Below are 50,865 nucleotides of genomic sequence, written 5' to 3' on the forward strand. Positions count from 1 at the left end.
CATAATAAGAGGGAGGCTGGAGGGTCACAGTCAGAGACAGAGCGAAGATGTAAGAGTAGAAGCAGGGTTCAGAGAGTGAGGAGATGCTACCCTGCTGGCTTTGAAGATGAAGAAAGGGAGCAGGAGACAAAGAGTTCAGGAGGCCTCTAGAAGGTACAAAAGTCAAGGAAACTGATTCTCCCCTAAAGACTCCAGAAGCAATACAGGCATGCCAACACCTTGATTTTAGCCCAGTGAAATTGATTTTGGAATTCTGACCTCCAGATCTGTCAGATAATATATTTGTGTTGTTTTAAGTAAGTAAGTTTATGGTAATTTGTTGCAGCAGTGATAGGAAACTAATGCACCACTGTAATCTAAGATATCACCACCATCTCTCACCAGCACTATTGCAACAGAATCCTAACCTGTCTCTATGTGTCCACTCTTTCTTTCTTTTACTGTGATAAGAACACTCAACGTGAGATTTACCCTCTTAACAGATTTTTAAATGTACAATACAATATTGTTAACTATAGGCACAGTGTTGTACAGCAGAGCTCTAGAATTTATTCATCTTACATGACTGCAACTTTATACCCAGTCATTAGCTACTCCCCATTTCTCTTTCTTCATTCCCTGGCAACCACCATTCTACTCTCTGCTTCTGTGAGTTTGACTGTTTTAGGTATCTCATACAAGTGGAACAATGCAGTATTTGCCCTTTTATGATTGGTTTATTTAACTTAGCCTAATGTGACATGTTGTCACAGATTTCCTTCTTTTTAAGGCTGAATAATATTCCATTATATGCATTTTCTATGTCTAGTCTTGACCTCCTATAAACCTTTCCCATAGGAGTATGGGTGATGATTTCAAATTCCTCTGCTCAAAACTATCCAATGCTGGCTTTTCATCCATTTGGAGTAAAATCCAAACTCCTTACCTTGGCCTACAAGGCCCTCTACAGCCCTGGCTACTTCTCCAGCTCTCTTGAATTGCTTTCCCCTTGTCCATCTTCCTCCAGCCACTTTGGCTCTAGAGCCTTTGCAGTAGTAGCCATTTCCTCTACCTGGTATGCCCCTTCCCATCCCATGGCCAAATGTCTGTCTCTTTCACGTCACTCAGGTCTGAATGCCAAAATCACCTCCTCAGAAAAGTCTTTTTCCATGGTTTTCAAACTTGAAATAGCCCCCCTCATCATTCCTGGGTATTTCCTTGTTTATTCATTTGTGCTTTTGTTTCTAGTCTGTCTCCATTAGATTTTAAATTCAGTGAGAGTGAGGCTCTTTGTGTCTTTCTATTGAAAGTATGTCTGCACCTAGAGTGGGACACATACGGTGTTTCCCCGAAAATAAGACCAGATTGTATATTAATTTTTGCTCCAAAAGATGCATTAGGGCTTATGTTCAGGGGATGTCATCCTGAAAAATCACGCTAGAGCTTATTTTCCTGTTAGGTTTTATTTTCAGGGAAAGGTACTACTAGAGAGTATAGCCAGGGAAGGTCTCTCAGTGGAGATGCCTTTTTCGCTGGTGTTTGTATTCTTTTGAGAAAGACTAGGGGAAAGGATTCTGTATTCAGGTTTGCAAGAGATTGTTCTCTGACTTCTTAGGGTAAAGTGATGGGTGGGATTGTGGATAAAGAATTGAGCCTAGGAAAGGCAGATTGGTGCCTAAATTGACGTTTTTAAAAGGCCTTATCTTCAGTTGGTCTTTTAATTTTGTTCCTCATCATTAGTAAGTTCAATATCACCTAGCAAGAATTAAATAATTTTGAATAAATAATTTTCAGTACAAAAAAATGTGGGATTGGTGTAAAAAGAATTTACCAAACAGCTGCCAACCAGCAGAGGGGGTATAGCTCAGTGGTAGAGCATTTGACTGCAGATCAAGAGGTCCCCGGTTCAAATCCGGGTGCCCCCTAGTCTACTCTTCACGTTTTCTCTCTCAGGTATATCCCAGAATAACTGGAAAGTCTGTGGCTCCTGAATACAATATTCCTGAAAATTCCCGGTTCTCCTGGTATAAGATCCCTCAGCTCAGCCTTAATTCCTTGCCAAGTTTTCCCCTTCAAATATCTCCCGGTCATGAAATATCTGAGAAGTAGAGAGCACCCCAGAGGTATCACATTACCCACCTCTAAGATGTTTGCTGCCACTCAGAGGCGAGAAGTTCACGTCTAATCCCAACAGGTACCGGTAGGAAGACGGCACAATACATCTTCACGTAAACTGTTAACTTCTTTTTGGGTAAAAATGGAGTGTCGGTGCAGGGCAATACTATTTTGCCTAGTTGATACTCTGACCTGGAAGACTAGGAAAACAAATCCAAGTTCAAAAGGTTTATATAATCACAAAATTTAACAAGACATACACAGATGTAAGATAGAAGGTGGAAAGTGGACAGTTTTCTTCTTCATATTAGCTCAGAGGCAAGCCTTTAGCCTGATAACCTCCAGGTTGTAAGTTTGAGGCCTGGTGTCCAAGAAAGGGGTGAAAAGTTGGTTATACCTCAGGTCTGGGCTTTGCGCTGGACAGCAGCTTTGCCCAGTTTCCATGTCTAGGCTTGCTACTGCATTTCACAGTAGTAGGAGCCATGGGGGAAAAATGCGCCTGGGGTATTCCCCTGGGGCCTGGAGGGATGACACAACCAGATTCCGGGTTTAAAATATCACAGCTGCCCCCTGACCCAGGCAGCATGCCTTTCCCTTTCTCCTTTATTTTTCCTTTTTTGGGGCAAAATCGAAGGGGACGCTCTTACTCTCTTCACACTGTTTTCTTCTGGCCCAACGTGATACTGTCAGTGAGACAGCCAATAGATATCTGTCTTCACCTTTAGGTTATGAAACTCGATAGCCTTGTATTACTGGTTTAATGGTTCTCACAGTGTGGTCCCCTGGCTAGCAGCATAAGCATTACCTGGGAACTTGTTAGAAATTCATATTCTCAGGGTTCCACTCTAGGCCTACAGAATCAGAAACTGGGGGATGTTTTAACAAGCCCTCCAGGTAATTGTGATGCACGCTCAAATTTGAGAACCACTGCATTAGTTTATGTCAGTTTGCATTAGAATGTAACTTTATTTTTGTAAATTAAAATGAGCTTATGGGTGTACATTGGCCAAAATAATGTTCTCAAAGTGCATTGACTCTACCCGTGCCATGAAGAGTGACACAGCGCGTCCACGTCACTGGTAATAAAGTTGAAGTTGGAGGAAGGCTGTGTCTGTGGGTTTCCCCCTCGACCCACCCACAGCCCCATAAGAAACGCAACGCCAATTTGGGGAGTCATTTCGTCCTCGGAACCCGTGTTCGCGGAAATCCCGACACCTCTGGCGCCAGCAATCGTGACGCGCAGCTTTTGTACCTGATTTGTGCGCATATCCACCCTTCCTTCTTCTGCTGGGTACAAAACAAAACCGAAATCTTTCCGCTAGGGTTGGAAAATGAGGAAGGAACTTTCGAAAATCGTTTTTGTTTCATTTAAATCTAGGACCCAATTTTAAAATAGAAGAAGAAAGAAGGAATTATGTTAGTTGTGGAGGGAAGAAAAGCTACCAAGGGGGCACCCGGATTTGAACCAGGGACCTCTTGATCTGCAGTCAAATGCTCTACCACTGAGCTATACCCCCGCGCCGCAGTTGCGCCTGGAAATAAATATTTGGGGCCTAAAGACACTGCTACACAGAGGGTGAGAGAAACAAGGATGAAGAGAAAGGAATGAAAGACGAAAGGAGGCCAAGCAGAAAGTGCCTGAGTCTGGGGAACCCCAGGAAAGCTGAACCTTAGAAGCGCAGGGAAGGAAGAATTAGCCGGGGATGCGAGACGCTGAAAACTGGAGGGAGAGACGGGTTCCGCCCTACAAAAGTGGGAAGGATGTGGGGGGGAAGGGAAGCTGAGGGGCGGGGAAGGGGGGTTCCCGTCTGCAGGTTCATGCCAGGTACCGACGGGTACAAAGGAAAGTTCCCGAATTTGGTGAATCTGATCGGCTGTTCAGGAGGTTTCCAACCCCACCCTTGAGCTATGCGAGGGGTCTGCCCGCCTCCCGCAGCCGGAGTCCCTCAAATGTGCGGCCAGACAGGCTCCGCGCCGCCTACAGCGCGGGAAAGGGTTTGGGCAAAGCCGGCTGCCCGCACTTGGCCTCCAGGCTCTCCTCTTCAGGGTGCCTACTACCTTGTCGTCCCGGGGCACCAGGGCCCCTAGGGACTCACCTAGGCGCGCACCCCGGACCCCGCAGCCCTCCCCGAAACCCGCCCCCGCGCAGCCCCACGTAGTCCGGGAGCGCGCCTGTCCGCGTGCACCGCTGTCCGCGCCCGCGGCGCGTCCCCGCCCCGGTGCAGCCCCTCCTCCCCACTGTGTTTATTAGGGGAAGGAGGGCGGAGGCGGAGGCCAGTTCCCTAGCTCCAGCCGCCGTTGCTGCCTTCTGTGTAGTTGCAGCCACCACTGTCTCCCGCCAGCTCACTCCGGGGAAGGAGAACGCGCGCGAGCTCGGGCGTCCACGCCCCAGCCTTTCCCGGAGCCATGAATCCCAATTGCGCCCGGTGCGGTAAGATCGTGTACCCCACGGAGAAGGTGAACTGTCTGGATAAGGTGAGCCTCGGGACCCGGAGACGCGTCTTTGCCATCACCGAGTAATGCTCCAGATTAGGGCGGGAGAGACGGGTCGGGTCTATGCAGCCTCTTCCCCACGATCCTGGGAGGAGGGAGGGAGGGCGGTGTCATGGGGTGTTGGGGACAGATCCTAGTCTGGAAACCAGGATATCCGAGGCGAGGCAAGGAGTCCACGCGTGGTGTGCAGCCACTACTGGAGAAGGGCTCTATGCCCCGGGGTTGGGAGGACGGAAGAGGGGTAGGGAAGACAGGCCCCAGGGTGGGGGCTGGGGGAAGGTTAGGGGTGCAGTCCCGCCCCCTAGGGCCGGGAGAGTGAGAGGAGACTGCCGCTCCCTCTCCCCCGCCGCCCCGAGCGCCAAGTAGGCGGAAGCGCGGGGCCCTGGGGGAGGGGGCGGCGGGGGGGCGGGGCAGAGGCTGGGGGGCCCAGCAACACGGTCCGCTCTGACTGCGAACCGCGGGTCTTCCTGGCCTGGAGACTAGGGGGCGGGGGCTATCAGCCGGCGAGTGTTGCCTCTGGTGAACTGGGCGGCGGATGAGACCTGAGACCCACTGCGAGACCCCTTTTTTTGGGCGATCTGTAGCCCCACACCCCTTGGTGGTTCAGCAGTTAATGGACTAGCAGACTTCCCTAGCTTCCCAGCCCCCACCTCAAATTAGAGGCCGACTCGAGGTACTGGGCCGCCTAGCCAGAGCCGGGCGAGGTCGGGTGCTGGAATAAGGTAGTGGTGGTGGGTGCTTCACAGAGATCTGAAATTGTGCTCAGAGCTTGAGACCGGCTTGTAGAACAAAGAGAGCTAACTTTTCAAAGCAGGTTTCCTCAATGGAGGGTGGGGTTGGCTGAGTTCAGGAGTAGACTAGAATAGGGGAAGTGTTTGGGGTGGGGAGGGTGGCCTTTTGGAAATTCACTGTCCCCTGGGGGCTCTTATGCAACCCCCCCCAACTGGACTTGTTCATCTGGTTGCCATTATACTTTTGGAGGGGGCTTGAGAGTAGAACTGGGTGTTTCCAGCATTTTGGGGTCGGATCCAGTCCTCTTTTAAGTTCCCTTAGATCCTGAGGCAAAATCTGCCTCTCCTCTGCATCCTGCCCCAGTCTGAAGGAGGGGCCTCTGTGATTTTTGTCCCCTTCCTCATCGTGCGTTTCACACACCTCCGAAAGCTGGCTCCAAGTCCAAATATTCCCTCCCCATCTGAACTGGCAATGGTGGAGGGTATGGGATGGAAGAGGGGTACAGAGACCTGGGGCCAAGTTCTTTGCCCACCTGGAGCCACGTTTTGGTTGGAAAAGGACAGCTCTTTGGATACTTGTCTCTCCCTTTCCTTTTGGGGTTTGAGCTTCCTCAGTGACCTTTGGCCTCTGAGTCAGGGTGATGGGGTGGGATTCCAATGTGGGCACAAGGGATGTGGGTGCTGACCTTCCTGATGACCATGCCAAACTCTGGAGGGCGGGACTTGAGCTTGGAGGCACTAACTGAAGAAACATCTGTCCTTGCACATTGATGTTTTTGCCCTTCTCTGGTGGTAGGGATTTTGGCCTTTTGGAACTCAAGATACGAGTTCCCTGTGCCCCTTTTCTCTACAGTCATTAAATGGGAAGAGGCTGTGGCCACATTCACCCATACAAGGCAGAAGCAATATAGGATTGCTAGCCCAGGAGTTGGGAGACGCTGTCCTCATTCCAGGTCTGCTCCCACCAGCTTTATAAATGGCTCTAGGCCTCAGTATTCACCATCTGTCAGATGGGTATGATGATGTCATTTCCTTGGAGGTGGGGCAGTGCACTAAAGTACCCGGAAGGGGATGTGGTATAGGCTGTGTCCTCCCTACCTTTTTAGGATACTCTGTCTAGCTCCACACCTGGCCCCCCTTGTAAAGAACTTTGGTGCTGGTGCTGTGTGTCAGAGGGGTGGTGGCCAGGGATCCTGCAAGGTGCCCTCCCCAGACAACTGTTCTCTTGCCCTAGCTGAAGAGGTGGGGGTTGCCTTGGGAAGTGGGAGTTGGTGATTTCTCCCTATTTCTAGCGCTCTGTATAGGAAGTGGCCCTGGGGAGACCTCCCTTGCACTGAGCAGGAGGCCTGGAATATCAATGTATCAGACTTATTCCTTCTAACCAACTCCAGGCAGTAAGGACTGGCATTTCCTACTAGAGAACTGGTAGCGCAAGGGCTGAGACCTGGGAGGGAAAATATTTAGTCCCTGTAGGCAAGGTTGCTAACCAACTTCCCAAGGCTTCCCATTTACTATAGAAAGTCAAATTAGACCTGCTTGGTTCACTACAATCTCCCTAGGGCATGTAGCCCACAATGTGACTCCAAGCACGTGCTGTGTCCTTGGTGTTGGCCTTTTCTCCTTCCTGAGCCTTATCTCCCACAGGCTTAGGTACATAAAGGCCATGTCACCTCTGATGGCCACCCTGCCCCCAACCTGCAGTGCCCAGTGTGCTCTGCATACTGGATAAATATGTATTACTGATGATGGTGTTTGAGGAAGGAGGTTGAGATTCACTTCCCCAGAGGATTTATGGGATTAGAGTTGGGGGAGAAAGAGGGTGACCTCATCTGCTCATTCATTTCATAAATATTGAGCATCTACTTTGTGTCAGGCACTCTGGAGGGCTTCCCCAGGGCCTTCGAGGAGGGAGAAACTGTGTCTCAAAATGTCTTCTACATTTTGAGAGAGGTGGCGTTTTCTCCCAGAGCCTGTTGGGACGCATTTGTAACCGGGGACCTGTGTTGTCAAGAATCTTGCCCTGTCCTTCTCCCCTGGCTTGTTCTCCTGGGCTCTTGAAAAGAGGTGGCAATATTCATTTGGGAAGGATAGGGGACTGGTAGGCTCCAGTTCCCCTGGAATCCCTCCTGCCCACCTCTGGTTGTTTGAACCATCCGCCCCCCCCCCCCCCCCGTAGGGGGCAGCCAAGGTAGAAGGAAGCTGGGCTGGACACAAAAAAAGGAGCCAAGTCCTTGCAGCTGTGGTGCCCCATTTTCCTAGTTAAAGCTGGGAGTACCCCACCATCACCTTGTGGCCATCCATTTATAGTGGCTACTAATTGCGTTGTGCCAGGCCTGGTCTTCAAAGCAGCCTCACAAAACAGATGTGGTTGCCCCTATAAATGATGAACCCCGTAAATGGAGGCTCAGGTACGTTATGTGGCTCATTCCCCTCTCAGCCAGAGCTGGAGTTCAAATCTAAAGTTCTTTGTGCTCAGCTCTTCTGCCTGTTGTGTTTGCAAAAAGTACTTTTATTTACACTGTCTCATTAGTGTCCATAGTGGTGCCGCTCCTTCCTGGCCCTGGCCTGGGCTCTTGCCTGGAGCTGCGGCGCTAGGAAAAATCATCTCTCCCTGGGAATTTGTGGAGGGCAGCCAAGGTCTACACCTTTAAGCCAGTGGCCTAGGTGGCTAAGTGAACTAGGCTGGTGACCTAGCCAGGGTGGGGCTGGTGTTACCTCTGAAGAAGGGAGAAACTCTAACCCTGGGCGACAGGAAGGGAGAGGAAGGTCTCATACTCCAACCCTGAGTCATAGCTACTCCAGGCAGCCTGGGTGCAGATGGCAAGATGCCAGGCTACAGGCACAGTGACCTAAAGCTGGCCGCATCCTCCTCACCCAGAGCTGGGGGCAGCGCTTCCCCCACCTCCACAGTGCTTCCAGAGAGATAAGGGCTGGCCCAAGTCTTGCCCAAGTGCATGGGCGAATCTTGCATCTGCCCCCATCTGCCTCTGTTTACCTTTCTGTGGAGTGGGTTTTCTGTGGATTGGGTTGCAGCTTTGGAGTTGTAGGCAAGGGAGACTTGAGGGTAATGCTGGAGCTTGGGACATGGGCTGAGAGGCTTCTAACAGGCACCAGAGGTCTGATTTTTTGTGTGAAAGGCAAACAGTAGACTTCCAGGGCAGCAGGAAGGATTCGAGTTGCCTGCCCAGAGGTGTACTTTGCTCCCCTGAGTCCTGAGTCCCAGTAATGCTTGTTTGAAATCTTCTTACCTGGGAACTTGAAGAAAGGGGGAAGTCTTGCTCTAAGACAGGTCTCACAGGGCAGGGGATTCAGGAGGCAGAGAGGGTCATTGTGGGGTCGTATCGACTTATTTCCCTGACTGTGTTCTTCATCAGACCTGATTGAGATAGGGATTGGGTTTCTATCATCAAGGAGATGGGGTTCCCTTGTGGTGCCTGGTCCAGGCCTGGCCCACAGGGGCTGTTGAATGACTCACCATATTCTGTCCTCCCTACCCCCCACTTTCCTACCCCAAAGAGGACATGGTGTCAGAAGCTGCTGGATATTCCTGCACCTTGGAGCCCTCCTTCAGAGAGGGGAGGGAGTGAGTGAAGCAGCTCATGGTGCTAGGCTTGGAGCCCGTGTCATCTCATTACTCCTCCCAGCACTCTGTGGGACCCTGGTTTTAGCTCCACCTTCCGGATGCACAGACCGAGTTCAGTAGCTACCCTGGAGGCACTTAGTCCACTCTCGTTTTCATTATTTTGCTCCCAAGCTTCCTGTAAGGGAACAGATGACTACTGCCCAGCCTCTGGTGTATCTAGCTGAGAGCAAGCGGTCTCTGGGGTGAGGTTGAGAGGAGCTACTGAATGGGCACCATCCCCTCGTATGGGGGCTCCCTTTCAAAGGGCAGCCAGAGGGGTCTTGTGGAATCCCCGGATTGGGTGTCGGCCCTGTATCTCCAGCCTGGTCAGAATATTCTGGTCCCCTCTGCTTGGCTCCAGGGTGGGGTTCTGGCCATTTGCTGGGGTGGGGATGTCTGTCTCCCTCCCTTTGTCTTCCTCACATCAATCAGGAGGCAGCTTTGGAGGTCCCCAGTCCTAGGACGGTGCGTATTCCTGCAGATGTGTGTGAAAGTGGGTCATGGTCTGGATTCCAGAGAATGTTTTTCCTGGCAGGCCTCTGTGGGGGTGGGGGGAGGCGGGGGCCCAGGCAGGGGCATGTGCAGCTAAGCAGGCAGAGGCCAGCAGACTGGGTGGTGACAGTGCTAGGGCACGCTGCCAGTGCCTCCCAGGCACTGGGGGAGGGAGAGGAGCTATCACTCAGGGGGGCTGATGTGGGCAGGGATGACCCTGTCCTGGTTTTCTGGTGGGTGGGTTGTATGTGTTGGGGTTTTTCATCAGGAGGAGTCTGGACTGGGCTCTGGGATAGGACCCGGTTGGGGTGGGGGCCAAGTTTAGACCAGCTGTCCCTTTGCTTCCAGACTTGCAGGTGGCCTTCTTCCCAAAAGAGTGGTTCTCTTATCACTTCATTTAGTATTCCACCATTGGAGAGTCCTTTGGGTCCCCTTGACAGGGGAAATACCCTATTAGAAGGCGATTACCCCCCAGATGACCCCATGGTCTCTGGTTGAACTGGGGCAGGGTAGGAGAGGTGGTATTCCAACCTTCCAGCTTCCTTTTTTCTGTCCCCTCCTCGAATGCGTCCTGGAAGCACCCTTGTTGGGGAAACACATTTTGAAAAGCACTGCCTTGGGGGAATTCCTTGACCCATGACCAAGAACCAGCCTTGTGCTGGTCACCTTCAAAAGTCTCTCTGGGCCCTTTCCTGGCTTTTGGCCTCCTTCCTAGAGGGGTCAGGAGTGTCTCCCTTGACTGCTGAGAAATGGGGCAGAGACAGGCTAGCCAGGTCACCCAGGCAGCCCGGATTCTAGGCTCCTGGAAGCTGGACTCTGGGTTCATGCAGATTCTGGGTCTCATTACGAGCTGCCAGGGGTAAGTTTACATCTCATTTGCATGGGTTTGCCCCAGCATCCACATTTCTTAGGATGGGGTCACTTCTGTCGCATCCTTCCCTTTCCCTCATGGCCTTCAACTCTGTTCCCCTCCATCGGCCACCCTGGAATGGTCTTGGTTGTTCTATTCCGGGCCTCTGGGCTTTGCTGGAGTCTTACCTGTCACTTATTCTCACCCGCATTGTAGCTGTGGCTGGGCACAGCCACACCAGCACCCCAACACACACAAGCCTCCAATGTGAGCGGCTGAGGCTTCTCAGCTGAGGTTCATATCTCTGTGCCCAGCATCTAACGTTCAGGTACTTAGAGGTGCCAGACGCTGTGCTGAGGGCTTTGCAGGTGATTTCTCATTTAGTCCCAGGAGGGACACGTATGGTTTTCATTCTACAGACCTGGAAATGGCCCAGGGGTGTGGGCCCTGACCAAGGTCACACAGCTAGTCAGGGTGGAGCTTTATATCCACTATGGGGCTTCCCCCGCCAAGGCTTTTAAGCAGAGTTCTTCAGTGTCTCGGGAAGACCAGCTGCTGGGTGCTCTCCTACCAGACAGGTGGGAGAAGGGTAGTGGAAGGGGAAAGGGTGTAGGAGTGGTGGCAGAGCTAGAGCACCCACCCCTACCTATGGTCGGGGTCCCACAGGAAGTGGGAGGTGTCAGAACTGGAGCATCATTCAGGCTCACACGTGTTGGGAAATCCTGGTGTGGGAGCTAGGAGGGCCTGGGTTTCCAGCCTGGGTACTCCGGGTGCTCAGGGGCTGGGCCCTCCTTGTCTTCTCTAGGCCTTGTCAAGACTGAGGAGCTGCCCCTCACTTTCAGCGGCAGCTTCTTAGCAACCCTGGTGCAGGTTTGCATAAGCAATGAGGCTTCTCCAGCTGGGGGCAGCAGGAGTGGTCTGGAGAGGCGGAGCTGACCTTTTGGGGACAGCTTGCCACTACTATTACTGGCCTCTTCCTCACTCATCCTTCATGTGTGCCCTTCATCCCCTCCTGACAGCTCAAATGGCTGGCTGGTGGGGAAGGAGAGGGGAGTGTTATCAGCTGCCAGAGCCACTGTGAACTGAGATGTCCCTAGCTCACTCAGGGTGATTCTATGTTCCATCCCTGGGATGGAACACTCCTCCCTAAGGCCTGAGCCCCCCTCCCTGAAGTACTGGTGTCTGACAGGTGTCCTCCCTCTGCCTCTGTCCCCAGTTCTGGCATAAAGCATGCTTCCATTGCGAGACCTGCAAGATGACACTCAACATGAAGAACTACAAGGGCTACGAGAAGAAACCCTACTGCAACGCGTGAGTCCTGCCTTGGGCAGGGGGCTGGGCGGGCCCCTCAGCTCTCTCCCTCATTCTACCTTCTGTTCTAATAACCACAAGGTGACATTGTGAGCACTCCACACTGGTCGTGTCAATCACATTTAGTCCTTATCACAGCTGGATGCAGGGTTCTTATCACTCACATTTTACAGAGAAAGAAACAGGTTTGGGGAAGGGAGCGGGCTTTCCCAAGATTACATGGCTAGTGAGAGGCAGTTCAAACCCAGTAAAGCAAACATGTTCTTCCCACTGCACCCTGCTGCAAGGAAGGGATCCAGTGTGGTCTTTCCAGAAAAAGTGACCTTCCCTGCTTCTGCCCAGCTGTCTTCTCTGCTTTTCCTTCCCTCATTTCTCTTCCTGTAAGAGCAGTTGACTGTCTCCTCCTATTACCTGCCCCCCTACCAGAGAGTCTGGGCACTAGGCTTTGGGGGCTCCTGGCTGCAGCCCTTCCTAGTGTTCATTTCTTGAGAAGTGGGGGCAACAGGAAGGTGGCTTGGCCCGGGGCAGAGCTCTTCCCTGCCTGGTGAGGGAGGCCGCACAGACCTTCACGTCTTGTCCAGTGGAATTAGCTTGGACTCCTGTTTCCGCAGTGGGACTTGCAGCCTGGCCTGCTGCAGGGAGGTGGGTAGAGGTGGGGTTCCCCACTCCCATGCTGTACCAACCCCTTCCATCTTGGGTGTGACTTCTTGCAAACTCATGGCAGGTCCATGGCACATGCAGGAGCTCAGAGCCACTCTGCCACCGTGTTTCCCCGAAAATAAGACCTCACCAGAAAATACGCCCTAGCATGATTTTTCAGGATGACATCCCCTGAACATAAGCCCTAATGTGTCTTTTGGAGCAAAAATTAATATAAGACCCGGTCTTATTTTTGGGGGAAACATGGTAGGTGGGGGCTTCAGAAGGTCAAGTCACTTCAAGTCTGTGGCAAGATCAGTATTCAAAACAATTCAGTATCTGATTGGAGTCCAGATTTTCTGAAATCCTAGTCAGGAGGCTGTTTGCAGCACAAGTTCACCCAGGAGGGGAACTTTTGGACTTGTCTAAGAGGGGTTGGGGACTTAAACCCCTTTGAAAGGCTGCCTCTCCCTTACTGCACCCCCCGCCCCCCCAATACCACACCTTCATCTTCTTGGGTTTTCTCATTCATCACAGGTATTGCCTGCCTGCTGTTACATGCTAACCTGTGCCAGGTACTGGGAAAACAGATTTCTGATAAAAATCTCACACTCAAGAAGCAACGTGTGTGTTGTCCCTTCTGGGAGGGACTAGGGCCCTGGGAAAGTCTCCTGGGGTAGAAAGCGGGTTATAGCTCCATCCCAACTCAGCTGCCCCTTCTGTTAGCTTCCACTGGCCCTCTTCCCCCCACCAACCCCTCCCACCCCCCAAGGGAAATGGGACATTCTTCAAATTCTTAAGGGCTCACACAAGCCCTGATTCTCTGCCACTTCCTCCCTCTGTTGGGGAGTGGGGTGGGGTTCAGCAAAGCCAGAGGCCTGGGCAGTTTTAACGCCTTGTTTGCTGGACCACTTCAGGCTAGATGTTGGGCACTGAGGCCCTTCTGGGAACAGCTTCTGAGCTTCCATGCTTGCAGGCAGAAATCTGGCTGAGCCCTGAGCCCAGCAGGTGGCGGGGACCGATGCTCTTCCCAACTCCTGGAGTCTAGAATTCAGTGAGCATTGGGAGGTGGAGAAAAATCAGAGGCTTATCCTTGTTTTCTCTGTATTTTCTCAGCCTAGTGCCAAAGTCCCAGCTTTATTTTCTCACCCTCTTCTGGCGAGGCTGCAGCAAGTGGAGTGGGGAGCTCCTTACAGAGGTTGGGGGGCTCTGGGGGAGGCGGAAGATGAAGCACCCCTCCCTCGTTGCTGCTTCCAACCTGCCCAGGCAGAGGTTCCCCCATCTGTCACCTGGCCCCCAGCCAGAGAAGCAGGTTGAGCCCTTCCGAATCTCCTAGTCTTTACCGCCTTGGCCTGTGCCACCTAGCTGGGACGTTACCTGGGAAGGAGAAGACATGGGGGCTTTGTGGCCCAGCTGTGTTTCACTCCAGTTATTGTAGCCCCTTGCCCGAGGCATTCACACTCCCTCAGCCAGCTTCTGCTAAGCAGTTGGTCTGTGCCAGCTATCCAGACATGGAAATTCCGGGATAAATCATATGCAGGCCTGGCCTGCAAGAAGCGCCTCTGGACCTGTCTGAGCCTCGGTTTTCCCATGCTTCAGACTTCCTCCGCTGGGACACAGGACTTGAGACCAAAGAGTTTTGAACACGAGCGATGTGCCAGGCACTGTCCTGAGTGTTCGCTCTCATTCCTCACTTCCTGTGTTCTTCCTGCCTCCCGCCCCAGCCTCTAGTGACATTCAAATTCCGAATCCTGAGGTTTCCAGGGTGTAGCTTTGCCCTAATTCCCATCCTGGCCTTGCTTTGTGGACCAAGGCCTGGTTTCCTTCTCAGCAGCACCTCCCACTCAGAACCTAGAGGGGCAGGTGGTCTTTCCTGGCACACTGCCAGGGAGTTTGTGCCCACCCAGTGAGTGATTATGAGTTTGGTGTGCAGGGTGGTCTCTACGCTCTGTCTATCTCTGGTTAGTTCCCGAGCCAGAATCTCACAGTGGGGTGGTCAAGAGAGAAGAAAGCTGTCTGTCTTTCCCCAGTGGTTTCTCTCTACTGAGATGTAAGTTCTGGAAAGTGACTGTAAACAGCAAAAAGGCCTCTTTTATTTCTCTCCTTGTACCAGATTTGCTTTAGGGTGAAGCAGTGGGGAGAACACAGGCTAGAGTTCACCGCCGGCCTGCCGGGTAGTGGTGGACCCCCATGGACGTGCACTAATGCACGTGTTGGTGTATCCAGACACACACGCTGCCAGACATGGGGCTGGGGCGAAACACCAGAGAGGCAGACTGAATAGGCTGCATTTGTGTTCACACTTCCCTGGCAAGGTAGAAGTATGCATGCCCACTTTTGCACAATAGCCAGTGGTGGAAGAACCACTATTAATTGAATTCTTTCTTGAAGCTTCTAGGCAGGTGGCGTGAGTCTGCTCTGTTGGTTAGAGGAATATTTATGGCCTCGACTGTTTGTTTTGTAAACTTCATTTTCTGAAAGTGGGGCAGATCTTCACCACAAACCTGCTGCTTTGTTTCCATGCAAATAGTCTCTGAGTCTGGAGGTCGGGCATGGGGTGGGGATGGGGAGAAATGTGCTATTCCTTCTTCCTTGGGGGCCATGCCTCATTGGGTGCTGCAAACCCGGTGTGGAGTTGCAGGCCAGGGAAACCAGCCTTTGGGGTGTCAAGTGGGGATTGGACATGGATCGATGAAGAAAGGGAGGTGCTCAGTTGCACCCTTACCCTCTTCACTGATTGCAGATATCCGAGGTCCATCCTTCATTTTCCTTGAGCTGTGGCATGAGGGGCTGATGAGGGTGGGGACGTCCCTGCTTCTGAGGAACAAGGAGCTGTCATCCTGTTCCTTCTGCCAGGCCTCAGTAAGGAGGGTGGGCCTGTGCTGGTGGAGCTGGGTGCTCAAAGTATCTCTGGATTCCAGCACACTGTCTCAGATCCCAGAGCTCTTAGGCGATGGGACAGTGGTGGGTAAATCTAGGTCTGGGGTCTGGGGCTTTCCTGTCTCCCCAGAATTCTCTGCCTTGACTGGGCAAAATGGGATCAGATGTCTTAGGGAGCTAGGGGTAGCACCAAGAGTGAGAGTGGAAGTGGTGTGTATGGTGTGTGTTTGGGACAGAGGAGGCATGCTCACAAGGGCATCCACAGTGGCCAAAGGTGGCCTCCAGGGAGACTCCACACCTCACTCTCACCCCCAAGTCCTTGCACTCAGAGATGTCAGGACCTCAAGGAACCTTAGGAGTCACTTTGCTTCTTAGCATGCCCATTTCATAGATGGGGAAACTGAGGTCCAGTGTTTCCATACCTTGCCCAACTTGGCAGAATTATTTCTCTTTATGTATTGCCATCAGGGGCAGGAGCTCACATTCATTTTTCATTTTTGTCTCCAACCCCTGAGGGCTGGTAAGTTCTTCTTCACGTCTAGCCTTGATCTTTCCGGCTGCTCATTATTTTTCTCTGGTCAAACAATGCCTCCTTGTTGCTTCCTCGCCCCACCACTTCAGCCCTTCGGCCTGGGGGACTGGTGAGAAACTGGGTTAGAAGGGAGCCCTCCCCGCCGCCCATGGGCAGTGTTCCCGGCAGGGGGATCAGCAGCTTCTTCCAGAGGCAGGATGTCGGGACTGTTTTTTTTTTTCCCCCCTTTTGGTAAAACCAAAGGCTCCTTGTTGCTTTTGTTGATGTATTTTTGTTCCTCCTTGAACAAAAAGCTGTGGTTTTTGAAGGGGTCCGAGGCTGGAAGGGGTGAGGTTGCATGCAGAGGGGGCCACTGGGCTTTCAGGCTCTGTGGTCTGTTTTCCTTCTGCCTCTGGGGGACTGGGAGTGAAGCTGTGCTCAACAAGCTGTCCCTGTCACCAGTAGGCCCATAAATAGGAGCCTAGCAGTTTCTCCTCATCCTCCCTGTCCTCACAGTCCCTCTGAGCAGGAATACCCCTGGGGTCTCTCATAATGGCCCAGCTAGGAAACAGGTTGGGTTTGAAAGATGAATTACTTTGTATTCCACTCAACCTGCCAGGCACAGCTTTCCCCAAAGGTTTGAGAGCTGGGAGTGGACTGGGGTTCACCTGAGAGACAGAGAGAGATGTCAGTTTGCTCTTAGCTGGCTGGGTAGCTATGGTGGAGAGGAGAGTACACTGGACAAAGCCTTGGTCCTTGACACTGAATCTCAGTTTCTTTATCTATAAAATGGGCACATTAATAATGCCGACCTTTTTTAGCCCAAAGCGTTGTGGTTGATTTCAAAAGGGAATGTGCACGGGACACATTATACGAGTATCAAGAAGTCACTTCGTGTGCTTGGAGGCCTAGGCTACTGCTACCAGCTTCCTGATTACCCTCATGGAGGCTCGATCTCTTCCCCTGTCCCCAGCCTTCCGGTCCTGTGGGCTCTCTCCAGGCCTCTCTTCCCCAGAGCAGTTGATACTCCTATCAAGGATGGGGAGGAGCCTTGCAGAGGCCCCACGGTGTTGAATGATTAACAAGGGGCTGGGCGCAGGCTGGCCCATGAAGGGACAAAGAGCAGCTGTGCTCTGGACCCAGCTCCAGGCCAGGCTTGGCACACCAGGTTCTCCCCATCCTGGCCCCCTGTTCACTCACCATGGCCCAGTGTTCACTCACCATGGATTCCAGTGGGGTCACTAGCTGGGGGTGGGTGGCCCCTTTTCTGTCTTGGTGCCCATTATGGCATTCACATGCATCCATTCATCTCTACTGGGATGTGAAGGTAGTGGGTGGGCAGAGTTTCAACCTGAGGACAGAGAGGGAGGGAAAAGGTAAAATTCCCAGCAATTGTTTCTGTAAGGAGGTCAAATCATTTGGAGCCCTTTCCAGGGCAGTCGTGGTGGGTGAGGGGCACAGCACTGATGCTGCTGTGTCTTCCTCTCTACAAACAAACCCACGGCACTTGTCTTCCTTACCTAAATTGTCTACAAGGAGCCTGCAGACACAGTCACCCGGTTTTCCCTTCCTGGGTCCTCCGCAGTTGAGAATACCCTTAGTGTCTGCCTCTTCCCCACCCCCACAAACTGCCTCTCTCTCTCTCTCTCTCTCTCTCTCTCTCTCTCTCTCTCTCTCTCTCTCTCTCCCCCTCTCCCCCCCCCTTCTGCCTCTCTCCCCTCTCCCTGCTCTCCTTCCTAGAGCTGAGGATGAGGTTGCCATGGGAACCTGAAGCGCAGTGAGCAGGGAAAGGGAAAGGCAGGCAGGGTTGTCTCACCAGGGCTGGGGGCTGTAGGGAGGGGACAGTGTTGACCCAGCAGGAGGAATATAGCCCAGCATGTCTGCCTGCCTTCCTCTGGCCTGTGGTTGGAGATTAGGAGGCGGGGGTAAAATATGGGGGGCCTCTGCGCTCCTCTTTAATCTACTTAATCTGATTCAGGATTAAAGTCCCCTTCCCCCTGGCAGATTAAGCCAGTCAGCATCTAGGCTGGTTGCCCTTTCCGGATGGGATTAGTGCTCTGGCTGTGGGGGGCTGAGATCTGGATCTCATATGGCTCTAAATAGAGAATGAAATATCCACTAACCCCACCAAGAGGCACTTGCTGCATACTGGGGTCTCCTAAGACCCTTGTGGTGGAAGGTAGGAGGTGTTGGAAGTGTGTGAATGTGGCCTGTCATGAGCACCATTGCGTGCGGAACTGCTGACCTCGGTGTGCAGGAGATGTGCATCTCGGTACATTTATCGTGTGTGAGGAATCCTGGTGTGTGCAGGAGCCTTGGAGCTGCGGGGTCGGGGTGCACGTCAGGTACATGTGCCTGGCCAACCTTGGGCTCCTGGAGCCGGCACTCTGCTTTATCCCTGTACATTCAGGCAAACGGGACACTCCAGTGTTGCAGACTGGCTTCTGTGCACATGTATTTGCTGAGCCTGCCAGCTCCCCTTCCCCATCAAATGCTAACCCAACACCATCTTCTCAAGGTCTTAGCTAGATGTACCCTGGAGGTCTTAGCTCTTCCATCCCTCCACTTTAGGACCTAACCTCCCTCCTCTGCCACATGAATCATCTCCTTACAGATGTTCTCACCACACTCCCCACCCCATGAAGCCTTCGGAATGGCTCTGACTTGGTGGGTGGGTCATCGCTGAAAGCTTTCCTCTTAGGACCTTAGGGCAGCCAGTTCTGCTAGAGATCTCACTTAGATCCCTCCTGCTGTTCTCTTTCTCATGATTCTCCCTTTCCCTGGAACTGCTCAGGAATTTTGAATGGCACTCCTCAGTGGGTGGCCCTGGTTTCGTGGATTTGGGCCAAGCCTGGGGACTGGACCCACAGACTTATCCTTACCTTCATCTGCGGGCCATGCCAGCTGCAGGCGCCTGTGTTTACGTTCAGTCTCTTCTCTCTCCACCCTCTGGTGAGGCAGCTGTGGGAGTGGGCTGATCTGGAAGGCAGGACCCAGGCGGGGCAGTGGAGACTAGGAGTTGGGACACAGCTAGAATCAACTAGGTCCAAGAGATTAGCCTAGAGGGAAAAAGAATTTGCCAGAGTCATCCAGCGAGTCAGTGGCAGGACCAGAGTCTAGCACTGTGCCCTCTCTAGTTATGCCACCCCCTTGTTTGAGTTCCCCAAACCCCAAGTCCTGCCTGTCACCGAGGGAAATCATGTGTTCATGAGTAGCTCTGGCTCAAGGTGGTACGAGTGACTGGAGAACATGCCAGGTTTGTTGCGGGCACAGAGGCAGGCGTCTGCTCATGTCCAGCTCTAGGGCATGTCATCCAACCAGAGTGGAGCAGGTCTGGAAGGAGGCAACCCACCTCGTACTTGGGGACAGCCTGTGAATCTGCTGGTCGTCAGAGTGTGGTGGCTAAAAATAGCCAGACCTCAGCTCCTGCTCAGAGAAGCCACCCACTAGTCCCTGAAATATCTGGGGCGCATGTGGACCCCCAACCGTTTCACATACACACGTGTACACAAACCACAGTGACACAGGGCTGCCTCTCCGTTAGCTGGTTTGCTGGGGATTTGTGATGACCCAGTGGGATGTGGGAGACCTGAGTTCTAGTCGCGGCCCAGCTTCAATGCCGGGTGTGACATTCATTTATTTAACAAATATTTATTGGACACCAGGTACTGTTTTAGGAGGTTAGGATAAATTAATGAACAAAAGAGACTGAAAAAAGCCCTCACTTCATAGAGAAGTAGTAGCGAGAGAAGACAATACACTGATACGATAAATAAGTTAATTACGAAGACACCTAAGTGCCTGGTGCCAGCATGCTATTTCCTCCTCTGGGAAATTAGGGGATTGGGCCAGATGGTCCTGGAGGTCCCTGCAGACTTGGCTGTGAGGGCTTCCCTGCCTCCTGCTACCTCCAAGCCAGCCCTCTTTCTGGGAGAAAGGGCCCTGGTCTGTTCCTTGTCTGGAGATTGGAGGGTTTGGTTCAGGGTGCTGGGTCCTGGGCACATTGTCTGGGTGCCAATCTGGATGCCAGCACTTACTGGCCTTGTGCCTTGGCCACATTGTTAACCTCTCTGAACCTCTGTTCTGTTATCTGTCGAAGGGGGATAATAGGGTGTTTGTGAGAATTTGATGAACTAAGGCATGTACGCTTTAGCACAGGGCAAACATCAACCGATGTTACCGTGTTATCTGTCACCCGAGGGTGACCTTTTTCCTGGCATCAGAGTGATCGCTTGCCTATACTCCTGTTCAGTTGGACCTTGTTAGTCCTCTGAAATACCACTTTGGATGTGTGCATTTTTTCCCTCTCACCACCTCCTCCAGGAAGCCCTGCTGGATATGCATGTCCTTTTCCCCTTTGTTTCTGTCTCTGTATCCCTCCCGACCTTCCTCTGCTTGGTTGGTCTCCATTTCTGGTCTTCATTGAAAATATTGTCCTGACCCCATGCTCATCTTGTGTCCAGTCTGGCCCGGCTCCCTTGCCTTCCCTATGTGGTAGACTCTAAGGCATGGATTATCGCTAAACAAGGGTGATCTGAAACGCTTAGGGTGTCCCCATGGCCTCCCTTTGACTCAGGACAGTTCTTCATGGCTAGCCAACCCCTCATGTGTCTTCTCAGTTAGCCTAGGCCGAGTCTGAGAGACACTTGCCTTCCCTCGGCATGGACGGTGGACGCCATAGTCCTATCGCACTGCTGGGGCAGGGGGAGGGGCTGCCCGTGGGTAAGAAGAAGTTGCCAGAAGAGAGTCAAGGGTCTGTGGGAAGCCCAGAGGTTCCTGCCTTTTCCCCAAAGTGACCCCCACTCTGTTTTTTCTGTCCTGTAGACACTACCCCAAGCAGTCTTTCACCATGGTGGCTGACACCCCGGAAAACCTCCGTCTCAAGCAACAGAGCGAGCTCCAGAGTCAGGTGAGAGGGAGGGGCGGGTGCCGGGGCCTGATGGGGAGGAAGGGCTGTTGTAACCCTTGCATTTGGCAAGGGCTCTTTCCCCCTGGGTTACTCAGCAAGGCCAAGGGGATAAAATCCTAACACTGGCCTTGTCTCTTTGCCCCCATCCCTGCATCTAGTTACTTCATATTTCCTGGTTTTATCAAAGGAGTGGGGGAGAGCATGCCTCCCACCCCTCCCCAAAGTGGGTTGGAGAGGTGTAGGGGTCTGATTCTTTCTGCTCTGGGAAATTTCACATGGGGTTCCTGAAGCCCACCTCCTCCAGGCAGCTGTTCCCCTTTCCCCACTCTCTGCTCAAACCCACCCTCAAAAGAGGGAACTCAGCTCTCTAGGCTCATGCCAGTCTGAGGTGACACCGCCCACCTTCTGTGGTCATGTCCCCAAACCTCTTACTCCCCTCAGAGGCCAGGCTGCAAAGGGGCCCTTCGCCTGGGTGTCTTATCTGCCTTTGTCTCCTTGGGCTTGATTTTCCTGAGCACCTGCTGTGTGGGGAATGGTGCGTATCACGCAGTAAGGGAGGATTGTTCCCACTTTGTGGAGGAGGAAATAGATGCTGACGACTGAATGCTGGTTTGTCTAACTCTTGAGACTTGTGTTCTTTCTGGTTCCCTGCCCAACTCCCTAAGGAGAACTGTATCTTGATAATGGACCTGATAGTCCCTTATGCGGGTGAGAACGCTTGCAGCTTAGCAAGTGCTTTGAGTTACTTTACCTCATTTATCCTTGACCTTGCTCTGGGGGTCAGATGAGGGAACCAAGGCCGAGAGGCACCAGCCTTTGCCTGTGGACACACGTGGTAAGTGAAGTTTTCATATCTGGGCTCTAGTTTTTTCACTCTGGAGTACAGTGACCTTGACCATGTGTAGTCCGTGTGGGGCCCACACTGATGGGGAGCAAGTGGGGGAAACTGGCAGAAGCTCTCGTCTGCCAGCCCAGCCCCCACCCCCACTGTGGTGAAAGTTGCACTTACTAGGGGACTTGGTGGGACACCAGACCTCTGCCAACTGAGGAGTCCCAGGGTGGCCCAGCTGGCAGGAAGAGGTGTTGAGATAGCCCTGGGGCCTGGGCTTGGTCTGCACAGGGAAGATTCTGACCGGACCCTAGCCAGGCCTTGACTACTGCCCCAGACTCCCCATCCTGTAGGGAGCCCACTGGGGCCAGTGGTGAAGGGGACATCATGGGACAAGCAGGCCAGGCCGTCGTGGGGTGACCTGTACTCAGCCCACAGCTTGGGAGGGGTGGTCAGAGCCCCAAGTGCTAGAAGCCCCATCAGAGGGACCTGGAAGAAGAGGTGTGGGAGGGGATAGTGGATCTTTGGGAAGGTGCAGGTCCATAGGTAGTGTGTGCACACGCTTAGGTAGAGGCAAGGGACACACACAGACAAACACACACGCATGCCCATACTCTCAGGAGGAGAAATTTGAACTGGGCTAATTCCCTCAGCCTTTGTTGGTCCCACAAAAGCTTGGCTGCAGCTCTTTTTGTCCTTGGAACCTGATCCCTGAGGGGTACCTACCTGTCCCCCAGGGGCCCTCTGGGTCATCCTCTGGGTTTCCGGGCTTCTGACTCTCAGGCAGCCTGGGGAAATCATGAAAGAATAGTAGTCACTTTCTATTAGGTCCTCAGTGAGGGCCAGGCCTGGACCTCATTTAATCCTCACAACCAGCGGATGAAGGCGGGACTCTTGTTATCCACATTGGACAGATGGGGACACTGAGATTTAGAGAGGCCATGCCACTTGCCCAGGTGCAGGTTTCAAGCCCTTTGCTCTTAGTTCTGCAGCCTGCTGTGGCCTCCAGCCCCATGCTCTCAATTCACAGGATGCACCAGTCACCAGAGGGAACTGGGGGGCTTGTTAGAATGCAGATTTCTAGGACCCACCCAAGGGAATTCTGGGTGGAGACTAGGAATCTGCGTTTTGACTGCCCTGGTGATTCTGATGAGAGATCTTGGCCCCACAGACTTACTTTGAGAGGCTTAGAGCTGGGCTGGGGGCAGGGAGGGAGGGAGGTGGACAACCTCATCCTTTCTGCTTTGAGAGGTGTGAGCCCTGGGAGTCAGGGCTTTGCACTAAGAGCATAGCTCTGAGCTCCTGTAGTTGGGTTCCTCAGGGGCGGGGGGTGGAGGGAGGCAGAGCATGGAGACAGGACCTGCTCTCTTTGCAGCCTGGCTCTGTCTCCCCTCCACCTCCCCCAGCTGTGTGGTCTGAGCCTGGCCACTTGCCTTTCATGGCTTTATTTTTTAAAGTCTGGTAAAATGGGGACAGCAAAACCCCAGTTGCCTAGAGGTTGGGGGCTGGGCCTGTTCTGAGGCTTGGAAGAGCTGAGCTGGTCTGGCCTGGATGGTGACAGGTCTGGTTGCTGTGGCCGCCGTGGGGGGGTAGGGCTGGCTGTAGCCGCCTGTGGCTGGCAGGAAGGGAAGTGGAAGCCTCCTCTGCCTACCCTGCCCCTCCCCACCAGGGTGTCAGCTGGTCTCTTTCCAGGGCCCCTTCCTAGCCTGCATCGGTGTATCTCAGCCCTACTTGGTCTCTGGGAAGCTGCCTGTGCTATTTCAATTTTATTTGTTTTTCCATCTCCAGATTGGTTCCCAAAGTGGTACTTTGGGTGTCTGGGACACCTGGAGCCTCCTCTGCGGGGGAGGTAACCACAGAGCTGACCAGAAATGACCCTCTGGGTGGTCCTGCCCAGGCCTGGCTGAGGCAGGGAACTGGCAGCAGGGCCCCAGCACCCCCCACTCCCACCCCGCACCCCACACTGAGCACAGGCAGCATCTTTGGAGTGGGGCTGAGCTGGGGGTGTCTGTGCAGCCCCCTGAGCCCAGGCAGAAGTGTGAGGAGAATGTCTCTTTCATTTGCCCCCTCATTGTCACGTGCCTTCACGTGTTGTGCGATCCCAGTACAACTTAGGACTTATCACATGGGACAGGAGAGCCCCATGCCTGCCCTGGGGGAAGGTTCCTGCTCTCTTATCTTGGATCCTGTGACCTGCAGACGGCATACCTGCCCTGTGTGACTGAGCCTGTGTTGGCTGGCCAAAGGTGGAATCCGGGATCTGCCCGGTTAGCTATGTGACCTTGGGCAAGTTATTTAAACTCTCTGAGCCTGAGTGCCTTCATCTGTAAAATGGGAATACCTCTCTCTAAAGGTTGTGAGGTTAGCTACGTCAGACATTTAGAACAGTTCCTGGCATGGAGTCAGCACTCAGTAAATGTTTGCTATTACTATTCTCCTGGAGAGGAAAGGGAAGGAAATGGAAGTTGGGCATGATGAAGGGGAAGCAGACAGAAACCTGACGATTGCTTCCAGCACTGCCCTTTGTCATGCGCTCTCCTCCCCATCTGTGTGTCTAAATTTCAAACCTGATTTGTTGTTGTTGTTAGAAGTGGGTGGGTTATAGTGTATGTGGGCTCGGCATACAGTAGGCACATAATAAGTGAAACTTGTTGGTATTGTATTTTTTTTCAATACATTTCTAAAGTCATGATCTTTCCTCTTGTTGGGTCAGCAAGGCAGTTATTTTCCAAATTGTGCTGCCTGTTTGTTTGGAGGTTTTGTGTCTGCATTTGATTCATTCATCATTTCCCCAACAAACATTTATTTGTACCTACTATTTTGCTGGGATAAGTGATAATGGGAGAATATTTAATTAAATCTACATCTAAAAAGTAGAGTTTCATGAGCGGTGGTTGTTTGGGCTTGAGGAGCCTCAGGCATCAGTCCTGGCCCGGCCTTGGGAGTTTCCAGGGTGAGAGGCCCAGGCGCCTCCCAGGCATAGAGTCATTCAGCCACAGCACTGAGTTGCAGCCTTGCCCTACCAACAACTGGGTCAAGTGACCTTGGGCAGGACCTTTTCCTCCTCAGAGATCCCACATCCCAGATGAAGGCAGACATTCCTGATTGGGTAATGAGCCCTGATGGACGGACTCCAGTCAGGTCCCTCCCACATACCTCACTCCCCACTTTTTACCTGTCACCCACTCCAGTACCAAACAGCCTCTCAGAACCTTCCCCACCTCGATTCTCCAGTCAGGGCCTGCAGCTGCTTAAAAATGGTCACAAACTCCAGAGCTGGGAGTGTTTTTAGAGATCAGCTAGCCAGTCCCTCTCAGGGGACCTGGCAGGGGGGAGGACTGACTTGCCTAGGGACACACAGCAAAGTGGTGTTATGTGTCTTTTCTTGGTCTTCACTCTACCTCACACCCGCCCTCTTTGGGTCCCTGTGCCAGAAATGAAATGAATTATCCTTCCCGGGCAGGGAGGGAGAGGTAATTCCTGAGCCTGGGAACCCACTGATGTCATCACAGGGTTGCCATGGTAATTATTCCCCTGGATTAGGGGCCTGACCCTTGCCAGGCCAGGAAGTAGAGGAAGGAGTGGGGACTGGCATTTGTTCAGCACTTTATCGTTGACAAAGCACTTTCACAACTACCCTTATCAGTACGGCTGAACCCTGTCGCGTGTTCCATGCTGTGATGGCTGCTTTAGAGCCACTGTCTGTAATCTGTACCATTGATTGGAAAGGGTGGTTTTATGATCCCTGTTTTACAGACTTGTAAACTGAGGCCCAAGAGATGAAGTCATTTGCCCAAGATCATTTAGCAGTTGGGAGGCTGAGCCTGTGTTACTGTTAGCTCCCTCTGGCTCTTCGCCCATGCTTGGCGATAGGAAGTCCCCTCCCAATGATTCCTACGACAGCCCTTTTACAAGTGAGGAAACCAAGGCTGAAGGCCTTGGATTTGGGGTTTCTGTATCTGAAGCTACATTTTTCTGACTCTTAAGTGCCTTACCTGCCTGATGCCCCTTTCCCAGAGCGTTCCCCCCACCCCCAGCACTAAGAGTCACCATGGATGGGCCGCGCGGCTGGGCAGTTCTGGGCCCCTGGGGTGGGTTTGTACCTGTGTTCATTGTGTTAACTTCCAGTCTGATGGGAACTAGCATGTCCAGGCCTTTGTTTTTAGTCCGGAACAAAGGAGGTTCTGGAACCTTGTAGGATGAAGCCCATGGATGGGTGAGCTGGGGCTCCAGGGGACAAACAAGGACCCCAAGGTGTGCAGAGGAACTGACAGGTGGGGCCCTGGCAGTCCACCTGTGTTGTCGGTTGGGTCATAGTGCAGTTTAGTACTATGGCTGGATGATTCCATCCATGCCTGGGAGCTGCCTGGGTTTGTCATCCTGGAAACTCCCAAGGTCCTGGGCCTCATGTCCTGGGCTGACCTGCTTCCAGGACAGTGCAGCCCCCCTGGAGGAAATCCAGGCAGCTGGTGGGGTTCGGAACAGCTGGCTGCTGCGGTGGACAGTCAAGTCTCTGGAAGCCAAGGAACAGTTCTCTGTCCCATGGGCATTTCCCTTCCATTCTGTTCATTAAACCTCCTGGGGTGGTGGGGAACAAGATTATCCTCATATTTCAATTCCTTTAGTGTTTGGGAAGTCCTTTCTGCTGTCTGACTTGAGTCCCTCTAGTACTCGATTTTCCATGGAATTCTCAGAAGAGGGAGAGCAGGTAGGGTTCTTCCCCAGAGCTTGGAACCCTGTTCTGAAGTGTTGTCAGACCCCCACCAGTTTTGTCCCTTCCTGTGGTGTTGACCTCAGAAGCTGGTCTGGTAGGTTCCAGGAAGCTGCTGGGGCCTGTCAGAGGCCCATTGATTAAGTCTCCGAGTGGCTGTCTCCCCACCCTCCTTGCCAGGCACCAACTTTGTCCCTTGGCACAGCCCTCATTCAGCTGGTAGCTTAAAAACTCTCGGTGAGTAGGGCCATATCCTGGCTAGGGTGAGGGCTGAGGCAGGATTTGGAGCTCTGGAAAGAACCTTCTTCCTATAGCTTTCAGGCAGGATGGGCTGGCAATGAAGGGTCAGGGGGCAGGCAGATGAGGCCAGGCAGACAAGACTGTATCTTGGTGACTCCAGACATTTGCTACAGCTCAGTTTCCTTATCTGCAAAATGGAGGTAATAATAGTATATGGTAAGAGTGAAATGAGATGGTTGGTGTAAAGCACTTGGTACTCAATGCACTGAATACGTGTTAATAGATTATCATTATTAGTCTAACACTTTTTGGTTAAGTCTTCTACTTTGAATTTGGGGGTGGGGGTGGATATCACTACAGGGGGATTTCTGGTCAGGATCTCTCTCCTGGCTGGTTGCTGCCTCAGGTGGGCACAGGCTGGGGCCCTCTCTGCTCTCCCTGGCTTGACTCTAGTCTGTCCCCCCCTTGGTTCTCCAGGTGCGCTATAAGGAAGAGTTTGAGAAGAACAAGGGCAAAGGCTTCAGCGTGGTGGCAGACACACCCGAACTCCAGAGAATCAAGAAGACCCAGGACCAGATCAGTAATGTAAGATCCCTGGTCCCCATGGTACCCACACCAACCTGCTGCCCTTCCTTCTTGTTCCCTCCCTGCCAGTCTGGCTGACATGAATGAGGCACCTGGGTGGGCCTGGCTGATGGCTGATTGAGCAGAGGCAAGATTTTGGGGTTCTGTGCACCCCAGACTCTCCCTTTGCTACCCTCTTCCCACGTAGCATTTTTGCTTTCAAAGGACTGTACTTTGGGGGGGTGTGGCAGGGAGGGCCTCTATGCTCAATCACCCCCCACTTTCTTTGAAATTTTGTGGGGTTTTTTTCTGACCATGGTGGGTGTTGGGGTCTAGGCTAGGTGTTTTGTCTGAGCACAAAGGTCAAAACTGGGTGGCGGGGGGGGAGGGGCCAGCCTCCCCCATGTCTGCCTTTGGGTGCTGACATTGCAGTCATTTCCGCCCTCCCTCAGCTTCCTCCCCCACCTTGGCTTGCTCTTCCTTCCTGTGTAAAAACCCTAGCCGGCTTTGCCTGCTGGCCCCACACCTCCCGGTCTGGGCCCAGGATGGTCAGCAGTGTCTGGTGTAGTTGGTGTGGAGAGTGGGCGGTGGGTCAATGGGCCCCATGGGACCTGTGGCCAGGGTACAGGCCTCAGTTTTCTGCTTGGCCGAGCCGTAGACCAGCAGCCTGTGTGGTTCTGGCCTTATGGGGAGGCTGCCTAGAGCGCTTTGGGCATGTGGGGGTGGGGTGCCACTGTGAGCCATAGCATGGCACATGGGCTACAGACCCGTGCACAGGGTCTTGGGGCACAGAGCTGCAGGGAGTACCTAGCCAGCTGGGCTGGGAGGTCCTACAAATGAAGGATTAGGCAAGTAGTTGTCTTCCTGTCTGGAATGGGAAGGGGTCAGCAAATTGCCCAGTGTTGCTCTGCTGAGGGACTGGGGATAGAGGCTGTGGAGGGCCTGGATCTCAGGTAGCCCAACCGGCACCCACCCCTAGGCATCCATCCCTCTACCTGACCTCCTTGGCAGGACGCCCCTTCTAGAGGTCACCCGGGCTGTGCTTCGAGTGGGCTTCCACAGTGGTCAGGGGGCTTTCAGAAGCCAGGGCCCAAGCCGGAAGAACCAACCATACCCAAGACTACGGCTTTCAAACTTTGACTGCAACCCACAACATGAAATACCTTTCACATTGTGACCCACCAGACAGGCCTGCTTATTTAGAGAGAAAACAGAATTGAAACTTTAGTGGAAGAGTCCTTGCTACTAGAGGGCACTCAGATATTTCTCTTCTATTTTATTTGGTAAAGATGCTGGTTGCAGACGTAACTGGATGGGTTTCACAACTGGGTTGTTGACCTGCAGTTTGAAATTCGTGGCTTGAGGAAATGGAGGTCTTCCCTTGGGCTGGGAGGGCATGCCTTCCAGGACAACAACACCACCCCCACCAAACACAAAACAAAACAAAACAGCCTGTCTCAGTTGCTTCTTTATAAGCCAGGACCCGGCCAAAGGTAAAGAAGAGGGAAAGAAGGTCTGTGTCCTGGAGCTCACCACAAGGAGAAAGAAGGCTGAAGGAAGCCTTGGGTAATGGGGGAAAGCTGGAATGGCTCACAAAGCTGGAAACTTGACTCTCCAACCTCTGTGGCTTTTCATTATGAAGATTCTTGTCTTTTACCATTGATGCTTGCTCCCCATCTACCACCCCAATACATTCACTCATTGCTTCCAGCCTGTGGGTGTGGGGGTGGGGGGAGAAAAGCAAGCCCAGCCATTCCTGCCTCCCTTTCTGGAAGACTTCCAGAATACTCCACATACCCAGCCTATGGCACCTGTTCTTCTCCCCCCACCCCACCCCACACCCCAGTTATTGGATGTTACTTACTGTCTGAGGAGTCCTGGTAACAGAGCTTATGTGGCCAAAGACATCCACACCTAAGGAGATAACCATCTTATCATTAACCACAGGGCTGCAATTAGCTGATTGTCCTCTGCTCTGAGGTGGGGGAGGTGACTTGAACCTGACCTGGTTCTGCTTTTGCAGCTTTAGCTGGGACCTATGAGGTGTGACCACAAAGCTGGAAGACTTGGTTTTAATGACTACAATTAGAGTATGTCAGATGTGGGCCTCCCGACAACTAGAGAATCACTGGGGAAGTTTTATTGAAAATGCAGACTTGTAGGCTCCCTCCCTGGGCTGTCTAAATCAGCATCGCTGAGAGTGTGGCCCAGGAACCAGTATTTTAAACACATTCCCTAGGTTAGTGTGGTGCTTACTGAAGTTTGAGAACCATCACCTAAGAGTCTGAAAAAGCTTCACCAAGCCCTAAGTCAGAGGGTGCCAGTCCTGGCCACATCCCACAACTCCAAGGGAACTTTAAACCATGCTTAGAGCCATTGTTAACTTGTCCCACCTCCAGAAGAGTTTTGGGAAAGATGGTGTTTAGAGCCATTCCTTTTATTTTGTATCCAAAATAGTATATCTCTGACTCCTAGCTGTTTCCATAGGTCATGCCATCTTGTAAAGAGATGAAGATTTGCTTCCCTGGAGGAATATGCCGCAGACGAGGGTTTACCAGCAAGAGCATTTTAGAAACTAGTGTCTGGTCTCCTTAGGTGGTATTTAAATGCTTTATATGTGTGCAGTCTGTCATCTATCCTGCGGAGAGGCAAGATGGTGAGGTGGGAAGAGCCAGTGAGAGCAGAATCCCATCTTCTATCATGCAAGGGCTAGGAAGGCCTCGCTAAACCTCGTTTTCCTCATCTGTAAAACTGGAGACCATAAACCCTATGTTGAAAGGTGGTTGTGAGGAAAATGTCATGTGCTTGGCAGTATTTGATAAATACTGTCCATTATTATTACTTGAAAGGAAGGACCTGTTTGCTTTCTACATTGTGGCTAAAGCAGGGACATGGAGTAAAGTTTAGTTGAAAAGTTGGGCCATTATCTAGTATGGAGAATGTGTGGAAAATTTTGAGGCAAGATACTAGTAAGTTATACATTTCTGGTGAGTAATTATGTCTCATTAAAGGCATTTTAAGGTTTGAGAGGCCATGGCCGCTGCTATGGGCTAAAGTTTATCTTTCTGGAATCCTGGCTTTTGATGAGCTCTAATGGCTATAAAGGATGGGAAACTTTAATTGCTGCGGCCCCTTTGTGGGAGCCACTGCCTGCCAGTAGAGAAGCTATGTTTTTATTTACCTATATATTTACTAATACATTGATTTTCTGTGTATAATTTTGTGCCTTTTAACTTTTTCTGTGAAACATATCACACAGTAACCCATACAGTAAACTCTTGTGCGTGTCAAGAAACACCACGCAAGTCAAGAAACAGCACGTTACTGCATCCCTGCCAAAATAGAGTTTGCAAAGTGTTAAAAACATGTCTCACATTGTGAACATCTAGCATATATTTAACTTAATTATGAGGAACCAGTTGGAGGATGGAGGCTATGACAGGCAGAGGTGATGCCTCGTCCGTGAACGTGCTGGATGCACAACTGGTTAATACCCTACAAGACCATAAAGCCATAAACTTTGGAGATATCCTTGCCACAGGCAGAAAGAAATCCTTTGCATTTCTATCAGTCAAAAATAATTAGCGGCTTATATTCCTTATATTCCTTAGGTTAACTTCAGTCCGTAGAGTCTGGGCCTAATCAGTAGTAAATAGTGAAGTCAAACAAAATTCCAGCCCCCGAGTCAAATAACAAGGAGGCCGGTTTGTTGAGCAACCTTGTAGCTTAATTTTTGAAACTATGTTATTCTTTATAATTTTAATCTATAACTATGTATTTCTAAACACTATAGTTTTAACTGGTTTTGTACACGTAGCATGTGTTGTTTTATATCTTGCTTCCTTTGGGCAACATAGGGTTTAAAGATTCATCTACATGTTTGTATGTAGCTGTAGTTCATCCTTTTTCATTGCTGTATAGTATTCCATTTTGTTCTTATACCACATTTTATTCTGGTGTAGATAGATATTTGGATTGTTTCCATGTATATGGACATCTTTGTACATATTTCGTAGCATTAGTGTGGATGGAATTGCTGGGTTTTAGAGTATACATTCCTTCCACCTTACCCGATAATACCAAAACAATTTTCCAAGCAGCTGTATGGATTTACCCACCCGCCAGCAGTAATGAGAGTTTCCATTGCTCTACATCCTTAGATTGTTTGTCTTAACCATTTTGATTGTGTAGTGGTATTTCATTGTGGTTTTAACTCGCATTTCTCTGAGATTGAGCACAGATTCCATTTGTTTAAAAAACAAAATATTTTTAGTCTCTAATAGGGAGCAGTATTATATGTTGGCTGAGAACTAAAGATATAGTGTTAGAACTGGATTCTGACTTATCTACTTCTTAACCATCTCTAGAGCCTTGGTTTCCCCATCTGTAAAACGGGGATGATGATGATACATTTTTCTTGGGCTGGCTGAGAAAAGCAAATGAATAAAGCCTATAAGAGAACAAAAGAGGCCTCAGCAAGTGGGAGACGTTATAAAAAGAGACCCTGGCTCATGAGTTGATTATTCCATTCACAGCCTGATGTTCCATCGTTAGCTGTGATGTGGAATCATGTGAGAGCAATGTGTGGAGTCAGACCTTTGTTTTTCACCACAATCAGGAGAGCAGGGGTTTCAGAAAAAAAGAGAACATCAGCTAGCAGAGAAAGTGTATTTTCTTTAGCTTTGGAATGGACCCTCAACTAGTGACCCTGCACGTCTGGCCAGCAGGGGCCTGGATGTGTGTGGGGGGTCCTTAGGCCTGGACCCCTCAACCCACGTGAACCTGGATGTCATGAGCACCATTAGCGCGTGGCGTCCTTCCATGGGGCCCCAGGACAGTTCCTAAGCTGGGGATCTGCTGACATTTCTGGGCTTATTATGAGCCCCATTCAGGGCTTTTAGGAGATCAGAACTTTGCTGAGCTTGGAGCAGGGATCAGCCAAGCCCTTAGAGTCTGGAAAATGTTTCTCCCCTTTTCAGATGTGCTAACACCCTTTAATGTGCCTATTTGCTTCTCAAACCATTAGGTGAGTCAGCAAAATAATAACCCAGTTTCCTCTTTTGCTGGGGAAGGGAGGACGAGGAAGTTGAGAGTACTGACATTTTATCCAGGTGGGCCCAGGCAGAAGGGACTGGCAGCCTCAGCCTGCTCAGCCCTTTCTCTGCTCTGTGCTGCCTCTCCTGAGTTCACATGCCTGCCATCCTCTCCTCTCCAAGTTAGGGTGACTTATGGTTAGCATCCCTTTGAGAGGGAAAGGGGTGCTATGTGTATTTATTCCAGAACAGAAGGCATGAACCAGGACTAGTGGCAGACTTGGGTATGTGGTCACCCTGCTCCATGCCTGCCCTCAGGAAGGGCTGTGACTTTGTCCTTGTGTCACAGCCTCAGCCCTTACTGAATAATGAAAGCTCTGCCTTGGGAAGTCGTTTCACTTCTGGACCTTTCCTGTAAAGTGGGTGTATCTGTCCGACTTATTCTTCGGGGTGATTGTCTTCAGGGCCAAGGGAGATTAATATGTGAGAGCCTCTGTGAACTTAATGTGAAGAGCTGAGCAAATGTGAAGGTTATTACTGTTAATAGCAATAGGTGGTACCTGTATCAGTGGGGAGACGGTTCTTTCCTGTTCAGACTGGCGCTATGCCATCCACCTAGGTCAGCTGGCCCTAATTTTATAAACATTTGTCCACATGTAGTGGCTTTTTAAGGAGCAAGGTCAATTCCACCAGCCACTTGTGAAACACACACGTGTCCAAACTTGCTTTCAGCTCTAGAGTTTGGTTAGGTTCCTAGAGCTGGTCGGGAGCCTCAGGACCACCTGGGAGCAGATGGTAGCAAGGCATCATTTACAGATGAGAAAACAGGCCTAGTGAGGAAGGGACTCGCCCAAGGTCACATGAGTAAGTGAAGGACTCATGATATCTCGGGGACACTGCATCTGCGATGAAGGACTACATCTGTGGGACGCTGACAGGGGACAGCTCCAGGCCTTGGCTGGGACCAGACACATCCCGTACCCCAGGGTTCTCTGTTACTCCTCCACTAATGCAGGTGGTCACACCCACAGAAGGGGGTTATGCCCAGCATAGCTGGGCCCCTAGCATCAGGGATACCTGTCCCCCTGACCCACCTCCTGTCACTTTCTAGGGTCCATGCAGGCTCCTCCCCCACCCCCAGGCTCTGTCCACCTCCACATATGCACTTTCCCTCCCCTGGTCTCCAGTTCCTGGTCAGGCCTCTTCATTAATAGAAAGTAAACATGGGAAGCTGCACTTTCCCACCCCCAGGACCAAAGTTGGAAGGACATTTGCCTTGTGAGCCTAGAGGCCACAGGAGGGGTGTCTCCTCTCCTTGTCTCCCCAACCCCCAGCCGCCCCTGGACAGAGGTCACTGAGGTAGTGAGTCTGGGGGAAACTCACCTTTTGCCCTTGCCTTAGGAATCTGAGTGCAGGCCACTGGCCCTGTGTCTTGAAAACTTCCCTCCTGGGGGGCCCTTCCGAGTGGGAGTTGGGAGATCCGATGAGTTTTCAGTCTGGCCAGGGCTGGCTGGGATAGGCTCAGTCTATTTTGCCGTTTGGGTGTTGCTTCCTGATTGGGCATGAAGGGAAGGAGCAGGGAGAGAAGGGGGCTGGTCTAGACCCGAACCCCTAAGTGAGGCTCTCTCTGCCTCTAGACCGACCCATCCTGGGCTTTGCTGCTGCCCCGCCTGTCCTCCCATCCCAGGCTGCAGTGGGTACCCAGGTAACCCGCATTAAGTCAGCAGGAGGACAGGAGGACGCAGGTGTTCCCAGTTGGCCACACCCTCAGACCTTTGGCTCAGCTACTAAATGTAAACAGTGCCTGGCCAAAGAGTTAACTCTTGCCCTCCCTGCAAAGCAGATGCCCAGGAGGGGGAGAAAAGGCAACAGAAAATGTGGGAGTGGATGGCAAAAGGGGGCTGCCTGGGCTGGACAGCTCCTGTCAGGCCTCCCCAGAGGTTCCAGGGCACAGTCACAGTTCCTTTTCCTCCAGGAGACAGAGCAGGCTTTGCCCTGCTCCTTACCCTGTCCCTCCTCCTTCCCCCCATTTTTCACTGGGAGAAAACAGGGCAGGGTCCTGCTGAACCGGGGAACCAGCTTCCAGTCAAGTGGTCCAAGGCCTGGAGAGGATTCAGGGCCTGGGCTGCCTAGGACAGGACCAATTTTTCTCATTGTCCTGCTTTCTGAGTTTCCTCTGGGGGTGAGGGGGAGCTTTTCTGTCACTCTCTGTCCTACTTCCTCCCCAACCCCCAGGCCAACCCAGCACTCCCGGAACACTCAAACCATGGGCCTAGCACATTTCCTTGGTTGCTCTCATCCCCACCAGTTTCCTCTCTGAAAAGTGAATGGACCCCATCAGGGGTCTTCAAGGTGGGGTATGGGCCATGTGCCACTGAGAGGACAGGGGGAAAACCTTAGAACTCCTGGCTCTGGGTCTTTTCCATCTCATACTTTTTTCATTCATATTTTTTGGTGTAAGTTTACAATATACATTCCATATTTGTAAAGTAGTACTTGTAAATCATTTATAAAATAGACCTAATTTGGGAGGATTGTGCTAAAACAGTTTACCAACAGGAGTACGCAGGTATTTGGGAAAGCAGGGATCAGCAAACTTTTTCTGTAAAGGGCCAGAGGAAATATTTTCAGCTTTTGTGGGCCTCATGGCCTCTGTCGCAGCTAGCTACTCAGTTCTGCAGTGATAGCATGAAAGCAGCCATAGATAATAGGGAAATGAGTGGGTGTAGCTGTGTTCCAATAAAACTTTATTTCTGAACACTGAAATTTGAATTTCTTAAGAAATTTCATGTGTCATAAAATATTATTCCTATTGATTCCCCCCACCCCCCCAGTATTAAAATATGTAGGAATTACTTTTAGCTCATGGACCTTGAGCAAGCAGGCTGTATGGGTCATTGAACCATAGTTTGCCGACCTCTGCTTTAGGTCACTGGTTCTCAAACTTGAACCTGCTTCAGACTTACCTGGAGAGCTTTTAAAAGCTTCATAGTTCAGAACCCCAGCCCCGATTTTGTAGATTCTGTGGAAGGTTCTGGAACCTGTATTCTAACAAGCAGCTCAGGTGGGTGGGAAGCAGATAGTCTGAAGGCCAGGTTTTAAGAAACTCAGGTCTGGAAGGTCTCCAGGGTATTGGCATGTTCAATTCAGCCAGCTCTTCCCGAGTGCCTGGGGAGTGTCACTTCTCTGGGCCTTTTTTAAACCCATTTTTGGAACCTGACTAGAGGAGGAACCCATCTTCAAGATGACCCGCCCTCAAGGAGGTCCTGGCACTTCTTGTCCCCACAGGCTGGGCCCTGGCCTTAGCTGCTGCCATCCACAACAGGCAGAATCACCTACTGATGAAGAATACAGACTCTGGAATTTGCGTGATCTTGGGCAACTCGCTTTGCCTGTCTGCCTTAGTTTCCTTCTCGTCTGTTAAATGGGGACTGTAATACACCCCCTCGTAGACGCTGACAAGGTCAAATGGGTCGTGATGTGGAATATCTAGTTTAGCGCCTGACACCTATGAACAGAGTTACTGCTATTGCTGTTCTTGACCAGGGTGGAGGCAGGGCCGCCCCCTGCCCCGCCACATGAACATAAAAATGACTACTCATATTTGTACGGTGCTTTCGTTTACCTGGCCCTTTTCCACCCACCCATCCATCCATCCATCCATCCATCCTCCGTTTACCCTTTTCCATCGCATCCTTCAACTACACCTGGAGTAGACACTGACATCCCATTTTAGAGAGGGTGGAAACTGAGGCCCGGCAAGGTTTACTAGCTTGTCTATGGGCACATGCTGGTTGTGCCCCCACAAAAACCGGGCTCTCTCTACCTGGAGCCCTCGGGGAGCCTCTCTCATAACAGGATCTTGAGTGACAACAGGAGGGAGCTTTGGTTGGTTTACTGTGGATCCTTTACCCAGCACTTTTTACCCCTGCAGATAAAATACCACGAGGAGTTTGAGAAGAGCCGCATGGGCCCCAGCGGGGGCGAGGGCATGGAGCCTGAGCGCAGAGATTCCCAGGACAGCAGCAGCTACCGGCGGCCCCAGGAGCCGCAACAGCCTCACCACATCCCGACCAGCGCCCCAGGTGAGCATGAGGCCTGTGGGGTAGAGGACCTGAAGCTAGGCCGGCTTCAGGATGGGGAGAAGCCTCATGTACACACTCACACACATCCTCAGGTCCCATCCCCCCTGAGGGCATGAGCACGGGGCCTGTGATGGGGGGAGACACAGCCTCTGCTGTGGAATACACAGCACCTACAAGTGTGCACACACACAGCCTTGAGAAGTGGGGATTGAGCAGGGGTATGGGGGGTGGAAATACATAAGGGCTTATGGAGGAAGGGAGGGGGCTCTGGCAGGGGCTGGGTTTGGCAAGACAGTTTCTGAGACCTGTCTCCTCCCCTCTTCCAGTTTACCAGCAGCCCCAGCAGCAGCAGGCGGCCCCGTCCTATGGTGGCTACAAGGAGCCTGCAGCCCCAGTCTCCATACAGCGCAGCGCCCCAGGCGGGGGCGGGGTGAGTAACCAAGGGCAGAGTGGAGAGGTGGGAGATGGAAGGTTATAGCCCTGAGGTCTGGAATGGCCAGAGGTGGGTGGGTCTAGGGAAGGACATAATTCATAGGCTCTTCTTAGAAATGCCACCCAGGAAGCCTGGTTTTCCCTGACTTTTGACCCCAGCTCCTATTGTCATCTGCGAGCACAGATGGGTTTCATGTGCTTTTACTGGCTATTTCCTAGAGCTTAAGCATGAGACTTTGGCTGAGTCGGAAGGTAGGACCTGATAGAAATCTTGTGTCACCTGGAAAGTTTTCTCCCAAGAATAGGTCTTTGTCCTGAACTCGGGAGCGAAACCAGATTTATTACACCTTCAAAAAAAAAAAAAAAGAGAAAGACTGGTGCTTACAAGAGTACAGATAATCGTGTACAGGGCATGCCATATTTTTAAACACTAACTGGCATCGTGTCCGTTGGCCTTACTGCTTTCCTGTTCTGAGAGTCGAGGCAGAACTATTGTGACCTCGGTCCCTGTCTTGTGCCTGCCCCTGAGTACATGCCACGTACGGTGGAAAAGGGTGATCGCTCCCAGAAAGTGAGACACAGAGGTGAGAAAGTTTGTGGCAGAGCCCAGCCCTTCCTTATCTCCCAGATCCTGGCTCACGGCTCACACGGGCTCTGTTCCCGGATCCCAGAGAGTGAGGAAGAAAGGCTTAGGCCCTGGGGGAGCTGGGCCCGGAGCTGACTGTGTCCCCACCCCTGCAGAAGCGGTACCGTGCCGTCTACGACTACAGCGCTGCCGATGAGGACGAGGTCTCCTTCCAGGATGGGGACACCATCGTGAACGTGCAGCAGATCGACGACGGCTGGATGTATGGGACCGTGGAGCGCACCGGTGACACGGGGATGCTGCCGGCCAACTATGTCGAGGCCATCTGAGCCCACGGGGCGCCACCTGCCCCACCAGTCTTCAGTGCATTCCACAGCATCGCATCCGTCCTGGGCGTGACCTGTCCACCCGTCAGTGTCTTTGTTTTTTTAAATCTGCGACAGCTTGTTTATTCCCACCCTCCTCCAGCTTCTTTTGCCAACTGAAGCCTTGGTCTGCCACTTTCGCAGGCTCCTTCCTCTGGCAGGTTTTCCTCTTGACCAACTTCTTGGTTTTCTCTCTGGATGGAACAGGTGTGGACCTCTCAGGGGAAGCTGAGGCCTGTGAGGCTGGTCTGGAATGGGAGACCCGTCAGTTCCCAGGCCTCTGCCTTCTCTCTTTTCGGCCCCCTCAGATTCTCCCACCCACCTCCTCACATACCCAAACATTCCTGGGTGAGCCCCACGACTCCCAGGGGAGGGGCTCCATACATTCCTGGGAGTAGGACCCCACCGCCCTTGTCCTGGGATGGTGTAGGTACCACAGAGAGGGCTTTGCCTCTGCTTCTCAAAGGTGGGGCTGCTGGCCCTCTGAGGGCCCCCTCACCAACCTCTCCCCCTCTCAAGGACAACAAAGGAGGGTAAAGTTCCCGCGTTGGGGTTCATTCATCCTCCTCACACATGTTCCTTCTTGCACTGTGATTCTGCTCTCCTGTACACACAGACCCAGTATGGACGAGAAGCTCCCCAGGAAGAGTGTGGCTTGGGTCAAGTTCTGGCCTTTCTGACGTTTAGGGACAGCTGCAGGAAGGAAGGGGACATGGTGTTCTCTCCTGCAGCCCTTTTTCCTCACTCCCACCCCCAACCCCCTGGGACCCTGGCTTGCCTCCTTGGCTGGAAGCCGTGGTCCTGAAAGGTGGGGCTAGGAAGCCTCAGGCCTCTTGGCCTTCGAGGCCCAGCCCCCGAGAGCTGAGCTGGGTGGGCCACTCCTCCCAGTTCCTCATGGGAAGATGTCTCTGGTTTTCTGTGGCCTCCTCCTGGCCCGCCGCCGAGTGGACCAGAATTGTACAAAGCCACAGCCTCTATCTCCAGAACTTAGCGTGTGGGGGACGGAGCATGTATGTGTGTAGGTGTCTGTGACAGGCTAGTGTGAGCATGAGTGTGAGAGAAGGGGCAATGTGCGGCCTGCTGGAGTCTCTAGGCTTACGTGAGGGTGTGCAGAGCTGTCTTCCTCTGATACTTTCTTCAAAACCCACAGTGAGAGGGGAGGGCCCTGGGGGAAAGACGTTCCTTATGTTTTCTTTGGAGTGAAAATTCCTCATTTCCTTCTATCCCCAAATAGAGGAAGGCCACCCACCCCGTTTTGCAGTGTCCGGAGGATTGGTGGCGGCTGATGCTATAGCCTGCTGGGGTAGGGGTGGGGGGAAGCCTTCATGGCTCCAGTCATATTCTCTTCCCGCATTTCTGTCCTGGGCTGCACAGTAGGGGCCAACGGACCCCATGACATTCACGCTATGGATGCCTCATTCTGGGGACTCTTCCACTAGGCCTTCCCCTTGCTTACCTAACGCCCCCTTGAAGCATTGGGAGAGGGTGCCAGGGCTACAAAACTGGAAGCACAGACCCCGGGATAAGGAAGGGAAAGACGGTGCTATCTCCAAGTCCTTTCTGTCCCTCATTGGGGGCTGTGACAATCCTTGCCTGGCTTTATTCATCTCTGGCCTTTCTCATCACCTTCTGGGTCACCCCCTCCCATCTTTACCTTGAGTCAACTCCGGCCCCACAGTTGACATCTTTGCATCCTTGTCACGGTACAAGGCGGGTGGTGGTGGGGAAGTCAGCAATCAAGTCCTCACTGCTTGTGAGTTCAATTGGGAATATTTAGCCCTAATCAGAGAGCTGAGGAACATGGCTGTGGGGGAGGAGCCACTGCCTTTTCCAGTCCCTTTTCCTGCTTGGCCCCAGCCAATCTGAGTGCAGGTGGAGGATCTCATATTGGGGGATGAGGGAGCAACTTGGGGAGCCTTGGAGGCAGGCGTTGGTCCCTTCTGCTTCCTCTTGATCTCAAAGCACAACATTGATTCTGGGGCCAAAGGTCAGAGACACATCCCGTTGGACGACCTGCAGTTGGGAGGGTGGTGAGAGGATGGGAGGAGGGCCTGAGAAGCAAGAAAGAGCCTTTTCACTCCGCTTGATTTTCCTTCCAAAATAAGGCAAGCCAGCCACTGGAATCCTGCTGCAGGGCCCTCTGCTCCTCCCGTCCTAAAAATAGGGGACCTTTTCTTACCTCCACAGAGAGGAGGGACTATCACACTGGTGCTGAGGGACCCAGGGGCTTCTGGGAGTCCTTGTTCCTCTCCAGAACCTCTATTTCCTAGAAGAGCACAGAACCTGAGAACAGGGCCGAGTCCCTGGTCTTTTCTTACAGTTCACAGAGGTCTTTTAGCCAATCTAATCCGTGGAGAGAAGATACAGCAGAGCTAGAATGTGAATATAACATTAGTGGACCAATAATAAAATGCAAGAAGCCCAATGGTGAGAAAAGTGAATTCTCTCAACAATGCTTTCTGTTTTCTTCATGTCCCTCCAGGGAAAACTATTGCTTAATTTTTGCCTTTTTCCCCCCTCACATACGCACTTTTGGGCCTTTTTTTTTAATAGCTGGAAAAAAATATATACCACCCCACAAACCTGTATTTAAAAAGAAACAAATGACCATGTGAAATTTGCCTCTGTCCAAACATTTCATCTGTGTGTGTGAAGCAGTCATTCATCTTTTTATATGGGGTGGTTGTCTCTTGGTCTGTTTGGTCCCCTCCCTCGTGGGCTTGTGCTTGGGATCAAATCTTTCTGGCCTGTTATGATTCTGAACATTTAACTTGGACCACAAGTGAATCTTTCTGGTGACGCAAATAAAAGTATAATTTTTACCTGCGGACTTGGTTTTCTCTCTGGCTCTGAGGTGCTGCTGTGTGTGTGTCCCATCTGTTTGGGGACATTGGCCTGTCGCCCTCCTGGAAGCCCTGCCATCCTTCGGGGAGAGAATAACCAGTTTGGAAACTGTCAGCCTGGAGCAGCAATTTGCCTTGGCACTTACTTCCTGCTTGTCGAGAATTCCCCACCAGTCTGCTCCTGGCTATATCCCTCCGCCCAGCGGTGAGACTCCCATATTCCCTGAGCTTCCCTGAGCTCCCCTATTCTCTTACTGCCTGACTTCCTTCACGATGCACCTGTCTCCCCACTTGCCAGTGCACTCACAGGGCAGGTAACGGGTCTAATTCATCTCTAAGCCCCCAGGGACAGGCTCAACTACTCAATAAATATTTGTTGAAATAATGAATGAGCTTAGCTGGGAGGCAGTTTTAGCCCTGCACGTAGGAGCATGGCATGTATGTGAGGAATGAGAATGATGGAGAGACTGGGATAGTGCAGTGGCTTAGATGGGATGGAGCTGTCTGGTTGGTGGTCTGGCAACCCAAAGCAGTCTTCACAACGCCTTAGGAATGTGATCGTTACCACGTTGTTTTCTTTGATCTTGTTAACAGCCCTGTGAGAGGAGTATACTGTGATGTCCGTCTTACAGATGGGATTTACTGAAACCCAGAAGGCGGTGCTTTGGGGGTCTTAGGAACCCTGTGTGGTGCTCAGGCTCATGTCGTGCTACCTTGCTTTCACGCGGGGTCTCTGCTCCCGCTCCCCACACAAGAACGCAGGATATGGTGAGGCCAAAAAGAAATACCAACAGAGCCATGGGTAGGGGAGTCACACCACTACAGTCCGCTGGCAGCTGGGTTGGAGACACAGGACGCAGGATCCACACCATCCGCCGTCCGCTTCTCTGCCAACCAACCAACCCCTTGCTAACTAGCAATCCGCTTGCTGACTGCCCTTGCTAGCTGCAATCTACCATCCACTCCTCTGCCTGCCAACCAACCAACAAACCAACTCCGCTTGCGTAGCCACAGCAGTTATAGAAGTGACTAATGGCTAACCGGTAACAGCTGATGGCCAACTAGTCACAGCTGATGGCCATCTACTACCCGAGCCAGCACCTTTCCATGTGAGGTCGAGAGCCTGGAAACTGCTCTCTGGGATTCTGTCCCCACAGTTGCCATGGTGGGCTGTGTACCCAAGCCCTTTGCACATTTCATTTTAGTGTCTCCTGTGCTTTGCTCCAGATGCCCTGGTCTAACCTCTAACCAGAAGGCAAGGTGGCCTCCCCTCTTCTGTGGGGTGGGGAAGGGGGCAGTGGTGGAGAAAGAACCCAGACCCTTCCGCCCTGGCTGGGTGCCACCAGTCAGCCTCATGTCCGGCTGTTTTGTGGAGACGGGCATTTCCCACCTGGGGCTCAGAATGAAGGCGTTTTCTGGCTTCAGGATAGTAGCAGGGTGGAGAAGAAAAGGGCTTTCACGAACTGAGCCTGAATTGAGCTTTCCTAATCAGGGGAATAATGACAATCAGGAGAATGACAGCCTGTGACAGCAGGACTGAGCAATGTAGGGGCGGTACTGGGAGGGATAATTAAAGACAATACTGACACCTGCTTCCCCTTTGAAGGCGCTGGCTGCCTAATGTTTTCCCTCTAGAAGGGAATGAGTTGGCAAATCTTGCCTCCTGAGGCCCTGCCCCCTTTTGTCTGGGAGCAGCAGCCCCTTCTCCCCAGGAGATTTCATTCACCTGAGCAATTTGAGGGGGCAGTCAGTGTGCCTGGGAGAGTAATCAGCACTGTCTCCACTCCCTGCTCTGCCTCCTGGGGACGGGCCCAATGGGAGGAGTTTCTAGATCCCCTTCTAGAAGTGGCCTAAGTTCCTGAGACCTAGCATGAGGAGAGGGCATTCTAATGCCCTCACCCCCAGACCCTTCAAAAGAATTATTTGGGGTGGAGCCAAGACACTAGGCCTTAGAGGTGTCACTGGGAATTTTTTTTTTTTAATTTAATAGGAAATAATTAACAGAAAAAGTCATAAAAGCAACACAAGACATAACTGAGTACCCACTACCCAGCTTGAAAAAATAAAACATCAATTCTTCCCCTTTTCCCTCAAAAGAAGCCACTTAAATTTGCATTTCTAGATACTCTTACTGCACTGGGATGGGCCTGAGCGTTCTCAGAGCCCTCTCTGGTATAACACCATGGGGAGCTCTCTGAAGAGGATACAGAAGAGAACAAGAATGTGTGTAATGACCACAAAGAGACAAGCAATAGAAGAGGAGAGACCTCTGGTGCCCACACTGTAAATGGAGTGACTTGAGGAAAATGCATCACAGCCTGAGCAGTGCAGGGAGGGCTGAGGGGCATTTCAGACGAACAGGGTGGGCCGCTCTGGGGAGAGAGAAGAAGATTGACTCTGGAGTGCGCAGGCCTGGTTTTGAATCTTGGTCTCTGCCAATTCCAATGAAATGTTAGGGAAGTTCCTGACCATCTCCGAGCCTCATCTATAAAAGACCTGTAGGAAGATTGAAATCACACCATGTGTGCGAAATCTGGCAGAGTATAGGAATCCCATAGCATTAGCTCCATCCCTAGAGATGCCAGCTGAGACTCACGAGACCTTTGTCCATGACCCTCCATACGGGGACCCTTACAGCTTGCCAGTGGCCCACCCAACTCGCCAACCACTATTTTTCTGAGATAATTTGCCAAGAATGTGGGAGAGGAAAAAGGAAGAAAAAAGGCAGTCAGGAGGCTTCATTCCTAGGGCATCTGGAGAGAGATCAGATCTCCTACATCCATATCATAGACTCCACTTAGATACAAAGGGGTGGGATTGAGTTCCTGGGGAGAAATTGAGCCTCTTCAGTTCTGCCTGGTCTAAAAGGAGCAGTTTCTTGGTTACCCGCTCCTGGGCTTTATGATTGGTTGGCTGGTGTGTGTGTGTGTGTGTGTGTGTGTTTGCTGAAGGGGGGCGGTGGGGGGGAGGAGAGGAAGTAAGCTGCTGATGGAGCTGTAGCATCCCTTAGTCTCTGTCCCTGGAAGGGGGAGGGGGAAAGAACGAGGGCTGAGCAGTGGAAGGAGGAGGGAGCCATTTCTCTCCACTGACTGCAACCTCCGTGCTCACAGCTCACATTTCTCTGGAATCCAGAGGCCTCCTTGGCCAAGGACTCCATTATGCTGGATATTTTCATCCTGATGTTCTTTGCCATCATAGGCCTGGTCATTCTGTCCTACATTATCTATCTGCTCTAGTGGCCTGCGGCCGCGGCGGGAGCCCACAGAAGAACAGCTCAGGGGGGAAGGATGAAGCTGACTGGGCCGAGCACCCTGCTTGCTGACGCACCGCTGGATTTTTGCTTCTGGTCATTATCTCGGGTATTGACTCAAAAACAAAATTAAAAGAGATCTTGTTTTCCTATTTTTTCTCAGATGCATTGATATAGCATTTCTCAGACCACTCTGAAGAGAGTAAGAAATGCCAACTTCTTTCTTTGCGGCCTAATTTAAAATATTTTTTAAACAAACACAATGTGAAGGATTTTTAGGTAGAATGGGCTGGGAGTGGTGTGCATGGTGGGAGGGGCTATCATTTCCTAATTGTTTTTTTCTTCAAGTTGGGTGTTCAAACTCCAAGTTGTTCATTCTCTCTTGGTAATTAAAGGTAAAACACATCTTTATATGTCAGCAGAGTGGTTTTACAATTATGCTTGCATAATTGCATTAATTAGTGACTCATTCTCACTTGAGGATGAGCTAGGAAATGCAATTTACTTGGGAGTGGGGTTTTGCGGGGACATGTCCATTCTTTTCCCAACTGTGAGTGTTGGTGGAAAGGAGAGAGGAACTCCTTTTTCTCCTCTTAGTCTAGACCAGTACTCGGGAGCTAAGACCTTTGCTGCCGTTCCCATCTGAGGCTTGTTTCTGGGTTTCCCACAGCTCCTGGTCTCCAGTCCAACAAGGGGCCTCTTATCAACAGCAGCTGTCCTGCCGCCCAGCAGACCTCTTCCAGAGCCTTCCGGATATGGTTAACCCCTGTAAAGCAAGAGGCTTTTTGAGCTCAGAGGCAGAGGCACTCGGCTGAGACATCAGGAATTCATGGGCATGGCTGGCAGATGCTGCGTGTGTTTGAGCTGTAGATGCAGAGTGTTGAGAACACAGAGAGCTGAAATGTAGACTCATTAAAGTTACCATGGAGAACTGCTCACAAATTCATTCTGATAGCCTTTCCTTAGGTCCAAATGCAACTACATATTATGGTAAAAATATGTTCTTTCCTTTCCCTTTCGTAGGAAGGTGTTCCCTTGTAAGTCCAAGAGCACGTTGTCTCTCTGTAAGTAGTCTCTTTATCACTCTGTCTTTATAGATTGCACAATCTGGGGTTATATGGTTTGTCTTGTCTTAGTCTGTAGCCAGGAGGAACCTGTCATTTGAGTTTTTAAGATTTATCTTCCCCGTTCCATACCACTTGTGCCCCAGCTTCTCATTTAAAGAGAGAAACAGTTATATAGTCCTCATTCTTTGTACCTGGCTGACTTATTGATTATTGAAATAAGATGGCTATTCTTATCTTACTTGTTATCTGGGGAAAATCTCTCTCCTACCCCAATATGAAAAAATTTTAAATTGTCAAATGTTCCTTTTCTGGAAAAAAAAAACTAACATATTTTCTGTCCAATTAGGATTGAAGAAACCATATATTTTGCGGTCCAGAGAAGACTTGGGCCCCAAATCTGTGGTATCTATTCCTTTGAAAAATCCATCATAATTGTTCTATATTTGATTTTCTAGCTTAAAAATAAACAAGGAGTAATAATATGAACTTAGTAGTTTTTAATTCATAACATTGTGTTCAATTTCCATGTTTTAAAAAGAAATAAAATTGAGGCAGTGTATGTCACAATTAAAATGGAAAACTTGCATTTTAGAATTCTGGCTAAAAAAACAACAACGCTGTTCTAGAAGCTTTGTCTTGGTAACAAATTATGTGACTTTCAATAAGTCATTTAACCATTCAGGCTTCAGTTTATTCTGACAAATGAAAAAGATGGACTAGAAGATTGTTAATGTCCTTTACCATTTTAAAATTCTACAATTCTTTGGGAACTACATCTTTGAGAACAGAAATTCCATGGAATAAACTCTTAATAGTTACCAGTAGTCTGCTTTTCTGCTCTCCCCAAATGACATTTTATGATGAAAACTCAACTGCAAAACTTTTTTTTTTGGCACCAACAGCCACATCGTGAGGAGAAAATGACAATCTTTATTTACCCCAAACATATATCAGTGATAAGTTGCCTAAACTGTTTAGGGAATATTAATAAGTATAATACTACATGGTGGTATGTAACCAGAGGAAATTTGACAGGTACACTAATGCAAAAAGTATGGGTCTGAACATTAATACATTCAGGGGTGATCTTTAGTTATCTGTGAAGTTCTTGACGTGACATTTCCCAGTAAAACATTCCTCTGTCTCCTTGGCATAACTTTGTGTTTCAAATGAAAATTTTCTTCATGTCAAGATAGCAGCTCTGTGTCCTTACCTAGGTAATTAGGGCAAGTGTCAGTATTTTGAAGGGACCTGAGTAACAATTATGGTGGGGTAGACCTTTGTGGTATAGTCTCTAACCAAGTTCTTTCTGAAGTCTTTTATGAGGCCAAGGCTCTTCAGTCTTTATCCAAAGTTGAAATGACTAATCAATTCAGTGAAAACAATCAGCTAATTTCAGTTCTACACCAGTGATACATATCATCCATCAATAATAGGCACAAGATAAGGACAAAAAGATTACCCATATTTTCAGTTACTTGTGAAATATTATGGTTATAAAAATAATTACATTTTGGAAGAAATTTTATACTTTGTGCCTATATCCATGCTATAATGTCAGTTTATAGCAGAGTTTTACAGTGTTCATCATTTTGATAAAAATTTTTTAAATTTCACATTTAAACTATTTGTATATTGGCATCCTAAATCATAATAAAACACTGGAAAAAGTTACTTCTGTAATACAGAGTTTTGTATAAATTTTACAAATCTGTGTCATAGGGCAATCATATCCTATAAAATGGGGATTGTACATGGCCCATATCAATGTAGTAAAAACAACTCTAAATAATTGTAGACTTAGAAAAAATTAATGTGGCATAATGCTAGGAATCATCACACTAATACCTGCTTTGTGTGTAAAAGTGATGTATTTATTTCAGGAAAAAGGATATATTTTGGGAAACAGTTAAATAATGGAAAGATAAATGTTATAATACTAAGAACCACACAAGAGCCATTGTTCTGAGTATATGGAATCAAATCCAAACATCCTGAGTTTGAAACTTAACAAGATATAATTTATTAAATTTTGGAAAATTTGTTTGCTCTTAAAATGCTTAAAATTAGTGTTATTCAAACTTCAAAATCACTAAAAGTACCATTTTAATTTAAATTACTCAAAAATAATGAGAATTTCCCTTAATAAAGCATAGCTGATGTGGAAAATTATCTTTATAAATTACATGCTTTGGCTTCAAATATTTGCTAAGCCTAGAATGGCCTCTTCTAACTTAATTTTGCTCCCATCTATTTTAAACAAAAATAAAACCAAAGTCATATATAAAGGGGGAAGAGAAAAAAGTCACTGACAGAACTTTCATTAAAAACTCAAATGTGCTAAGGCAGATACATTTAGAAATATTTAACAACTTCTTTGTTCTTAGAAAAACACTATAAGATCTTGCAGTCATGGGAAATTTCAGGTAATCTATAATACTTAATTACACATTTTGTGTTTTGAAACTGGTGTTAAAGTATGATAATTGTAGCATTTTTATTTTAGCAGCAATTGAAATATTAATTGCTTGGGAATTTGGTCTCCAAATTAAATAGCAGAATAGTATACTGTTCCACTTACAGATTTTTATACAATTTGTGAGTTGTTGCTACTAAATGAAATTATGTAATTAATTTATTTACACACTATAATATTAAGCATAAATATACATATAAATAAATATATAGCTAATTGCAACATTATTTTATATTAAGACATTTTATATTTTTATCATGGTAGAGCTATAATTAACAGCTTAAATAAAAGTAAGTTCCTCCACAATAAATAATTTAAAGGAATTATACACTCAATGACTTGCATAATGACAAACTCTGAACAAGTTAGAAATGTTTTCAATTTTAATTTATTAATATCACTAAATAACAAATGAAATAAAATTTAGCAAATATTAAATATTTAACATTTTACCATAAATACAATACTTTAAAAATAACAATACATATTTTTCAGTTTTATGCACCTTTAAGAAAGCAGTGATGTTAGAATACCTACAACGTGTTTTTTTTTTAACTTAAAAGGCTTTCAAGGGCTAAACTAAGTTTTGAGGGTATTTTTAAGTCTTTAGTTACTTGAGGAATTTTATGGTGTTATATTTGCTTTCTTGATAAAAAAGAAAAATGTGTTCTTAGTTAGTCCTTTGGCACTTTTTTTTTAACCTAGAGAAGACGGTCCATGACAACTGTCTTTCAGGTCATCTTTCCTATCTTAGTGATGTCTCAATAAAACAAGGAGCATATTCCCACAGCCTGATTTCTTACAGGTTTCACAGCTACCGGCTAGTGGAATTGATAAAGAAGTCACATTGCTAGTAAGGTGTTCAATAACCTAAAAGGCTTTTGTAGCAGCTTTGTGTTTTTACCCTTCACAATATTATTGACATAAAAATCTGTAATATAATTCAGTGCAATTCACTTTAAGAGGTTAACACGAGTAATAATCGTACAAAGAGGTTAATGTTTGTTTTTTATTGACATAAGATGGTTCTTTCAGTTGTACCTTCTGCTGGGCACCTTACACTTTGCTCTAACTCCAAAGGTGAATAATTATCCTCACAATGAAATCAGTTAGTTAAGAAATGGAAGCATGAACGAAGTACATAAGTCATCAGAGGATGGAAACAGTGTGAAATAAGGTGCCAATTGTTCATACTATGGAGAGCAGCCTTGACACTCTTGAAGGCTTGAAAGTCTTCTTGAGTAATTTACTGCCTGCATTGTGAAAATGATAAAGCTGGGGAATCAGAAGGTCATGAGCAGAAGTTATCCAAAAAAGTGTTAAGACTAGATGTTTTACGGTTTCATAAAGTACAGACTATTTATCACAAGATATAAACTTTAGTTTCTAAGAAAAGTAACATCATTAGTTTGTTATTAGTGTTATTACGGTATTGTGTCTGTATTTAGAAACAATAATAAATATAAATGTAATGTTGTGTTGAGCTTTTTTGAGCTTGCCTTCTAGTGGAAGTGAAAATAATCCTACAAATCAAAGTCAAAGGAAACTGAGGAAATCACTATCAAAAGGAAAAAAAAAGCAAGAAGCCCAGGTCAATCTTCTAATTTAGAAAAAGTACAGGATTAATTATCTGACCTGCTAGTGGTTTACATCATTATGTTATTATGACTATTCTAGAGTTAGAAGTGGACAGTCTCCTAGTGTTTTCAGGCTATTCATTTTGCAAATCTTCCCTTTTTTATGGCAATATGACTGCATATACCGTGTTTCCCCGAAAATAAGACCTAGCCAAACAATCAGCTCTAATGCATCTTTTGGAGCAAAAATTAATATAAGACCCGATATTGTATTATACTATATATTATTATATTATATTATAAAGACCTGGTCTTATATTATAGTAAAATAAGACCGGGTCTTATATTAATTTTTGCTCCAAAAGACTCATTAGAGCTGACTGTCCTGCTAGGTCTTATTTTCAGGGAAACACGGTACCATCACTTAAACATCAATACTAATGCTAATAATATATGCTTTTGCAAATTAATCTCCCACTTTAAAATCTGATATCACACTTTATTCCTAATGACAAATGTATTCAGCAAAAAAAACTAGACTGCTGATTTGAGGAAATTGCAAATTTGGTCTCAAATGTTATTTTTATTTATTAATAATTGAATGAAGAATTTATTAGTTTATTTTTTATTGGTAGCAAGATGATATCATTTATCTACTGCACCAAAGAATGAATCAGATTTTTTATGTTCTAAATTTCTGGGGAGGATGAGATAATAATCTCACAAATATTGAGAATAATGCAATAATGTTGTTTTAAAAAATTTACAGCAGCAGTCATGTCAGTCAAGTGTGTGATGAGATTCAAAATCCAGGTCAAAATGTTTTAAATTAAACCATGCTTCTTTTGTAAACTTGCTGAAAATAACTGCTGTAGAGACTTGGATAATTTAAGAAATTTAAGAAAACTTCACAATGCCAAATTGCTTCTCTAAGAGAATGAAACTTAATATCTATCATCTACCTAGAAAACTATTAAAAATATTCACTATTTGTATTAAAATTTTTACTTTTTTCCTTCATTCCCCCTCCCAATAATCTAATGGAATATATTCTGAACTTGGAATCACCAGTATTTTGATAAATAATATATAATAGGCTTTCCAAAGCATGTATGAGAAAAAGAGTGAGAGAGAAAAGAAAAAGCTAATTAAGGTGTTATTTTGTACTGTGGTATCTGACAACGTTTAATCTTCATAATTTACTTGTGGGTGAATTCTTAATTGAGAGGAAGAAAATGAAACCAGAATAAAAGCAAGGGCTCTGTTTTTGCATAAATATTCAAATGCTAAACTCTGGAGAAATAATTTCTGCCACCAATGGAATTATAGTTGGACAATCTATCAAAGAAAGGCAGTTAATTTCTGACCCTCCATAAATGAAAGTTAAGTATTTTTGCTATTGAAATATAGTAAAATCTTGTTATCACAATTTATATTTTCGCCACAATTTTCACTCTTCCTCAATCCTATTAAATCTCTTTCTGAACCCCTCTTGCCAAGTACTTGAGAATTTCCCACAATTTATACTTCTGCAGGTAATTTCTATATCTAGTGTTTCTTCCCTTCATTAGCTGAAGAGGTAAGTTAAGTCAAGGGCTTTGGAAAAGAAAGTCAGCCTCTGAGAAGTCCAGTGGAGAGGGGTGTGTCTTCAGAAGTAAAATGATCAAACCCAATTTGCAGAAAATGAGAGATCCAGGAGGGCTCCAGCATTATTTCAGCCCCATTAGGCACCATTATTTTCTACTTAAATAACAAAAGTGGTGATGACGAATGTTAGTCAGACTGAAATAGTCCTGGAGCTTCTTGGAATCCATTTACTTGAGTGAAGAAAACCCCCACTCATGGGCTGCTCTAACCATCACGCTTCCAGTTTTCTTCAAGTCCCACTCTTTAAGATGGAGAAAAGCTTTAGGAAGAAGTGCAAATTATTTGTGAAGATGGTTTAGGCAGCAGAATAGCTATTTTTCTTTCATTTTATATTTTCCCTTATTTGCAACATTTTACTGTAATCCCCAGAAAAGAATAAAAGATAATTTGTATTAAAACAATATATAACTTCCTCTATTTATAGACTTTTTGTATGATTTGTCTTAAAGAAGGAAACGTGTATATATGTGTGTATATATATATAGACGTCTGTACACACACACACACACTTCCTTTGGTTTTTGATCTGTTCACACAAAATGTGAACAAAATATAATGTTCTTTGTAATCATAAGCTGAGAAAGTGGTAAAAAAAATGTGATTTATATCTGCACATTCCAAAACATCA

General features: G+C 49.1%; 1 protein-coding gene, 1 long non-coding RNA gene and 2 other non-coding genes across 4 annotated transcripts; 3 read left to right on the forward strand and 1 right to left on the reverse strand.

Annotated features, from left to right (window-relative positions):
* Nucleotides 1-1,832: 1,832 nt before the first annotated feature.
* On the forward strand, nucleotides 1,833-1,904 carry TRNAC-GCA (transfer RNA cysteine (anticodon GCA)). The gene has a single exon. It is a non-coding gene; the product is annotated as a tRNA-Cys (tRNA).
* A 1,635-nt stretch (nucleotides 1,905-3,539) lies between these two features.
* TRNAC-GCA (transfer RNA cysteine (anticodon GCA)) lies at nucleotides 3,540-3,611 on the reverse strand. The gene has a single exon. It is a non-coding gene; the product is annotated as a tRNA-Cys (tRNA).
* Nucleotides 3,612-4,288: 677 nt separating this feature from the next.
* Nucleotides 4,289-40,204, forward strand: LASP1 (LIM and SH3 protein 1). The gene is made up of 7 exons (XM_019740622.3): nucleotides 4,289-4,569; nucleotides 11,499-11,593; nucleotides 20,448-20,532; nucleotides 26,790-26,897; nucleotides 35,844-35,994; nucleotides 36,321-36,424; nucleotides 37,168-40,204. The coding sequence occupies exons 1-7, from the start codon at nucleotides 4,501-4,503 to the stop codon at nucleotides 37,339-37,341; spliced, it is 786 nt and encodes a 261-aa protein (XP_019596181.1). The 5' UTR covers nucleotides 4,289-4,500; the 3' UTR covers nucleotides 37,342-40,204.
* Nucleotides 40,205-43,166: 2,962 nt separating this feature from the next.
* Nucleotides 43,167-48,127, forward strand: LOC109451980 (uncharacterized). Its single transcript, XR_002138070.3, has 2 exons — nucleotides 43,167-43,566; nucleotides 44,141-48,127. It is a non-coding gene; the product is annotated as an uncharacterized LOC109451980 (long non-coding RNA).
* Nucleotides 48,128-50,865: the final 2,738 nt, after the last annotated feature.

Source organism: Rhinolophus sinicus, chromosome 12 (assembly GCF_057876585.1).
Source record: "Rhinolophus sinicus isolate RSI-liver-muscle chromosome 12, RSI-T2T, whole genome shotgun sequence".
Lineage (NCBI taxonomy): Eukaryota > Metazoa > Chordata > Mammalia > Chiroptera > Rhinolophidae > Rhinolophus > Rhinolophus sinicus.

Coding starts and splice junctions, on each gene's coding strand:
- LASP1 (XM_019740622.3), top strand. CDS start 4,501: ATGAATCCCAATTGCGCCCGGTGCGGTAAGATCGTGTACCCCACGGAG. Junction 11,594..20,447: donor AAGAAACCCTACTGCAACGC/GTGAGTCCTGCC, acceptor TCTGTCCTGTAG/ACACTACCCCAAGCAGTCTT. Junction 35,995..36,320: donor CATCCCGACCAGCGCCCCAG/GTGAGCATGAGG, acceptor CCCCTCTTCCAG/TTTACCAGCAGCCCCAGCAG.